This window comes from Spermophilus citellus (assembly GCF_964194105.1).
Source record: "Spermophilus citellus genome assembly, chromosome: 1".
Classification (NCBI taxonomy): domain Eukaryota; kingdom Metazoa; phylum Chordata; class Mammalia; order Rodentia; family Sciuridae; genus Spermophilus; species Spermophilus citellus.
Window position 1 is genome coordinate 204,946,127 of NC_138182.1, and position 72,089 is coordinate 205,018,215.

A 72,089-nucleotide genomic window follows, 5' to 3' on the forward strand; every position below is an offset into this window, starting at 1 on the left:
AAACATATTAATAGAAAATTACTATTTAAAAGGATCTCCTTTTTATCTGTGTTGGAATGCAACCAGTAGGCTTTCATTTAACCTCTGGGCAAGATTCAGTCACATATAATACTCACCATAACAAAAAACAAAGAAATAAACTTGATCATCACTACATCATTAACAATCAGGAAAATGGTTCTCATATTGCTCCATGGGAAATTTACAATGTCCCTTGAAACATCTATTCAGTCAGCAGAATTTTGAATAGAGGTCCCAACAGCACATCATCTAGGATCACCAGTGGTCCTTCCTGGGGGATCAACAATAGGAACCCAGGTTGCATGCTGAAAAAACATTTGAAGATATTTCAAAATCGAAAATTCTGCTGAAGAACCCTAGGTAAGAAATGTTAATAGACCAGGTAGACTACTAAACAATGAAACAAGTGAATTTAGAAGATGATTGGTAGACTGAGTCCTTAGAAATTGGATATGAGCAGTGGGACATTGGGAATAATCCAAATATTGCCAGAGATCTGAATTAAACAATGATTCTGACATTCATTTTGGGGAATAATTGAGAAGGTCAATATTAAGCATGCTAGATTTGAGATGCCTGTAGGACACTTATATCCGTGGGGGTCATAAAATAAAACAATCATTTAATCTATGAGATGTGAGAGGATCTGTTGAGGGCTGTAATCAAGTCAAGATGGCGCCTGGCACTTTGCCAGGAGGAGTGGTCTGTGAAGCAAGGCCATCGAGCCATTAAGATGATGATTCCTTATTGGTTGTCTGCTGTATCTAGTTTATGTTAATTGAGTTAAGCTGTGTGTAATTAGTTAAGTATATATACCTCTGCTGTCCGGCAGAGAAGCGGCTCCTGCTGTCTCTGGTGCCCACTACTTTGAGTTCTCGCTCAGTTCCTGCTGAATTCACTCGAAATAAAGTAGTTACCGATTCAACCTTCAAGTTGCTTGTCACCTCTCGGTTATTTAACCCAGCCAGACTATGGCAAGGATCAATAAGGAGATTTCAGGGATGCTACTGATAGCCTCCAATAGTATTCACCTCTAGGAATAGCCAGCAACCATAGTTTGTGCAATAGGAGTTATTTTTTTGTGGAGTCTTTGTTTTATCAAATTCTATTTAAAACAATTTATGAGTAAGTGACTACTATCTGCCAAGCAGTATCTAGAGTTACAAAGGGAAAAAATCTGTTTTTTTCCTGACAAAGAATTTATAATTGAATGAGGAAAATATATACAAAAGTTAGTATGGATTTTTAATCATACTTTTCCCCCAAATACAAAAATAACATTAATATTTATACAGAAACCTAGAGACTTTTAACCAAATAATATTTTTCTATTATACATATGTATTATATACATGTGTATGTGTATCTATCTATCTATCTATCTATCTATCTATCTATCTATCTATCTATTTCTGTGTTGGAAAGTTTAACAAATAAAAAATAACCATACACTCTCAGAACCTATATAATCTCATAAATAATGCTCTTAATAACTAAATGAATCAACCACTACAGTTTTAAATATTGTAAATTTCTAATAAATAACATGAAAACTAATATGATTTTTTTTTCTAAAAACTTTGTAAGCTTCTTGGCAGACTTGAACATGGTGAAGCATTGTGGCTGTTGAAGTGAAAAGAGATAAGTTATAAGGACTTCATTTTGATTCTGAAGGTGAATGATCATCATAGTCCATTGTCCTGTTTCCTTTGCTTACTCACTGTCTTAAATTAGATTCTAGCATTTGCTATTTGGCCAATTACCTCTGTATACAAAGAAATTGCTCATATGGTACCAAGTGAGAACAGATGCTACAAAATTGTATTACCCTATACTCAGTGTTACAGTTACTAACTTCACTCCAAAACAGATGCTTTTAAGTCCACTTACAGGAAATGATAACTGTGTTATGTGAAACTTTCACTGTTATAATTTATTTGTTTTTGTAGCTTTGTTTGTCACAATAATGTGATTTTTTTCCAACTTTATTCCCCATTACACATGTACTAATTTTAAATTATCTGTCATGTAAATTTTCTGCCAAAAATATTCAACTCATATTTCCTGTATCCAATGATGCAATTTTAGAGATTGAGTTGTTGAGTCAACTTTCCAATAACTAGGATTTAATAGGACCTAAACTGCCTATAAAAGTTCACAAGAAACCAAGATGTCCCAATCCTAGAGAACTTAGATCTGTAGGCTCAAAAGATCAATAACCTTTAACAATAACAAGCAAAAGATCATATGCAATTTTATTGGGTTCTGGTCACAATTAGGTATGATGTCCTTCCTGATGTTGTAGGAATTACCAACCCTCATTATTATTATTTTCTCCTCTCCTTCCTAGTTACCCAGAAGAAAAAAAAAATCACCAGTCTTACAATTACTAAGGGTAGTATGGCTAGTTCCAGTGAATAGAGAAATAAGCAAAATCCCAAGTGTCAATTCATGCCTGACCCACTGAAAACCTTTGTTCCACTCTCCAGCTTCCTCAAACCATGGCAGTGACCCTTGAACACAGGCTTACATTGCAAAACTGTTAGATGGATATTTAAAAATCACTTGAAGGGAGTTCCCTTAGACAAACCAACTTAGATCACTATTATCTACTATAATTTCTGGGCTTATTTGATAGCTAACAATAGCTTAGTTTAATCTGACTAATAACAGGCCAAATTACATCTCGATTAAATGATAGAAATGGTCGAAGTATTTTGAACATCCTTTTGTCGTCCCCATGATTCACAAATTCTACTTTAATACATTTGACTTTGCTTCTGTTTCTCTGTTAACAGTAGATTCTGGCTCAGTGGTCATGGCACACAGAGTGGAACTTTCTCGTTCATGTCCAGGATAGTTATATGTTGACATAGGAACTTGATGAAGAGTTTTCTTACTATTAGGCCACAGGTGAACATTCATTACTAACTCCAGAAACTTAGTATTGATTGTTTCCTTTCTCATGTTTCTTTGATATGACTGGGAAGATACTATATGTTGCCGGTGACAAAATCTACTAAAATAAACAAAAACACAACGCGCTTTTAGTCAGTGACAATCTATTCTCCAAATTGACCATAAAGGTGTACATTCCATAGGAAGACATAGCAGGGTTCCTAAACAAATGGATATAATTATTCATCTTTATTCTCTGCTAGTAAGCAAGCATCTTAGAAGACAAAACTAGCTACTTTAGCAAATTTTCCTTAAGATAAATACTTACATTATAAGTATTCCCTGTTTTCATCAGTAGAATTTATTGCTAATGATAATTGTTTATGTCCCAAATTGTAGTGTGTGGGTTTTTTTTTAAATAATCCTTTCTAACGTCAACCACTTAGTTGTTATAGGTCACTTGAACCCAAAGTAACTTTTAATTCAATACTCAGCATACTTTTATGATATTAGGTAATATGCACATCCAGCATGAAGAAAACTTAATGCCCTTCATAAGCAGCATAATAAAGGCAATAATTGCCAGCAGAACACTTTCAATGACCTAATGTCCAGCCCATAAACACCTCTGCATTGGCTGTCTTACTTGCTCTTAGATGAATCTCAGAAGGTGGCAGACCATTTTTTAGTGCAAACTGGCATTCGATTATGGTCTTCACTTAATTAACTATAGTACTCACAAGGTCAATTTGTTCTCTATACACAAGATATTACATCTTCCTTATCAAAGGAGACAAAGAAATGTCTGTTCTATAGCTGAAATCAGGTTAGCATCTTGTGTAACGATCGGCAAAAAGTTGCATTATTGTGCTTAATGGGGATATGAAAGGGTAATCTAATCAGAGAGCAATATACTATGAGAGTTAGAATGCCATTTAAGAGGATTTATTCATCTCCACGGTATACCAAGATAGATAGTGATGGCAATTTTGCTGCTCAGTAGGGAAGCAAAAGCACCAAGAAATCAGTGGACACTGATGCAGAGCAAATTAGAAAAAGGCTTTACACACCTCTTATCATGTCCATTATATTTTAACCAGAATTAAACAAAACCTCTAGATTTTAGGTTTAAGGTGAGCTCAAACATGCCAAATGTTATAAAAGTATATAAACCCATATTAAAAAAAAAAACCCTGAAACCCTGCTTGTGCACACTCACACACATAGACACACATTTATCTCCCAAACCATTGATAAACAGCTGTTAATCTCCTTTCTTTCCTCAAAATTATTCTTCAAAGTATGTGCTCAGGTCTCTTCTTGTCTCCCTCTTCTGTGTGTCAAAAGTCTCTCCTCATATCCCTGTTTTCCCAATCCTAGTGACCATCTGTGTACCTTCTGCTGTCTTAAATCCTCTGCTTCCAGGTGTTTACACTCTTTCCAGCATAGGTTTTGACCTCTCCGCTTCCCTAATTCCATATCTCCATTCATTGCCCCATTAACTCAAAACTCTAGGTATACTCCTAATAGTCCCTAAAAGGCACGCGTGCATGTGAAATTATCCAGGGTGACAGGAAGGGAACAAATAAATCTACAGAAACTTAAACTTCAATATATATTTTATTCTTGACACACCTACACATATATGTATACATATATAATTTATTTTACTAAATTTATTATTGAAGAACACATTGTCAGGAGAAACACAATCCCGGATTTTCACTGTGATCAAAACTGTAAAAGTCTAGTTCAGGGCAAGATATTCCTCTTGGCCTTGATTGCAAAGCCTGATGATGATAAATTGGGTTTGTTGCAAACCAGGTCTTGCCATTGGTTACCAGGTATATTCTTCTGCATATTTTTGGTATTTAATCAAACATTCCATACAATGTTTAAAAGCAATAAGTAAAGAAAAAAACTTTAGAATTAGACTACCTAAGCTTAAATTATGATTCTGCTACTTATTACTTTTAAGACTATGGGGTACCATTTAGCCTTTTCATGTCTCTGAACCTTCATGTGTAAAATAAAGATAAAACTAATTTTAAAAGTCACTGTAATAATTTAATATATTAAAATGTGTAAAAAAAATCCAGTGGAACAAGGAGTATATGAATCATTAGAAAGAAGAAAATGTCTCACTATCTGCTACTCCATGTAATATCATCAATGAGAAAAAGTCCAAAGCCTCATATCACTGAAAGGACATGCACACTTGTAAAATCAAACTTTTGTCTGTTGGCAAACAAGACAGCATTTTACAATATATTCATGTAGATTTTCTAATATTGGTGATACTTTAATATATATCATGCATTTAAATATATATTATCATCATTTAGCAATAGGAACACAGAATAGACAAACTACAGTAAAAATCAGCTTATCTTTAAGTGAATTATCTTACATCCCTATTTCATGTTTTGGTATTTGTAAGAGAACCATGAAAATAATTATTAAGATTCTGTGGTGTTTAATTAAGACTTTGCAATATTTGGTATGTAGTTCTAGATACTGTTTCTGGCAAATGGCTATAAGGAAATATCATATCAGTGACTTTCTTGATTTGTGTGTATGTTTTCTAATAGTATTCAAGACTTACCAGGTGCCTAGGAACTTCAGACTCACTAAATTTCAATGGAGGAACTGATCTCTATTCTTAAGAAATGGCAGTTTAAAGAAATGGTCCCTAGTCAGTGTTCTGGACTCCTGTGGGTGTCCAGGGATATTTCTCCAAAACCATAAGTACACTTAGCCTATTGATGACTGAATAAATAATGCATTACAAACATAAGTATTTACAGAATTTAAAATAATTTAAAAGCATGATTTTTTTTTCATTATGCCTTAACAAGTAATAATAGTGCAATCATCTCAGGAAATACTAAAATTGTCTGCAAAACAACTCCCCATCTTAAAATCTGGAAACCACCAGGCAAAGGACATTAGAATAAATATTTCCAAGTTATTTTAAATCCTTGATTCAAAGCATGGCTCTTATTTTAGCTGTCCATCTTTTCCCCCCACACTCTAGTTATTTTTATAGTTTCTTCTTTATACTTTGATTTTATAGTATAACTGCTCATACATATTTGTTCCAATGCTAGATTTCTAATATGCATAGAATCAGGCACTATCAGAGTTTAAAAGGACCTTAAAGTCATCTAGTTCAACCATCCATCAGATGCATGAATTATTCCTACTTATATCTACATTCACTCTCATGGTGCTTTAAATATACCCTAGACATTAGCCCTATAGCCAAACATTAACTCTGACTCTAAATGGAATTCTTAATTCATCAGCACTTTTAAAACTTCCCACTTGTAACAAGAATCTCAATTAAAGTGTATTTAACCGCTACTTTCACAAGATGACTGATTCTCCAATAATATATATTGAGCTAGCACATCATCAGTACCCAAGTCACTCTCATGGATAAAATTAGATGTGTAGGAAGCTGTGTTAACTCTTTCTGACCACTAAGGCATCATTTAGTTTGCTAAGTGTAGGGACTGTAAAGATGTATACACCAGACAGAGGCTTGGATGCTAGATAGCTTGACAAGAAGTGAAATATACAGAGCCAGAAATAAATGACCTTTTGTAAGAATGGTGCTTTTTAGTACATGTTAAATACCAAAGAAACAGATTATTAAATGCTGTGAGCCATCATTTAAATGGATTTCATCCCAAGTTTAAATCTATATAGACATTCACTCTTTGAACCATCACATTAAGAGAGAGTTGTATTGCCTGTTACAGAGCTCATATTGACAGAGATGTTGTGATAATGACAGTCATTAAAATAAATGCCTAGTCAGACTTAAAATGATAGGCACAAAATTGTGTTGATGAACTGTTAACTTCCTTTTTAGTTTTAGTGGTACAAAATGAAAAGTATTCAATTTGAAGTTTTTCCTTCTTTCTCTTTCTTTTCCTTAAAATCATGTTATTTGTGCAGCTTTTCCAATAGACATGAAAATAATGCATTGTTAAAGTATTCATTGTACTTATGCAAAATGAACCTATGTCCATTAATTTTAAATATTAAAAATCAGAAACATTGTTTTACCCTGAACCTTCCCCACCACCTTATATTCATTGTTGTTGGATATTGAGTGTATGCTACAGTCTAGCTTTAACTTAGTCACCAAGAATGAGTCCACAGCCAGCACGAAAACGATGACCCTGGTCTTACAACCTCAGCATGCTGAATTCTATGGTTCAACCCTTTAATCTACGACTCCTTTCTAAGAGTCTTTAGAAGCAAACAAAGCCTATAGATATCTTAGTATCAGCCTGGTAGTCTTCAGGACTTTTGAGCTACTGATTTGTAAGCTGTTGTATTTATTTGTCACATCACAAAGTATTGGGTAGTTTTTAATGATAGCAAAAAAAGGAAATTTTGATAATTATTTTATTTTATTCCAGGACTATGAGAAACTTGTGCATGAGTGAAATGAGAATTTGATACATCAGGTACATTTATTAAAGCTGTTGCTGTTCATTTATCTCCTAGAGTTTTCTGATGATGCTTTTGAACATATGACTGCTTGATTGTGTATTTAAAGGAGCCAAAGATTCATTCATTCCATAGGCTCTGGAAAGTGCACAGTTTTGCAATTTCTGTTATATAAGGTATATTTTAAACTCATTCTTGGTGACTAAGAGAAAGAAGGAACTGCAGAATAAATTTGACCAAAATGTGCTATGTACATGTATGAATATACCACAGTGCAATTCATCTTTATGTATATCTATAAAGCACCAATTAAAACAATACATAAATAGAAAGAATACCAATAGAATAGGGAAGGGGAACAGAGAAGGCCAAGAAAAGAGGGAAGCAGGAAATACTAGGGGCTGAAATGAAACAAATTATATTCCATGTGTATATGATTATGTCAAAATGAGCCCCACTATTATGTATAACTGAAAACCTTTTGAAAAATCTCAAAATAATCATTGTATCAGAAATTTATTACTCCAACTATTTATGCATAGGGACCTTTCGAATTAAAATTATTATGTGTGTATATGTATGTGTATGTCTGTGTGTAATTTTGAAAGTAAGCTTTTGAAAAAAATAACAGCATATATAAAAGTATAAAAATATTTAGTAAAAAGGTTGATCAAATTTCATAAAGTGAATGATAAATATATAAGAAGTACAATATCCAAAACAAGTTTATAAGCATTCAGAAATGCCCATCCTGACACTAGCCACAGTCAAAACTCTTTCCTGATTTCTAACATCATAGATTTGTAGTGTATGGAAACATCTGAAGAAGTACCCAATGATGTATCTTCTTCCAGGGAAGACTTACCATTTCTTCTCCTGCAGGATTTATTTCTCTTCATCTAATCCAGCACAAAGCTGAATTCAAGAGTTTCATTGATGCCCTTCTACTTCTGATGAAACTAGTACTGTACCTAAGCCTTAGTCTTTCAGGGTTGGTTCCCTGAAGTGCTCATCAGTTCTCCATTCCCAAGCACACCCTGAACTTGTTCCTTGAATCCACAGGACAGGGAGACTCTCATGTCACCATTCTACTTGTAGAGTGGTGTTTTAACAGTCTTTTCTGTCCTGAGAAGCTTCAATAACTAGCAAATATCTACAGGAAGAAAATAGTCAAAACAATGACTCTCAAGTCCAGTTTTGTCACTCTTACTAAACAAGACTATGAAAACAACATTCTGCTTATTCATAGAGTTTCAAAATGTGCTCTTTTCTCCTCAAAAAAAAAAAAAAAGACCCAGTTCTCAACCTCTTGATGGCATACCGAGTCAGCTAATGTCCTATAGGAAAAGAAAAAAAACAGTGCCATCAAATTATCATTTCAACAATCTGTGAAGTGAATAGAGAGCCTCCATCTTGGGAGCAAATTTTTATCCATCACACATCAAATAGAGCACTAATTTCTAGGGTATATAAAGAACTCAAAAAGCTAAACACCAAAAAAAAAATAAAATAAAATAAAAAGCCCAACCAATAAATGTGCCAAGGACCTGAACAGACACTTCTTAGAAGATGATATACAATCAATCAACAGATATATGAAAAAATGTTCATCATTGCTAACAATTAGAGAAATACAAATCAAAACTACTCTAAGATTTCAACTCACTCCAGTCAGAATGGCAGCTATTATGAAGACAAACAACAATAAGTGTTGGTGAGGATGTGGGGGAAAAGGCACACTCATACACTGCTGGTGGGACTGCAATTGAGCTAGGCAAGCACTCTGCCGCTAAGCCACAGCCCAGCCACCACAATTTCTTATTGCCTGACACTTTCCGTGAAAAATAGTTATTTCTTTCTATATTATTTTATTAAGTAGAATAGATTGCATATCTAGTAAGATAAACTTTCTAGAAGATAAATGCAGATGGGATCATATTGAAATGATCTCCTAATGCCATTAAAAATGTTGGCTTATTGATAAACACTACATTAAACTCTGTGATAAATCTTTCAGGGCTCTGCTAATCGACATGATTTCATCCAAAAGTCTTTCTACTCAATGCAGTATGGTCTAGTTACCCTAGGGTAAAATTTTATTTTTTTATACCAGTTAAAATATTATGAAATTGTTATAGACTCATTTAGTTCCTTGATTCTGTACTAAGCTTTCCCATCACAAGAACTTAGCTGTTGGTTCCTTGCATAGAAATCTTTACCGAGATGTCGACAGGGTGACTTCTATCCTTATGCCAGCTTCAACTTAAGTTTAAAATTCTTAAGAGATTTTTCTGTCCATCTAAAGAGACCTCATTATTAGTACCCACTATTATCTCCTATCATAGCATTCTGTAATTTTTAAAATTTGTACAATATAACTTTTGACTTCATGTTTAAATATAACCTCTAATTTATCATGAGAGAAAATTGATTGTCCTAATCATCTTTTTTATAACACAGTTTCTTGTACTCAGCAGATACCCAAAGAAATTTTTGCCACTTACTGATCTAAGACAGAAAAGGAAAGGAATGCTAAGATGATTTAAGACTGAATTGATTCAATAAATAATAAAATAAACAAAAAGCACTCCTCAAATTCTCTTTTCCAGAAACACCTAGACAAGTATTTGCATAGTCTACAATTCCTTGATTTCTCTAGAAATAATATTCAAAAAATGTTTTTAGCCTTAAAACAATAGGGTTTTCTTTGCAAAAGATCATGTTCACAGGCTGGAGTTGTAGCTCAGTGGTATAACGCTTTCTTAGCATGTGTGAGGAACTGGGATTAATCCTTAGCACTACATAAAAATAAATAAATAAAGTTTAAAATTTTTTTAAAATTAAAAGATCATGTTCATTGCATTTACATCACTTGCTAGGTATTATCTCCATTTTCTTGATTTGATTGATATATTTTTATCAATATAGTATATTTTTCTACTTTAAAACAATAAGATATTGCTCCTACTATGACATTTAGTTGAATTGATGTATGCAGAACTTTGATAGTGTTAGAAGCTTTAATACAACTATTAGTTGTAGCACAGTCAGTCCTTAGGAATATTAGATAAAAGAGTAGAAAATTGATTATGTAATGTTGTCTGTGTGAGAGAAGGCCTTGTTCTAACAATTTAGTAATCTTAGGCTGAAATAAAACTATGCATCTTTAATACAGTATACAAAAGAAACATTGTTTGAAAACTGGGATAATTTTCATTTGAAAAGTAATGTTTTAGTTTGTGCAAAGATAGCATTATATGATTTCAGATTACCTACTTGTATAACTTTCCATTTCTTGAAAAACTTGAGTCAAATTGCTCCTAACTTTGCATAGTGACTCACATAGTATCTTTGACCAACAAAACAAAGTATACATCAGGAAAAACATCCTAAAAGCAAAAATAAAAAAAAAAAAACTACTAGAATAATGGGAGAAATTTCAAATATTTAATTTTTTCCCCCTTTCAACCTAGTCATCTGGTTGGCCTGCCCTTTCTCTACCACTTATGTTCCCTGTGAATGCAAGTTCCAAAACATAGTTGGTATATATTATATGTACATGTTGAAAATAAAAAAGGAACCACCTGACAGTATTTACATGTTTATATCCTCTTCATCTAACTTAACAATTTTGAAGAATTATTAATAGCGTGATATTAAAATAATTGTTTTAATACCATTTTAAAACTAAGTGCTTTATCAGTTCTATGTAGATTTGCTTCATAGAGCAAAAGTATAAGATTCAATTACTGGGAAATAATGAATACCCCTTACATAGTTTTTAAACACTTGTGTATTGAATATATACTAAGCACTGATATGGATCCCAGGGAAACAGTAGAAAAGAAGGCACACAGATACCTGCATCATGGACTTTAATTCTAGCAAGGACAGATATATAATTAACAATTAACAAAATTACACAAGATGATTTCCATTTACAATATGTGTTTTGACGGGGCAACAAACCAAGTGAAAGAAGTAAATAGAGGCTGCTTGATATTGGGTCTTGTGAGACAGCTATAATAGATTCTGAATTTTATTCTCAGGAAACCAAGAATGGGATAGTTTTAAGTGAAAGAGTCAAAAGTAAATCTGGATGTGAAGAGAAAAGTGGACGAAGATGGGTTTGAAATGAATTTGGAAAAAACAAGATCAGTTAAAGCATTATTGTGTCAAGAAAGGTGAACAGTCAAGTGATAGCAATGGAGATGGAGGGCTTAGACTGACTGGGGGCGTATTTTAAAGTTCTGCATTTAGAATTTAAAGCTATGTTAGTTTTGTATCCTGATTTAAAATTCGCACTTTGTACATAGTTTGAAAGGAAAAGCTGAATGGTCACTTGTCTTTTATATTTTTGTTGATTTTTGCTTTGTTTTACCTTTGAATAATTTTCAGATATTTACAATTTATTTTTCTACTAAGCATGTCAATACTTTGTGATGAAATAGTTGATTGCAGTGTGGGGACACATTTTAAGGGAGGAAAATACATGCTGTGATGTAAAAATGCCCTTTCCCCCTCACTTCTTACATTCTGCTCTCTTAAATTGCAGTTCCTTAGACTAAGACATATTTGACTAGTGTTAATTACACACTGACACATCGTTTTTAAATCATTATAAAGCTTCTGAAACACTTATTGAGTTCTAGGAAATATTCTAAGATCTGTCAAATGCACAAAACCATAAAAGGGTAAGCACTACAATTAGGGACTGTTGTGAAAAAGAAAAACAAAAAGGAAAATGAATGCCTTGAAAATAAACATGAATTAAGCTAATAAGTACTCAACTAAACTTTAGCCACTTCAGATGTGAAGCAGATTTTAAAAGAATAGGCTGACATTTCTTTCTGAGAACTAAAAGTTAAAAGTCTCAGCACTCATCACATTCCTGTCGGATACTTTTAGATTTCTGAACAGAACTCATATTTCTAGGTGTAGATGTAGGATGAGGAAATATCATATGAACAAAATTTGTTCCCAATTTGTTCCCAAAGTAGGTTGAATCCAAGTCTTTAGTCAAAATTTTTGTCACAGCCTGAGAGTGCTATTCAAATATAAGAATTGCACAATTGTGAAATGCAGACCAGAGTTGTTGACCCCTGCTTGGTACTGTCATGAATCATATAAGGTCATAAGAGAAGCACTACACTGGTCATCTTGCCTCTGCCACTCATTAGATGCAGACCATTGAGAAAGTCTTTGAACCTCTCTAAATCTCTGCTCCTCCTTATGAAGACTAAAGAGATTAGACTAGATGACATATAAGGTCCATGTCCGTCCCAAAGGGTTACAATTTTCTCCATAACATTATCTTAAATATGGAACTATTTCCCATAAGCCATAAAGAGTCTATAATAATTTCATAATATTTTAACTGGTATAAAATTCCTTCCTCTCAATTAACACTATTTGATCAGATCTCAACACAAATGACTCATCTTGGATAGACGCTGTTGATAATGGAAAGTAAATCAAACAATTTAACTTTCATCTACTCAAGATCATTGAATAACTTTTAACCGGAGAAAAAGTGAATAATAAGTTTCAGGTCATGTATCAATTCTGGTAAACATGTAAGAGTTATAAAGAGTAACTGACTGTGGGTCTGTGTTCAGGAGGAGAGTATTATAATATCACTTCTGGTATGGATGTAGGATGAGGAAATATCATATGAACAAAATCTAGCCATTTGTCATTTCCTTAGTACCAAGTGAACTGTGATGGACTAGACCAACTTTCAACATCACAAACACAAATGGAGGAGTCCCAAAGCCTATCATCTTTATAGTTCATAACAGAGAGGTTGAAATGCACAAATATAAATGAATAATGACAAATCCATACTACTAAATTACCTTACATTTAGGAAATTTATTCCCAAATGCATTTCTAGTATTTACCCTTCCTGTCTTCAGTCTTTTCCCATCATGCACATAATGCTGTTTCTCTGAAAACAAGTTAACGCTAAATAAATATGATCGTTAGGACAGTTGTAATAAATAACTAATTATAATTCTAAAAGCCCTTAACGAGGAGGTATGGCCTATAAATTCAATAAGAAAAGAGAATACACTATGCAATGTGTGTGTGTGTGTGTGTGTGTGTATTATAATTTTTTGATATTTGCTAGTTGTGAATGAGTTTGCAAGGATGGTATTGAATAGCTCTCATATTAAATATGGATTAATATATTTTTGTCCTTAATTGTATGTTATTATTTTTATCTCCACACATATGTTGACAAACTAAAGTAAACCAAAAGATTGATTATGAGACTCTGAATAACAGTGAATATTAATAAAAAAGGGAATTTGTGTAGCAACAATTGAATGCAGAATCCATGTATAAATAATAGCTGACTATAAGTAACAGTGGAATTTAGGCAGTGATCATCTTTGACGAAGAAAAAAAAAGCAAGAGGGAAAAAAACTGCTGATTTAGAATGTTTCCTGTCTTTTCTTCAAACACAATGTATCTTAAAGTCTCATTTGAACTGGCAAGGTTGCCCTTAGGATCTCTCTATTTGATCAATAACATTTTTCATGTTGACTTCAGAATTTATCCTGAGGAAATGATTACAACAAAGACATAGTATTAGCTGCAAATTCATTCATCATAATGTTGTTTATAAATGTCTGCAGTTTAAAGCTACCACAACATATAAAAGAAGATGTTTGGTAGATAAATTGCATTGCATTTATTCAATGGAATACTTTATAACTATTTTAAGTGCTGCTTTAGAGAATTATATAATGATAAAAAATAGATGGGTTTCTAAGCAGTTAGAAGTTTAGACTTTAGCTTTCATCACTAAAGAAGCAGACCCTAGAATAACATTGTTCTAATAATCTAAATATGTAATAGACAAGAAAATTAAACAACAAGAACAGTATGATCCAATTTTCACATATGCAACAATATTTATCAAACTCCTACTTACCATACTCTTTATCAGCCTTGACTACACGAGAGTGATAAAAAGACTCCATCCTCCTGGATTTCTCAATAAACATAAGAAGAAACAAACCAATTTTACAAATGCAGAAATATTGTTAGTAATAACTAAAATGAATAAAAGTAAAGCAAGTTATTGGTTAAGCAGTATGACATAAGTGGACACTATTGTGTTAAATAGAGTGGTCAAGGTCCTCTTTGATAAAATAAAATTTGAATAGAGCCCTGAAGAAGATGATAATAAATAAGTGACCTTAGAGATCTAAATGAAAGGAAATTCATTCTTTTGTTTTAGAGTTTTTGTTGTTACTGCTGTTGTTTACCTAATTTTTATCCTAAATATTGTATAATGTGTGTGTGTTGTTGGAGCAGAGGAAACACTATAATTTAAACTTTTTCCCACTACAATTAAATCTACTACTATTGAAACAAAATAGTGCAATTCCTTGATCTAGAATTTAATATTTTCTGCAGTTTAATATCGAGCTCTCATCATAGACTTCAAAATTCCACTTTAATCCTTAAAATATTTATAAATCCCCATGCCCAAGTCATACTCCCAAACCTTTTACTTTTTCTGTTTATTTGTGAGAAATATCCATTCATCTTTTATTTGTAAATTTAGATTTTTTCAAGGATTTTTTAAGTTAAGGACAAATTTGGAAAACTTGATGAAAATTTTCTTTACAAGTTTATCAAATAATCCAGTTTTGTACTGATGAAATATAACTTGGTTTTGTAAATTTGTTCCTTGTTGTAATCCACTATGATGATCAGTTCTTTACAAACATGTATTGTTTTAGATCTCATTATAATCAAACTTAAAATGAAAGGGACCACAAAAATACCTATTTTTTTCAGAGATTATCAACACAAAAATAAATAAAATAATAAAAATGAATAAAATCTAATTTTATTTGGAACACTATCACTAAAGTACATATAAAAGTGAAAAAATGTTTATTATAATATAAAATGAACATCAATTGCATTTATAAAAACTGGCAATAAAAGAATTGCTTGTAGACAATATTATATTTGACCCCTTTCTACTTAAACAGAAAAACCAAGGAGAGCTGTGCATGAGCCATAGCTGAAAGGCCACTTTCTCACCCTGGGCAGCTTCCTGGGGTTCAGTACACTTTCATCATCTGGTCACTCTGACCCTTACCTCTCAAAAATGGAATATTTCACCCTGAAGATATGTGATCATTTGCCTTGGAGAACGCAACATTGCAATATAAATATGGTACATCCTTGTAAAGGAGTAATGTGAGTCTGGGGAAATAATAAAAGATATTAGCCTACTTAGGCTTTAAAAACTGTGTATTTATGTGAGATGTAAAAGAAAATCAGAATTTGCTGTGAACTAGTCTTATATTGATTTTGAGACCTAGTGTAATTTGGGAAATTAAGTAATTTATTTTGATTCAGAAACCAGACCTGCAGATGGAACAAAATCCTTCAAAGTATAAAAGGCTACTAACTGTCATAAAAAATTATAATTAAAAATTATCTAACATTGTTTAAATGCACTTTCAGGGATCCATACTAAGTTCTTTAGATACATTATATCCTCTAATTATCATTCAAAAGTAAGGATCTTTTTTTAAAATGTATTCTCATTAGTTATACATGACAGTAGAATGTTCTTGGATACATCATATATAAATGGAGTATAATATTTTATTCTTCTGGTTGTACATGATGTAGAATGCCACAGGTGGTATAGTCAAATATGTACATAGGGTAATAATATCTGATTTGTTCTACTATTCTTGGTACTCCCATACCCCCTCCTCTCCCTTCACCCCCTTCTACCTAATCTAAAGTAACTATTCTTCCCTAGTTGCACACCCACCCCTTACTGTGAATTATCATCTGCATATCAGAGAAAACATTTGGTCTTTGGTTTTGGGGGACTGACTTATTTCACTTAGCATCATATTCACCAGTTCCATCCATGGAATGGACCCAACATTTGACCCAAGTATCCTGCTCCTCAGTTTATAGTCAAAGGACTTAAAATCAGCATATTACAATGTGGAATTCACATCAATGTTTACAGCAGCTCAGCTCACAATAGTGAAACTATGACTATGGAATCAACCTAGGTGCCCTTCAACAGATGAATGGATAAAGAAAATGTGGTAAATATACACAATGGAATATTACTCAGCCTTAAAGAAGTAAGGATGTCCACATGCAACAGAAGTTTGTGTGTCTGCGAAAGACAACGTTCTGACTGCCATGAGGCATTGTTTTCCTATCAGGAAAGCCATCACTGGCAAGTTCCTCCATTTTTCATGGTTGACACAGTAGAAAAGGGGAGACATAGTGGGTGTTGTTGTGGCTCTAGAGTAGAGCGCTTGCCTCATTCCTGTGAGGCACTGGGTTCGATATCCTCAGCACCACATAGAGATAAATAAACAATTTAAAGGTGTTGTGTCCATTTACAACTAGAAGGAGGAGGAGGAGGAGGAGGAGGAGGAGGAGGAGGAGGAGGAGGAGGAAGAGGAGGAGGAGGAGGAGGAGGAGGAGGAGGAGGAGGAAGAGGAGGAGGAGGAGAAGGAGGAGGAGACAGAACTTCTCTGCATGTCTAAGAGGCTCACAGAAAAAGTGTTTGGGGAAATAAACCTGTTACCCACTAAGAACATTTTTGTTGTTGTTGTTGTTGTTGTTTTGTTTTTTTCTTTCCTTTTTTAATCATTGCATTAAAAATGATACAAAATTGTTGAATTTTCAAGCTCACTGTGTTCCATTCAGAAGTTAAAAATATGTATCTTATATTTTACATCTAAGAGAGTTCTTCAATAGAAAAAAAAAAGTTTAAAAAGTATACCTTTTGAGACTTTTATTCTCATGTATCACTTCACTTTAAATGTTGGTATTTAGAATTTGTAGCATAGCAATCAATAAATATTCTGACAATATATTTTGCATTGAAGAAGTTGTTACACTCTGTTCAAACTAGAAAATTGGTTTATAAGCAATGGGAGTCAATCCAAAATTCCAAGAAGTATTTGGGAGTTTAAATTAAGTGGATCTTGATATTGTAAATAAGACCTAGTTTAGTTAATGCTTTAAAAAATTCCAAAGCAGATTTTCGTTTCCAGGCACGGAGATGATTGCACACTGAGGAGAGCTCAGCAGAAGGGGTGACAGTGGGAGCATTTTTTTCCTGTGCTGGGGTCTGAATCTGGGCAGAGGCCGAGGCAGTGATCCTAGTGGTGGGGGAAGAGGCCGAGGAGGAAATCAAATTAAAGTTGATCTTGTAGATGAGAATTTTACAGAAGAGAAGAAATAGCAGGACCTCCAGACATATCATATGAAGAAGGAAGAAATCAACTAGAGTTAAAAATACTAGAAACATACCCATGCAATCCCCCTAAGGTCCTGGTTTATGTAAACTATGGCATCCTAATATTAGTTCCATCACACGGGCTGTTTGAATATCCTGAAAGATCAATGGGCAGCAGCAGTGATTCTATGCAAGCATTATTGGCAGCTGTAGAACCGGATGATCCACAAGATGCAGTAGTAGCAAATCAGTACAAACAAAATCCTGAAATGCTCAAACAAACAGCTCGACTTTGGGCACACATACATGCTGGAGAACAGTTTCTAGTCCAGAATACACCAAAACAATAGAAAACCTATGTGCCGTGGGCTTCTACAGGAATGCAGTAATAGTGGCCTTGTCTTTAAAATCATGGGGTGTAGTGACTAATCGAATTGCTTCTGAGTAACTGAGGCCTGGAGAGAGCTGCTGACAGGCAAACTTGCCTCTTCTTGAAGAGAACCAACATCTGTTACTTTTAGGATTCTGTATAGATCTCTTTTAAACTGGCACTCTTGTCTAATGATGTCACCTTGGCACCACTGAGACTGAAAAAAAAAAAATCCCTGCTCTGTAAATAAAGCTCTGTGTAAATTTAAAAAGGGAAATACTTTTTTTTTTTTCATAGTTAATAGTGTAAAGATTTTTGAGCTAAGCTAAAACCATGGAAAAAGCATGCTACTATAGTGTTTAGCAGTGTAACGAGAGTAGCAAGAGTTTGCTTTAGGATTTTGTTGAATAATCAAGACAATATTTTGATTATGTCAGGACCATTGAATTGTTGGTGTTGCACCACAGCTACCTTCACTGTTTTTAACACGGATCCCCTGTGCCTCTGAACTTCCTTGCATGCTTGTACTTGACTTACATTCTTGTACTTGACTTCTTAGGATGGGTAACTGAAAAGACCACCCTTAGAAATTCTTAAATATTAGATTTATCCAGAATTGGAGATGGTGACTTATTCAGAGCTGTTATGTTCCTGTTGACAGACTGGGGACACTATATCTATTTTCCCTCTCTTACCACATACAGATAATATTCTGATGCTAAATTTCTCTGTACTTGGTGGGAAAATGTGCTTGGGGACAGTGTCCCTTCCTCCAATTTTAGGTCATAAATTTGAAATATTTTGTCACAGTTTTTCAAACACTCTTGTAAGTAAGAATATAAAAATGGAGCTGGCAGTTTTCTTCTGCAAAACCAGTAAATGCTTGACGTTGCCATTATTTCCAGATTTAATGAAAGAACCCAACTTAGTTTTTCAGTGAATTTGACATTCATTTTTAAACTAATGAAAAAAGAATTTTTTTGAGAACTTAGATGTAATGAACTATTTCTGGTAATTTTTAAGACTAATCTTGGGCTTCATAGAGATTGTTTTATCAGATACTTTAAAAGTCACTTTTGCTTGCTCATCCCCATATTAACACATAAAAGGTGTGTTGGTGTTTTATTGTATATACTTCTAATACACATAGAAATAGAAATGTGTTATAAATCTGGATTTCTTTATGAAGTTTCTGATAATATGGGAGTTGAAAACATTACCTTATCTTGTACATAGTCAGACTTTCTATTCATATTAAAATTATATTTCATTCTAAGTTCAAATTTTGAAAATTATTAATTTTGCAAACTCAAACACGTAATTTGACCATTTTATGAAGGTTGAAGTAGATTTATGCAGGCAGTTCTACACATAGAAATACAAGTCTTATTCAATTTTCAGGACCAATGCAATATAACAAAAATGTAATGAAATCAGACTGAATTAAAATAATTATATATATATATATATATATATATATATATATATATATATATATGAACTACATCATGAGAAGAGGCCTTTAAGAACTCATCATTTTTAATTAGAGAAGAAACCAGAATTTTTCCATTTCTGAAAAAAACTATTGTTAAATGTTATGCTCAATATGATGAAGAACACCACAAAACCTGTATTCTTTTTAGCAGTTATGACTTCTTCTCTGAGTTAAAGTCCCTGCTTAAGCCTCAAACTGATATTTCTCTAGCAGTTAGTTTCTATTTCCCACGAAAGAAGACAATTTCAGGGAGGGAGCTGACACCATACAAGCTGGAATTTCTTCTTTGTTCCTTAAATAATATGTCCCTATAGCAACTGGGCTATGAAACAATAAGTCTGTTTTCTGTTTGGTTTGTTAGGTATATATGATAGCTACTATTAAAAAGGTTCAAATATTCCTTCTCTCAGTGAAGAGTATGAACAGTTGTCAGTGTTCAAAATGTAAGGGATAGAAGTTATGGAATCACTGGGGAGAAAAACAAAATATAAAAAGAATGTCAGGTGACTGCCACAAGAGAAATGCAGTGAATATGTACCATTGATAAAAAGATTATTCAAAAAGTGTGAAAGCGAACAGCCTACTGCCCAATGCCATTACTGGGCTAGGTACCTTACTTCAGAGCAGGTTTGAATAGACACAGGTAGAACAAACAAATGTCATCTACAATGCACTGAGAAGCCCATAAAAATACAAAAGCCAGACAGAAGATAATTTTTAATGCTATTTGGCTGACTATTTGAAGGCTAGTTTTTCACATCCATCAGCACATACAAATTACATACCAGCATCTTTAGAAATTACAGTAAAATTCATCTTTCATCATACTATGCAAAAACTTCCAATGTTTCTGTATTTCCTGACACCAACTCTAAAATATTCTGTGGGACCTGCAAGGATTTCCATTATCTGATTGCATCAGAAATTCTTTTTACTTTCTTTTTCTTTTCTTTTTTTAATTTGGTGCTGGGGAATGAACCCAAGCCTCATGATCCTCATCATTGTTTGGCACTGTTATCTCATTAGAACTGGGGTCTGTAAAACCTGCCCACTTTCATTTCTAACTATTTAAGTAATGATGTTTCCCTTTCTTGCAAGTTTCTCTTTCCTCCATCAGAAATTTTACTCAAGTACCCATATTTTGGGACATATTTACAATGAAATTCACCTTGGTACAGATTTGGATCAATAAATTTTTAAGAGAATGTAGGTGTGACCAATTATGTTTTCAAGTATGTACCTGCGGAGGAGAGGGAAATTGAATTCTAGCCCTGAAGGTTCTGAGGAGGTCTTTGGGGGACATCTTTTTTTTTTATTTTTTAGTTTTTTAGTTGTCAATGGACCTTTATTTTATGTATTTAATGCAGTGCTGAGAATTAAATCTGATGACTCACACATGCAGGGCAAGTGCTCTATCACTGAGCCACAAACCGGGCCTTTTTGGGAGATATATTGAGGAGGAAGGTTAGAGGAGAAGATTGAATAGGCAATATTTGAATATATTTATTGCTTTCCTCTTGGCATGTTGATTATTTTTATCATGAAAGGATTTTTCTTTGTTCTTTTTAGATATACATTGTTGAGAGCCACAGCCGAATGGGCCCCAGCAAACTTCCAGCTGCCAGCAAACTTCCAGCTGCCAGCTGATGATTGGCTCACAGCGACTCCAGCAAACTTCTAGCTGCCAACTGATTGGCTCCTCTGCTGTGATGCTCACTGGGCTGTTTCCTCGCCCTTTCAGACCAGGGAGCTGCTCATTGGGGGACTTTTTTTGACTCTGTCCTTGCAACCCAGCCAATCAGCCTCAAGAGCAGGAGGAGTGGGGGAGGTTGAGAGGCTTGTGGGAAGCCTGTGGTGGCAGTTGGGCTCTGAAGGTTTTTCCTGAGGAGCTGTGTGGTTTGGCGTGTGTGGTTCTAAAAATAAAGTTCATTTCTTTTGACAAGTGACTCCTGAATTGTGCCCAGCCAGACTGCGGCAATACATAACAGTAGAGTGTATTTTGCTATATTACATATACATGGAGTTTTAACTTTTCATTCTTCTGGTTTTACATGATATGGAGTTATACTGGCCATGTAGTCATATATGAACTTAGGAAAGTTATGTCCAATTCACTCTATTATCTTTCCTATTGCCATCCCTCATTACTTTCCTTCATTCCCTTTTGTCTAATCCAATGAACGTCTATTCTTCCCTACAGCCTCGTTATTGTATATTAGTATCTGCATATCAAAACATTCAGCCTTCGTTTCTTGGGATTGGCTTATTTCACTTAGCATGATATTCTTCAGTTCCATCCATTTACCTGCAAATGCCATAATTTCATTCTTATTTATGAATGAATAATATTCCATTGTGTGTATATATACCATATTTTCTTTATTCATTCATCTGTTAAGGGCACCTAGGTTGGTTCCATAGCTTAGGTATTGTGAATTGAGCTCCTATAAACATTGATGTGCCTGCATCACTATCCTATACTGATTTTATGTCCTTTGAGTATAAACTGAGGAGTGGGATAACTGGGTCAAGTGGTGGTTCCATTCCAAGTTTTCTCAGAAATCTCCATACTGCTTTCCAGAGTGGTTGTACCAATTTGCAGTCCTACCAGCAGTGTACAAGTGTACCTTTCCCCTCACATCCTTGCCAACATTTATTGTTACTTTTATTCTTGATAATTGACATTCTGACTGGAATTATATGAAATTTCAGTGTAGTTTTAATTTGCACTTCTCTAATTGCTAGAGATGTTCAACATTTTATTATTATTATTATTTGTTGACCATTTGTATTTCTTCTTCTTTGAAGTGTCTATTCAATTCCTTTGCCCATTTTTTAATTGGGTTATTTGCTTTTTTGATGTTAAGTTTTTTGAGGTTTTGTGCTTTAGGAGTCCCAAGGAATTCCATTTCCAGGCCAAACAAGATGGAGTGTTGTGCCTACTTTTTCTTATATTAGGCACAGGGTCTTGGTCTACTGCTTAGGTCCTTGATGCACTTTGAGCTGATTTTTGTACAGGATGAGAGATAGAGGTTTAATTTTATTTTGCTACATGTGGATTTCCAGTTTTCACAGCACCATTTATTGAATAGGCTATCTTTTCTCCAATTTATGTTTATAGTGCCTTTGTCTAGTATGAGGTAACTGTATTTGTGTGGGTTTGTCTCTGTGTCTTCTGTTCTGTACCATGTGTCTACGTGCCTGTTTTGGTGCCAACAGCATGACATTTTTGTTATTATAGCTCTGTAGTATAATTTAAGGTCTGGTATTATGTTGCCTCTTGCTTCACTTTTGCACTAAGGATTATTTTGACTATTCTGGACCTCTCAGTTTTCCAAATGAGTTTAATGACTGCTGTTTCTATTTCCATGAATAACATCATTGGAATTTTAGTACGAGTGGCATTAAATCTGTAGTGCTTTTGGTAGTATGGCCATTTGACAATATTAATTCTGCCTATAGTAGCATGTTGACTTTAAAAGCAAAATTTTATGTTGAACAAAAAAAGATTCACAACCAAAAATGCTCCAAAAATCTTTCCTTTCAAATTAGTTCATTATGTGTATACATAATACCAGTCTTCATTTTAACATAATTATACAAGCATGTAACATAGTTTAATCCAATTCAGTCCCTAGTACTTCCACTCTCCCTTCCTTCCTTTCTCTCCATGTCCCTGTCTCTACTGATATTTTTTTAATTCATTCATTTTTTTCAATTAGTACATTGGGGAAATACATAAAGGTGAAATTTAGTCTGATATATTCACAGAAAAGTTTGGTCAGATTTATTCTACTGTTCCTCTCGTTTCCTGTCCTTCCTCCCTCCCTCTAAAAACCCTTCCTCTACTCCATTGATCTCACTTCTGTTTTCATGGGATCTTCCCTGCTCTTTCTTTTGTGACAAAAATAATATTTACATGTGTCTACAGTACCTTTCTGTAGTTTGAGTATTTGTTTTCTTTAGTATATTCCTGTGGTTTTCTCATCTGTAGAATGTTTGTGGTTATTGTGTAACAATCTTTAGAAAATAGACCTCATAAATGTTTTAGTACTCCTATTTTGAGTCAGTTTGCATATAAAGACAATTATATCTATTTAATTTTCACTGACACTCAGCATTGAATTTATCACTTGTATTAAGAAATTTTGCTAATTTTTGGAAAAAAATAAACTGATAATAATGGTTCATACATTTTATATCCATATAGAAAACTACACAAGTAACATAAACCTCTAATTTTACCAAAACCATGGAAAATGTTATGTGTATGTATTCAACCACTGTCATTGTTAGTTTTATTTGTTTTTACTTCCCCCCATAACTATTGAATTTACTCATCTGTGAAGGGATGAAAATGGGATATGCTTTACGAAAGTCCTCAGGTAGAAACCTCTCTTTACTACATCATCAAAATCTTCTGGTAAACTTTTATTGTCACTATATGAAAGCAAGAGGAAAAATAATTTATTTTCCAGAAGCAATGACTCATTTTATGTACCTGATCCATTTTTATGTCAAGTAATTCCTTGGTTTCACTTAATGCAGCTTAAAATATGTTTAGAATCAATTTAAGCGAAAACATAATTTTATGATGAGACAAATTAATTAAATATTAAAATAAATGTATTGAAAAGTAACTTTTTTCAGGAAAAAGAAAGGAACAGAGATGTGAAAGCAAGTGATTGATGAGCTGGTTTCTCAGAATCACAGTAAAGGATCTTCCACAGATTCTTTTGGAGACAACCCAGAGTACACAGGTATGATTTGTTTATCATATGTCTGTGAAGGGAGAAGTTCTAAATTGAAGATATAGTCATGTTCCTAATAGAAGAAAAAGTTTCTACTCTTACAAAGATCAAGTCACTAAACTAAGTAGTATATCGTGGAAAATTCTAATAGCCGTAGAATGTAGTGTTTTATGAGAGTTTGATTCAATTTTTTATATGTATATATTTTATAATATTAACTAAATATCAGTTACCATTTTATAACCCGTTTAATTTAAAAAAAATTTCTCTTTAAGTACATGAATTTTAGAAGATTTTTTTAATAGGGGAAAATAACCCCAAACCTGCATGAGATTCAGTTACTAAGGACTCCATTAGGTAACAACACTAATCCCTTGACCTGCCCAATCACACCAATTTGTAGAATACATGATTCAAACTGGGATTTCAGCAAAACCACATATAACAACAAGTTATGAACTTTCATTATCACCCATGGATAGATGGGTGATAATTAATATTAAATCTATCATCTATGTGAGGTTGAAATAGCACATGGAAAGGATATTAATCATAAGTACAGTGAATAAAAGCAAAATATTTAAGTGACTGTGGTGACTGGAAAAAGAGGATGACTAAATATTATAATTGTGATAGAAAAGAAAATGTAGAAATGGAAAGTCTTAGAAAGAGCTTGCTTTACCTAATCTGTAGAATGCATATTAACATTTTATTATTCCCCCATTATTTCTGTTTATTGGCTTAAACAATGCTTGTGTTTTGGATATTAAGGAGACTGTTCAGGGTTTTCTTTCTCTTCCTGATAAACCACAGGAGCAATGCATTTTTATTATGACTGATTCCTAAAAGGACAATGAGTTTGCAATAAATATGTATTTTGGCAAAGATGAGAGTTGATATTTATATCTGAGAATATTTGTGCAAAATAGCTTTTAACACTTTAAAATGTAATATTTCTGATTCTAAATTAAAGAAAAATTGCCCCTGGAGCAACTCAAAAACGTTAATTTTTTTTATTGCTGTTTCACATTTCTACCCACAAACAGTCGTCTCTAGAATAATGCCCCCTATTTACTGGACTTGATTTATAGACTTTTTGTTTAACCAGTACATCATTTCATAAATCATGGATTTCTTTCATCCAGGATGGTTCAAACATATTTGTTGTTACTGTCCTTAGATTTTTTTAGAGGTGACACTCCACATGGTTCAAAGAACAATTAATAATATTTCATGAAATTTAAGATTATAAGGTGACTGCAACATCCTGGAGAGAAAAGAATTTTGTTCCTCTAACAAAGACTTCATTTCCTTGACACTTGAGGAAGCCCACTTCTTTGAAAAGGAAAACATTCTCTCAAACAAAGCAGTTCTAATTTAGAACTAATCACAAGAAGCTTTAAAGCCATGGAAGGACAAAGGCCATAATTCCAGAACTTTGGTAAGCTTTCTAGTTATTCACTATGATGCCTATTAACATTACTGATTATCTTCTCAAGTTCAGATTACTAGAAAAGGCCCTCTTCAGCCTGTGGCAAATCTATGTACTAAATATGTCCAGATGAGCATCATGCTAGATAATACATAATATTTCACTTTAGGCAGATGATGAAAAATAGAAAGGGCAAGAAAGGAATGCAGTTATTAATATCATTATTTTTAGCAATAAGTATTTCACTATTTTTTGGTTAGAATTTAATCTTCCTTGGGTATCTCAGACATAAACAGTAAGTAGCACCTGGCTTAACTATGATCTCAAAAATGTTATCATGTGAATAATTGCCAGAAATGTTTTTCTGGAAAGTCCAGTGATATTGCCAAACACTGTCATCTTTGAATTGCTTTTGAAAAAAAAAAATGTGCTGAAGAACAGCTATTGCTCAGAATCTTAAGGTCTGATTAAATGCATTGACCAATACAGCAGAAGGGTGAGAAAGCAATCTAACTTCAGATGTAAAAGAAAGCTAAATTGTTAGAAGATTGAAATTCTAATTTCCTTTGGACTAAGCACTCAATAAACAAGAAAATATATATTAAACTAATGTCTTTTGAACTGAGTCAAACAACTTCACAAGTTAAACAGCCTCAAAATCTACAGATCTAGACATTAGAGAAAACTTTATATTTAGTAATTACTATATATTGCATTTGTGTGGGGCATGATGACATTTGCCTGTAGCTCAAGCTGCTCAGAAGGGGGAGGCAAGAGGATAGTTTGACCTCAGGCTTTCAAAACTAGCCTGGGCAACACAATAAGACACTGTTTCAAAAAGAAAAAAGAATATATATATATATATTGTATTTTTTTAAATCCTTGTTTTGTAGAAATTTAACATTGTCCTTAAACTGGAGCTTTAAAATTTCATCACTGCATAAGTATCTTGCTAGCTTCAACTCAAATAAAAATGTTTCATGTGCTAATTTAATTTTCATTGAATATAATTTGTGCAAAGATGTAGTGACTTGGAAAGCTCATCAGTGTATAAAAGGTATTACAAAACAGAACTTATTGTTAACTAGACTTGAAAGTGCTAATGAATCATTCACTGGAAAAGCTCACTTGAACAGAAAGTACACCACCATTTTGGATATTACCTTTTTCATTTAAATGCAGGAATTAAGTATAAAGTGAATTTCACCCATTTCCATTAAGTCCTAAAGAAAAGTGGTGTGATGCAGTTTACTGATACTTAAAACAACTGAAGAACAATTTTCACACCTCATTGCTACACAGAAATGAAATCCAAGACATATAATAGAAGCCCTTTAGGCTTGTTATGTGGATTTTCCCCTACAATATCACATTAGTTTCCTTGCTTTATATACCAGAACAAAAAATGATTCAAATCATATGCAAATGTTGCAGGTATCATTATAATTCTGGTAATTCTTTCAGCTCAGATGACTGAAACAGAATCTCATTTTTCATTTGTACAATCTTCACTAAATCATCATTCCCTAGTTGTGTATTTTTCCTTAAAGCTAATGGTATTAAGATTACATAATTGCACAAAAATTAACAAGATTGATTAATCAACATATTTATTCCAATTTCAAATAGTAAGAGCTCTGTCATTTCTAAATCACTGTTTTAAAAATGAATAAATAAAATAATAAATGAATGAATAAGATAATACCTTTTCAGGGTGTGTTTACTTATATGTGTATATAGATATATAGATAGATAGCATAAGTTATCTTTGAACTATAATTTGTTATGTACATTTGATAACTTAAGTTATGCTTTGAACTATCTGCATAATTATGTGCATAATTTAATAAAATTAGTATAAATTCAACTTTTTAAAAATCCTTAAAATACCCTGCCATTAATTTGAGCTTATCTATTGACTTGCAAATGTTGTCAGTAGGAATGTATGCTTTGCCCTTGTATGAAACAAGTGTGAGATCCTGCTTCTCCACTGAACTACATGTGTGATTTTGGGTCATTTCTTGCTTCACTAAATCTTAATTTTCTCATGTGAAAATGGAAATAATACTGTTAATACTTTATAGAGCTGTGGTAATAGATGACAAAATATAAACAAAGCTCTGTCAAGTTCCTAACACAAGATCAATAATGAAAGTCTTTCCTTTTGTTATTTGTATAGAAATGTATAGATATATCCCCTAAACAATGGACCTAAAATCATTGTAGTTTAAAGCCATTTTTTTTAAAATGACCAAATATATGGGAGCATGAATGTATCATTCTATAATATGTTATCATTATAGGAAAAACTAAATAAACAGATGTGCCTTATCTTAATTATCTCTCATTGCATCTACTATTTTATATCATTTATATGTCTAATTAAAAATGGAACAATGATGATGATCTTAATAATAAAAATAGATGTGAATTGCCTAGTTTCCTAAAGACAGCTGAAATGGTCATATTTTATTAAATTCTATATAAGTAACAAAATTATTCATCAAAATATAAAACTTTTAAAACTTCATCAAAATATATTAATCTCATAGTTAACTGTTGATTGTGAATATTAGACAACTGTAAATATAAATTCTGTATCTTCCCATGTAATTTTAGGGATCCTTGAATTTATGATAGGTGGTTCCCAACCCCTTGTATTCTCCCCACTACAAAGTTCACTTCCTGTGATCGCCTGCAAATTTGCTGCCATAGTTATAGTCTCAAACTAAAAGGAAATTGCAAATTCTGAAGACAATTAGCACTAACAGAAAATTATTTTGTTTAATACCTCAAATAAAGAGAATAAAATAACACCAAAAAGGAAGAATCCAGCAAAGGATGCTTTCAGAAATAAATTCAGTAATTTATTGTGTTCTTTTATGCAGATTTTGTTGCTGTTATTGTTCATCCTAACCAAATGCTAAAATGAAGATATTAGGTTAGGAATGATGTAAATTAAGTATAATATTAGATAGAAAAGCAAAACATACAAAAGATAGTAAACATTTAAAAAATCAAAAAACTCCTCATCCTCAAAACTGCATAAAAAGGTTCAGGGAACTGAAATCTGATTGGTTATTTTTTTAAAATTACTTCTAGAGAGTTCTAACAATTACAACCTCTGAGAGGAAGGGTCATAAATCATTGTATCTAAACAGAATTTAAAAGTAAAGTGCTTTAGAACAGAGGGAAGGGAATGGGGGAGAGGGAAGCTGCGGGTGGGGGGCAGTACTAAGGACTGAATTAGTACAAATTATATGTCATGCTTTCATAATCCTATCTAAATGAATCCTACTGTTATGTATAACTAAAAGGAACAAATAAAAAAATTAAGTGCTTGATTCTCATTACCTGGAGGATTTAATGCCTATCTTTCAATTTGGAGACAAAGTAGACTGGTGTCTGAGTCATGTCAAGGGACTCTAAGAAACAAAATACTGGTAAAAACAACCCCTGGCATCAGAGTCAATTCTACAGTGTGATAAGGTAACAATTTCTACAATTTGTTAAAACTAATATACATGAAATTGTCCCATAAATGTTCCCAGTTTTTTATTTCTTACATATAGGTTCATCTCCTAAGTTTCTGTCATTTCCAACAGTCCTTAATTATAAACTCATGCATGGATTAATCCACTTATGAGACCAGAGCCCTCATGATTCAATCACTTCCCCAAAGCCCCACCTCTAAAAGTTCCTGCATTGAGGACCAAGATTTCGGTACAGCATCCTTTGGTAATATTCCAGAACCAAATTATAGAATCTGAAAGTGATATATAATGTATAATAACTCAAATAAAGAGAATAAAATAACATATATATAATATGTGTGTATGTGTGTGTGTGTGTGTGTGTGTGTAAAATTGTCCATGTTGAATGATATGTCATAAACTACTGATTTAATGTAAGAAGATTATCACTTAATATGAGATTTCAGGTTAAAATGTATGTTATTTTCAGAGAACAATGGTATTCCTTTAGTATAGTTTGACACATGCCAGAAGAAATTGCCAGCCAACATTTATCATTTTAGTCTGTTCAGAAAGCAAAATAAGATACAGATATAATTATTAAGGTACTATCTAGTTTGTGGCCATGATTTTCAGTAAATATACACATTGATCAAGCAATAGTTTATATTTTCCTATTAGAACATAAAAATTTATATGACATGAACTTTCCTTTTTTCTTTTTTTAAACAAGGACAAACATGAAAATAAATTTTAAAAAATTCAACAGTAAAAACACATACACAATTACATATATAATAAGCATTTTATAATTGTGTTTAAATATGCACATATACATTTATATCTGCCATCACAATACATCTTTAAATTTCTATTATGTTTATAAAAAGACAAATTGAGTTAAATACTTTAGGAAAACTAAACTGGATGTATTCATTGTAAATATTTTACTTCAGATTTCAGCAACTTCAAGCAGATTCTCAGTGACCCACTCTCCTCTTCAGAGCTTATGATCATCTTCTCCCACATTATGTCTTAGTTGATCTGAATTGTGTCACCAAAATAGTATGGCAGAAGTGACAGTGTGTCCCTTCCGAATGAGTTTATAAAAGACACAGCAACCTCTTTTTGTTCTCTCTCTTTTTCATCACTGACTTTGGAGAAAGTCTATGGAGAGGCCCATGCAGAGAGGAACTAAGGCCATTTGCCAACAGCCATATGCTTGAAATTGAAAATGGTTTCTGCACTCTCTAATCAAGCATTGGGGTGATGGCAGCCATCATCATCAACATCATTACATCCTTTCTTTCTCTCTTTTCTCTTTTTTTTCCCCAGTACTGAAGTTAAAACCTGGGTGCTTTAACACAAAGCTACATCCTCAGCTCTTTTGAGATGGGTCTCACTAAATTACTGAGACTGAGCTTGAACTTGTGTTCCTCTGCCTGACTCTCCTGAGTCACTGGACTACAGATATGTGCCACTGAACAGTCTCCAACAGTTTTATTATTAATAACTTTTGGAAGAAGCACTTGGCTAAGCCATTTCCAATTTTCTGACACACAGATGGTGAAAGTTGCTTGAAGACACTCAATTTTGATGCATTTTTGTTATGTAGCAATAGGTGTCTCAACACATGAAAGTAAAGACATAATGACTTGGAGATGATGGATATAAATTAAGATTTAGCTCCTGTTGTTATTTATTTTTTTTCCTAATAGTAATATTGTGACATTCAAATTTATTATAACATATATTTCTTTCTCACACCAAGCTTTATTTGTTTGTTCATTCACAGGTCAAACTTCTCATTGTCAGATTCAAAGAGTTTTTAAGTGACTTAAGAAATAAACATTATGTTTAATATTATCCATCTAGTCTCCCAGGATTCATATTAGTATCCTTCCTTAGAAAATCATTAGTCACTGATTTTCTTCTCTTTTGTGAAAACTGAGTTTTGAAAAATATGTCCATCTGTATTTTTAGGAGGCTCTATACTTGTAAAGAGTCATATGCTCACACACAGATTTCCTTGTCAGCTTTCTTTCCATATTAAGAATATTAAAACCCTTCAATTAAATAACCACACATACACACACAGAGAACTAGGAACACAAAGATCAGGAAGAAGTATTCATTAAATTGTGTTTTTGTGTGTGTGTGTGTGTGTGTGTGATTTAGGAATCATTTAGACAGTATACCCGTATACAAAATTACCTATACTTACTTTTATATTTTTTACATTACATTTTCATTGCTACATATACCTAAATATGCTACTTTCTACAGTATTTTATTTTATTTTCATTTACTTATTTTTCTGGAATCAGGGAATTCCAGGATATGATATTACTATAATTTATTTATTTATTTTATTTGTTCAACTCAGTTGTACATGGCAGCAGAATGCATTTCAATTCATCATACAAAATGGAGCACAACATTTCAATTCTCTGGTTGTACATGGTGTAGAGATGCACCATTCATGCATCATACATTTACCTAGGGTAATGATGTCCATCTCATTCCACCATCTTTCCTACCTTCATAACCACTCCCCACCCTTCCCTTTTCCCGATCAAAGTTCCTCCATTCTCCTCATGCTCCCCCATCATAGATCAACATCCACTAATCAGAGAAAACATTAGGCCTTTTGTTTTGGGGGATTGGCTTACTTCCTTTAGCATAATATTCTCCAACTCCATCCATTTACCTTCAAATGCCATAATTTTTTTGTTTGTTTGCTTGTTATTTTGTACAAGGGATTGAACCCAGAGATGCTTAACGACTGAGCAGCCTTTTTTTTTTTTTTTTTTGGTGCTGGGGATTGAACTCAGGGCCTGGTGCATGCAAGGCAAGCAAACTGAGCTATATTTTTCTATTTTATTTTTAGAAGTGAGTATTTAGTGAACTCATTGCATAAAAAGGCCAAAAGCTACCTTTAAAGTAAAGGTCAGATATGACAAATCTTCAAAATAAGAAAATGTCCAAAAAAATGGAAAATTTACTTCTGAGACAAGTGACCTTTTTCTAAAAATGGTCACATAATGTGTTTTCTTTTGTACCAAAACTATAATACATAAGGTGAGTTGATTAAATTTGTTTCATTCAAATATATTTTATTACAATGTTTAAAAAGGAAATAAATTGTAATGTTTACAGCTGGTGTGAAAGGGATCTTTGAAATGGAGCATGTATATTTTGTAGGATTTTCTGGTTATGGTTAAGAAAGTTAACTATTATTTTTACCCCTAAAGTTTGTCTGATCCAAAAGAAAGATGTTACAGAGAATGTTACAGAGAATCTATAGCTTTGAGTTGTGATATAGTGATATTTGGATTACATAATTTGTTGATTAATCCTGATGACACCAAAAAAGATGTAGGGTGTGGATTTTACAATGAGGCCCGACAATGGTCAGTCTTGAAGACAGCTGCTAAGGAGAAGGGAGGCTGAGAACAAAACACTAGGAAGATATATGTCCCTGTGCATACATGTACACAAGATAATAATATTTGAATTATACATATAAATATAAGTACTTAGACGAAAATATTCTGAGGTTGCTAGTCACTACAAATCTGCTCATCTCCTTAAGTAAAACGTATTTCCCAATAGTCACAGACTTTCATTATCTTTAATCCTTAAATCTGGTTTGTCCTGTGATTTTATTGCAAAGAATATGCTATGTTAGAAATGCTATGAAGCCCATGAAAAATAAACGAATCCCATGAGGAAAAATGTATTGAGATTTCTGCTTTAGCCTCAGAATGTCATTCAAGGTCAAAGTCTGGTTCCTGTGAGATTATCATGCTGTCAAGAAGCCCAAGCTAGCAAATGGGTAGACGTGACTATAAAGAGGTACCCTAATGGCCAAGACTTTCCGCTAGCTGAAGACTAGCCTAAAAAGTACCTGTAGATGATCTGAGATTGTTATCATTTGTGGAACAAAGATTCACCCTGCCAAGCTCTACCTGAATTCCTGACACACAAAACTGTGATATAACAAAGTGATGATTTGGTGTTTTAAGTTTTAGAGAAAATTGCTATATCAAAATAGATAAGCAGAAAAGAATTTGGGACCTGGAAGTGAAGAGTAAATATATGAAAACCCCAAAGTATTTGGCATTGTCTTTCAAATTGAGTGGCTGACATGACCTGGAAAAGCCTCAGGTTTACTCTCCAAGAGAGCTGAATGGGCCAAGAGGAGATGAATCCTTACAGCATAAACAAACAATGCTATTGGGGAATGAGAAATGTGTTCTAGGTAACAGCAGAAAGCATCAAAAGCACAGTTACTTATAGTAACATGGAAATGGAAAGGGTATCTCATGGATTCCTGAATCACTCTGATGAGATTTCCCAAAGTGTAGAACATGATATTTGGATTCTTCCATATGACCAATACGAAATATTGAAAAGTAACAGTGGATTACATAAGGAAATGTACAGTTCCAAAAATAGTAAGGTAAATATAAATAAACTGTTTACCAAATTTTAAAAAAAAAGATGACTTATTTTCATCAGTGTCTTCACAAAATATTGTCAAATGAAGAAACACCTTCAGGGTAAAGATTGAACCCCAAATAGAGTATAATGTTCACCTTTGCTATTACTTCAGAAGATCTACATACATCATAGAATATTTTGACTAGACAGAGGGTTTTCTAACTAATACATATATCATAAAATTTGTACAGGAGATGGAGCTCAGTGGTAGAATGGTTGCCTAGCATTCACTAGGTCTTCGATTCAAAACCTAGTACCAGGGTTCAGTGGTAGAACACTTGCCTTGCACCCGTGAGGTACTGGGTTCAATCCTCAGTACTACATAAGAATAAATAAAGATATTGTGTCCATCTACAACTAAAAAAATTGTTTAAAATAAAAACCCAGTACCGTACACACAAAAAATTATATAATTAAGTGATTTTAATATAGTCAAAGCTTGTCCAATTCTCTTCATTACCTAATTCCACATTTTCATCACCACAAAAAGAAACCCCATACCCATTAGCAATCCCTCTTTACCTTCTTATAACTTGCTATGGAGATGATCATTCTACATTGTTTCTTTTTTGGATTCAGCTATTCTGGACATTTTGTATCAATTTCAGAATGTCATATTTAGTCTTTTTGTCTGACTTTTTCCCCTTACATAATATTCTCCAATTCCCATCTGTGTTTTAGCAAGTATCAGTACTTCTTTTATGCTTTTGGGTGAATAATAAACACATTTCACGAGTATTGAAACGTGTTTATACACTCATTATTTGATGGTCATTAGGGTTGTCAGTTCTTTTAGGCTGTTATGAATAGTACTGCTAAAAACATTTTTCTCCAAGTTTTTGCATCAGTATATATGTCACATTTCTCCTGACTATATATACCTAGGAGTGGAAGTTATCAAAAACTCTTCCAAAATGCAGAAGAAAATTAAATATTTGCAGCTCATTCTTTTTTTTTTGTTTGTTTCTTTTTAATTGTGTCTTTTCTTTTTTTTATTGGTTGTTCACAACATTACAAAGCTCTTGACAAATCATATTTCATATATTAGAATCAAGTGGGTTATGAACTCCCATTTTTACCCCAAATACAGATTGCAGAATCACATCGGTTACACATCACATTTTTACATACTGCCATATTAGTGACTGTTGTATTCTGCTACCTTTCCTATCCTCTACTATCCCCCCTCCCCTCCCCTCCCATCTTCTCTCTCTACCCCATCTACTGTAATTCATTTCCCTCCATGTTTGTTATCCCATTCCCCTCATAACCTCTTATATGTAATTTTGTATAACAATGAGGGTCTCCCTCCATTTCCATGTGATTTCCCTTTTTTTTTCTCCCTTTCCTTCCCACCTCATGTCTCTGTTTAATGTTAATCTTTTCTTCCTGCTCTTCCTCCCTGTTCTGTTCTTAGTTGCTCTCATTATATCAAAGAAGACATTTGGTATTTGTTTTTTAGGGATTGGCTAGCTTCACTAAGCATAATCTGCTCTAGTGCCATCCATTTCCCTGCAAATTCCGTGATTTTGTCATTTTTTAGTACTGCATAATACTCCATGGTGTATAAATGCCACATTTTTTTATCCATTCATCTATTGAAGGGCATCTGGGTTGATTCCACAGTCTAGCAATTGTGAATTGTGCTGCTATGAACATCGATGTGGCAGTATCCCTGTAGTGTGCTCTTTTAAGGTCTTCAGGAAATAGTCTGAGAAGGGCAATAGCTGGGTCAAATGGTGGTTCCATTCCCAGCTTTCCCAGGAATCTCCATACTGCTTTCCAAATTGGCCGCACCCGTTTGCAGTCCCACCAGCAGTGTACAAGAGTACCCTTTTCCCCACATCCTCGCCAGCACTTATTGTTGTTTGACTTCATCATGGCTGCCAATCTTACTGGGGTGAGGTGGTATCTTAGGGTGGTTTTGATTTGCATTTCCTTGACTGCTAGAGATGGTGAGCATTTTTTCATGTACTTGTTGATTGATTGTATGTCCTCCTCTGTAAAGTTTGTTCATGTCCTTGGCCCATTTGTGGATTGGGTTATTTGTTTTCTTATTGTCTAATTTTTTGAGTTCTTTGTATACTCTGGATATTAGGGCTCTATCTGAAGTGTGAGGAGTAAGAACCATATGATCATCTCGATAGACGCAGAAAAAGCATTTGACAAAGTACAGCATCCCTTTATGTTCAAAACATTAGAAAAACTAGGGATAACAGGAACTTACCTCGACATTGTAAAAGCTATCTATGCTAAGCCTCAGGCTAGCATCATTCTGAATGGAGAAAAATTGAAAGCATTCCCTCTAAAATCTGGAACAAGACAGGGATGCCCCCTATCACCACTTCTATTCAATATAGTTCTCGAAACACTGGCCAGAGCAATCAGACAGACGAAAGAAATTAAAGGCATAAAAATAGGAAAAGAAGAACTTAAATTATCACTATTTGCGAATGACATGATTCTATACCTAGAAGACCCAAAAGGGTCTACAAAAAAACTACTAGAACTAATAAATGAATTCAGCAAAGTGGCAGGATATAAAATCAACACACATAAATCAAAGGCATTTCTGTATATCAGCGACAAAACTTCTGAAACGGAAATGAGGAAAAACACTCCATTCACAATATCCTCAAAAAAAAAAAATAAAATACTTGGGAATCAACCTTACAAAAGAGGTGAAAGACCTATACAATGAAAACTACAGAACCCTAAAGAAAGAAATAGAAGAGGATCTTAGAAGATGGAAAAATATACCTTGTTCATGGATAGGCAGAACTAACATCATCAAAATGGCGATATTACCAAAAGTTCTATATAGGTTTAATGCAATGCCAATCAAAATCCCAATAGCATTTCTTGTAGAAATAGATAAAGCAATCGTGAAATTCATATGGAAAAATAAAAGACCCAGAATAGCAAAAACAATTCTAAGCAGGAAGTGTGAATCAGGTGGTATAGGGATACCAGATTTCAAACTATATTACAGAGCAATAGTAATAAAAACAGCATGGTACTGGTACCAAAACAGGCGGGTGGACCAATGGTACAGAATAGAGGACACAGAGACTAATCCACAAAGCTACAACTATCTTATATTTGATAAAGGAGCTAAAAACATGCAATGGAGAAAGGATAGCATCTTCAACAAATGGTGTTGGGAAAACTGGAAATCCAGATGCAACAAAATGAAACTGAATCCCCTCCTCTCGCCATGCACAAAAGTCAACTCAAAGTGGATCAAGGAGCTAGATATCAAATCAGAGACTCTCCGTCTGATAGAAGAAAAAGTTGGCTCCGATCTACAGATTTGGGGATGGGCTCAAAATTCCTTAATAGGACACCCATAGCACAAGAGTTAATAACAAGAATCAACAAATGGGACTTTCTTAAACTGAAAAGTTTTTTCTCAGCAAGAGAAACAATAAGAGAGGTAAATAGGGAGCCTACATCCTGGGAACAAATTTTTACTCCTGCAGCTCATTCTTTAAGGTTAATATTACCCTCAAACCAAAACCAGAAAAAAATATTACAAGAAAAGAAACCACAGACCAATATTTCTTATGAATGCATGCAAATATCATCAACCAAAGGCTTGTAATGAAAACCCAGGAGCTTATAAAAATATTTATTATACTCCTCGAAATCAGATTCTCCCCTCTTTAGGGTTTGTTGGTACTTGTATTTGTTATAGTAATTGTTCACTTACTTAGTGACATTTCTTAAATGAACTGTGAAGTCTCTATTTGTTGTGGGTGGCCTCTAAGCCTCTGATGGTTAACTTAGTGGTCAGCTCATTGAACAGGGACTTTTTTAAATGTCTAGAATCTAAGTCTTCCAGCCATTTTGAGGGGGCTCTGAGTAAAAGCTGGGGTATGCCATCAATGCTCGGCCAGGTAATTTTCTTCACTTCTTGCTGTCCAAAGAGCCAAGGTCATGAAAAGATGAGAGCTTGGGACCTTTTCTGATCCTTGCTAAGCATATGCACTGCCTTACCCATTCATGAGAACATCTGGATTCCCAGAAACACATTGGAGCTTTTCAGAGACCTCCAGTTAGTGATTTGTTTTCCCAGTTTTTACCCAGTGCTTCAGGCAGTCATGAAGTTAACAATTTGTTTAACAATGTATTTGACTTCACAAGTGCCCATTGGTAATGAAGGTTTTCAAACTGTTAGGAAGACTGAATCAGGTTAAAACAGACAGCTGCAAAAATCAGGTTTCTAGAGAGGTTAAAAAAAAAAGGCTATTATTTGGGAATGGGGCATCGAAAGAGCTCCAGCCCCACTGCTGCCAGGTCATGAGTTTTTCAACAAATAGCTGACTATTGTTTCCAGAATTGAAGAAAATGAAATGAAATAAGAGCAACTTAAAATACCACAAATCTTTCTGTTCTTATCAAAATTCATCCAGTTTTCTTGAATAAATATATTCTGGGTTGCTGAAAGTCTTTGGTTAATTTCCAGAGTTCTGGACTTAAAAAAAAAAAATCTTATTGCCGCAGTTTTCTTATTGCTTTTAGGGAAGAGAGAGTTTGGGGTGATGCTTTTATCCACCATTTCCACTGCTATCTCCTTCTGTGTAGTAACCTTAAAATTTTGCTTCAAAGAAACCCTATTAAACAAGAAGGCTTTGAGAATTCCAAAGGCATTGTCAGAAAGCAAACTCTTACAGCATCCATAAAGAAAAAGGCCATATCAGAAATATTTTAGGGTATCATTTATCTAATGAAGTAAATCTGTGTATGTTTCAAAAACAATGGAGTTTATAGGAGAATTATATTCATAGAAGCACCAGCAGCTTGACTAATAAGGTCACAGACAGGAAAAAATGGAAAGGGGATTTTACAATACCAACCTATGAACAGAGGGCTACAGCTTCTTGAATAAAAATAAACCTGAAGATTGAAACAAAAGCCAGGAAGGCCGTTCTGAGCAACAGAAAAATCATTCTTAAGAAGCAGGATTGGCCCCTAATCAACAAACTTGTGGTATGCGTCTGATTGGATTTTAATTTGTTGTGAGGGAACAAAATATTCTGTGCCCCCCCCCACCCACCTTCAGCACTTTTGGATTGGAGTGTTTATTGTGATTGTCCTATCTTTGTATCAAAATTGAACGTTGAGAAATTGGGTTTTAGATCATGTGTTCCTAACCCACATCTGCAGTCTTTTTTTATTTTTCCTTTTCTTTCTTTCTTTCTTATTCATTTATTTATTTTGAGGTTCATTAGGACCTTGCTACATTGCAGAGGCTGGCTTTGAACTTGCAATCCTCCGGCCTCAGCTTCCCAAGCTCCTGGGATTACAGGCTTACACCACTGTGCTTGGCTGGATAACAACATCTTGAATTTAAATCCTGAACCCGATAACATAATGTATTGCGGTCTCCTAAGTGTGGTGAGTATATTTGGAATGTAGGAAAGAAATGATTTATTGGTGAACTGGAAGATGTACTGCTAGCTAGTTTCAAAAATCAGCCCCCAAATAACATCTAGTATATGTGTTCTCATCTGTGTGCAGTTGTCAATATCTCTTTAAACCTGAGGAGACCAACACAAAATGTGATAGAAGCAGGAGTTTATGACTGAAATTGAGTAGGAAGAAGCCTTAAAGATTCTTCTGTGATCTCTTAAAATTTTTCTCTCAGGGAAGCTGGCCAATATATAAGAAGCACTCTGTTATGATATGAGGAAACTCAAATTAGCCATGTGGTACAGATTTTTGGTGAGATGAATAACCTACTCCCAGTTGTTGCAGAAATTCCAGCCCAAACATAAGACATATAACAGGAGATAGCTTTAGAAAATCTACCTCATCAGACATTCAGATAACTTTAACTCCATACAGTTTCAGTCTGCAAATACTGGGAGAATCTAAGAAAAAAACACAGCACAGGGGAATCCAAATAATCAAAATCATCAGACAAAATAACATATTTTTATTTCATGCCATTACATTAAAATGGTTTATTAAACAAAAATAGATGATTAGAATTTTTTGTTTTGTTTTTTTGCTGCATAATTTTGGAAACAGAAATATGTTGACAAATGGTAGGTGAAGTATGTAACAGAACATATTTCATGCACTGAAAAATGAAAGCTGAAGCAAAAATTCAATTTGACCCAGTTATCCCATTCCTCCATATATATATCGAAAGGATTTAAAATCAGCATACTATGATGACACAGTTTATACTATCTTAATTCACAATAGCTAAATTATGGAACCAACCTAGGTGCCCTTCAATGAATGAATGGATAAAGAAAATGTGGTACATATATACCATGGGATATTACTTGGCCATAAAAAAGAATGACTTTATGACATTTGTTGTTAAATGGATGGATCTGGAGAGTACCATGCTAAGTGAAATAAGCCAATCCCAAAATACCAAAGGTCAAATGTTCTTTCTGGTATGTGAATGGTAAAACACAACAAGTATGGGTAGGGGAAGAATGGAAGTTCAGTGGATTAGACAAAGGGGAGTGAAGGGAAGGGATGGGGGATAGGAAAGATAGTGGAAAGAATCAGACATAAATTTCTTATGTACATATATGAATACATGACAGTGAATCTCCACATCATGTACAACCACAAGGCTAGGATCCTACTGAATAAGTTATACTCCATGTATGTATAATATGTCCAAATACACTCTACAGTTATATATCTAAAAAGAACAAAAATAAATAAATAAATAAATAAATATTCAATCAGGGAAGATTTTTACACCATTTTTAAAAATAGAAATTCAGAATTCCAGCCTGATACTTATTTATAATATTGCCATGATGAGGGGAAAAGTTAGTTATAAGAGAGGCTACATAGAGAACCACTTGGCCATCCACTAATAGTAACATGTAGATGCTCCAAAATGTTCACAAAAGTTAAAACTAGGTTACTTAAAAACATATGGAAATTTTGATACTTAAAATTCAGTAATGAAATAATGAAGGGCTTTTAAGTTTGTGAAAATGTTGTATGGTAATAATACATAGAATTTAGAATTAGTTGGCCTAAGTCAACTTGGTTCTTCCAGGTACCAACTATGTAAAATTGGATAAGAAACAGACTATAATTAATATCTACTTGTTCATTCATGAATTCTCCCAATGATGTCCCTTGAGTCCACCCAAGGTAATTCTTATTCCTGATTTTTATTTTTTTATTTTTCTTTTTTTGCCTATTTGTGGGGAATTTTCTAAAGTGGAGATCATATAATGCTTATTATTTTATTCTAATTTTTCTCTATTCCATATTATATCTATGAGATTTATCAGTTTTTGTCTAGCAAAGTTACAGTTTGTGGTTCAGTGTTTTATTGTATTCAATTACGAGTACCCATCCCATTTAATTTATCTATTCTACCCTCAATGGAAATCTCAGCTGTTTCCCATTTGGAATGATTATGAATAGTGCTGTCCTGATTATGTCAGGTTGTACACTGCGTGTCTGTACTTCTGTTGGAGTAAAATCTCAGAGTCAGAGAATAGAGTTATTCTATATTTAACTTTAAAAGTTATAGATACAAATATTTTTGAAGTGGTTGTGCAAATGTACAACCAATGGTATTTGAGAGCTTACTCAAAATTTCCATTCTAAATTTTAAGTATCAGATATTGTCATTGATAACTCAATTTCTAATAAGAATACTGCTCTAAGGAATATCTGATATGTGTTATGGCTACACAACAGTATTTTTCCTAGGCCAATTTTGGATATTAATACTAGTAGAAATATGAACCTCTGCTAGAATAAACACATTCATGTTGACCAAAATAATTAATCATTTTTATAAGCTTTCCTTTTATTTATTTTTAAGCATTTTTTTAATATTTATTTTTAGTTGTAGTTGTACACAATACCTTTATTTTATCTATTTACTTTTATGTGGTGCTGAGAATTGAACCCAGGGTCTCACACACGCTAGGTGAGTGCTCTACTGCTGAGCCACAACCCCATCCCCCAAGCTTTCCTTTTATTCTCTCCAGTTGCTTCTTTTTCAGAATAAGCAAAGACTAAAATAAAGCAGAGTATGTCCCACTCAATGCCCATTTGAAGCCCTCTAATTCTAGCTATATAAATCCAAGGCCAAATCAATAATTCTGCCTAATTGAAGATTACTTGAAATTTCCCCAATTAGGATGAGTAGAGGTTCTTCCTATATCATTTGCTTTTTTAATATATAGGTAGTATATTCTGCTTAGCCGAACTGTTCATGACCAGAAAGCCCCGTGATAACTTACTTCATTATTTGAGAGAATTAGCTTCCTAGCTATAAGACATCTGCCCTAGTATTCCTATCCCCATTTGAATCAGCATCTGGTAATTTTTGGGTAGCTATTTGGCTACCTCCATTAAAGACCAATGGAAACTTCTAAAACTAACTATTCCATATGGAGAGGAGGGCTACAGTTACTACTGCTCAATTTTCTAGGACCATACCAAAATGATATTGACTTTGGCAAAAGAGTGTATACATATTCAAATACCTTACTCAGGTCCAAACCTAATATTTTCTACTGTTTTATTCCTAAACTGCTCTCTGTTCTAGCCAGTTATTTGCCCTTTCCTTCATCATCAGCACTTTGCCATCTGTAAGGTGTTTTGTGACCTATTTCCAATTACAATGAGACCCTTGATTTAGGAAGTTCAATCAATGAACCAATTTTCCTCCTTTGGCCTGAAAGCATATAATAACAGGAAATGAGGCAGAGAGGTAGAAGCAGTGATAGATCCACATAATTCTAACATTAGCCTTGGAAGGAGTGAAGTCAGCTGCTCATAGAGGTAGTTTACATCCACTCAACTTCTTTTTGTCATTTGCTATTCAATATAATTTCATTTTACACTCAATTCTGTTGAGCCGCTCCTTATCTCTCCTTCTCTGTATGTGCTTTCATCCATTATTGAGGTCATTTTCACCAGTTCCCCCAGTAACAAGCTAGCAACTATTTTTCAAAAGGCACAGAAAGTGCTTCTATATCAGGCAGCTTTTAAGTGCTAATCCCCAGTGATCTTTGCCAAGTACAGTATTCAGTTTCTGCCAAAGGCTCCAGCAAGTACATTCTTGTTGCAGATGTGACTGAAATCATCTGTCTGTCGGGCTATAAGGTTCAAGAGGGTCTTTCAGTGCTTGTTTTAGCTCAGAGCTTCCTTCAAATTTAGTTTCTTTCCAGTTACTTTGTAAATTGAGAGTAGTAGAATCCTTAAGTTGTAAATGTGGTTTTTTTGTTTTGTTTTGTTTTGTTTTTACAAAATCCCAAAAGATCCAGCTGTCTTTGTACTTCCTGTTTAGTGTCAGGGTCAGGAAAAGATGATAATTTACTTCTTACAGTTTGACAGTTATCTCTAGTTTCTCCAGGTGGCATAACGCCTCAAAATCTAACACTCTGGGCCAGTAGTGTGGTTCAGCTGTGTGCCACCAGCACACTCCTGATTGCTATCAAGTTTAGATGGCACTGCATAAGGTTATGACAACAGAAGATGAATTTAAATGACCCCTGGAAAAGCCATAAATACATGCTGAAAGTCATTTCACAAAAATCCAGATGATATCAGATTGGATTTCAAATAGGTATGTATGAGAAATAAAGTATAAGGCTACTCTACTATGGCCTACCAATTATCTTTTGTCTGTTATTCTTCTTACATAGTCTTTATTATGTTGACTATGGTTTGAGTTATAAGGAGATCCTCCTTTGAATCCTACCAAAAAACAATGGTCTGTGTGTGGGGGGTTTCCATGAGCATGGGTTTTATATTCTTACTTCAATCATACTTTGATAGAATAGGACTCTCTTGTACTTTTGGGATTCTGTACTGCTTAATTGTCCTACAGAAGAATGTTTGGGCAATCCAAAGGTTCCCATTCCGCATATCTGAGGGAAAGAAAAACTATTTTTTCCATACATAACATCAATTTCTTTTTTTTAAGAGAGAGAGAGAGAGAGAGAGAGAGAGAGAGAGAGAGAGAGAATTTTTAATATTTATTTATTTATTTATTTTAGTTCTCAGTGGACATAACATCTTTGTTTGTATGTGGTGCTGAGGATCAAACCTGGGCTGCACGCATGCCAGGCAAGCGTGCTACCGCTTGAGCCACATCCCCAGCCCCAACATCAATTTCAATTAAACATTCCAGTAATGGTGAAAAAAAAATTGTGGAATATATTCGCCAGTAATCTTTTCCACTCCTTAGATTAGTTATAGCTAAGTGTGCTCCATCCTTTAAGTTTCACCTCTGATCCTCTCCGATGAGAACCACTGCCACTAATAAGGCCAAACATCTTGCACACTATCCCCAGTCCATCTTGGAGTGGTTAAAGGCCTTGGATCCTCTGCTGGGAGTGAAGTGAGCAGATCTTATCTTTCTATAATTCACTTCACATTATAGTTCTTTATCTAAGAGGGTCAATTTGGTACCATATTCAGTGTTTTATCTTCTAAATCATCTTGTTTGATGTGATCACGGAACTCTCTCAATTAGGAAAGCCAGAGAAATCACATCCCACTTCATTTGTTTCTTCATCCTAAGGGGATCACTGACTGATCACTTCCCAGTGACTTGAAAACTATTTTTCATATCCCCCACTTTTCTATATAAAAGGATAAATTTATTCCTTATGTTATTATATCTTTGGATGAATGTAGAATTCAAAACTCTCAATCTTGAAAGCAATTTTTAAAATATTTTTTATTTATTCTTGCATTACAATTCTTAATAATATCTTAGTGTGAAGCTATCCTTGTTTTTTTGTTGTGTAAATATTTAATTTGGGGTCTAATGAATTGAGCCTACACAGATGTCAGTTTTCAACTAAACACAAAACATTCTCTCTTACTGTTCCAGCTGTTTGTTAAATAAGATTAAAAACACTTGTTTTACACGTGTAGAAAGTTGAAATCCACATCAAAACACTCACCAATTTCCACTGCATTGCCAGGAACTCTTCATTCATAGAAATCTAAAACTTGTCTAAGGGTAGAGTACGACTCTTATCCTACCTTGAACAGGCTCCAGTTCAAGACGTACTAACTCTTCACCCGAAGTCAAATTATGAGACTGGTAGAAGACGCATACAGAAGGCCCGTCATCTGATCATGCACTTGTGTTCACAGAAAAGAAAAATACAGTTTAATTTTATCCTGAATTTCTTCCAGGTGGGTTTCAACAAAACAGGAGACTTGCTGATGTTCTTCTTCATCCTCAAATCCAAACAGTGAAAATATTTTCAGATTGAGACATTCTCCTGTAGGACCTTATAATCTTGTGTAACTGGCTCAAGTGATGAAAAATGTCAACAAAGGCATCTGGCCCCACAGCCATTCTCCATCTTCTAGATACTCAGTGAAATCTGCACAGTCTTCCTGAAAGCCTTTGAGCAATTTACCTTTCAGTTAAGCACCCTCTTGAGAACTCTTTGCTAAATTAAGAGAGTCTGTGTTTAATAGGAAATTTAAGCTGTTTGTCCACATTCTCAGTTTTTAAAAAAAATATATTCTTAAGTAAATTGGACTTAGTTTGTCAGAATTGATCATTTTTGTAGCATTATCCAGATGTGTTCATTTTCAACTCTTATTTCTAAGAGTATTTGACATCAGCAGCTCTCCGGAGAGAAAGCAGTGTGCTTCACAGTTTTCATTTTGTTATAAGAGGGAAATTTCTCCCATGTGGTCTACCTCTGATGAGGCACTACCGATACAGATTTCAACAGAGTCCTTCCAAAACACAAGTGTGCCTCCAGATATTAACACAAAATATTAAATACGCCTTGACCTATGTTTGTTTGGTGCAATACTTTGTACCAGAAGCTATTTTCCTGAGAAATAGAACTTGCCGTTCTCACAAATGAGGCAGCATGACATTTATTGGTGAAATCTGTTAACTTACCTACTTAGCTAGGGAGCTCTTGTTCTCCAGTTTGTTACACAAAGCCCTTTAAGCATCAGGGGCATATCATCAATATGCCAATTGATCATATTATTTGAGATTAGGACATTTTCTGTTACTCATATTAAATGCTGTCCTAATTTTACTCACTACATTTTCACATGCTAACAATAGTAGGTTCACAAGAATTATGGCCTTTTTTTTTTCTTGGCAACAACTTACTTATAGAGCCCCATTCACTGGATATAATTTTGTAACAAAAGGATTCTTTTGTTTTGAGATAAATGACATCATACTTAGCAAATTTCTCTTTTCTTACTTCATCATTTAAATTTTTCTAGAGACATTCATACACACAGGTGTGTGTGTGTGTGGGTGTGTGTGTATGTGTGTTTCAAACACTATAATAAAAGGACAATTTAAATTGTCAACCCATATAATCTCTTTGAGAATCAGCTTCTTTTTAAAGATGGATTTTTTTGGACTTCTGTAAAACTACTTTAGTGAATTGACTTGGAAAATTAAAATTTTCTGTCTCTAACCTGTTCAGAATTTTTCATAGGCCTTGACCTGAATTTTTCTCTTCTATCTTATGTCATCTTCACAAATCACCAACTTTGACAAGTTCAGACATAGTTGGGAGGGGAAGCTAATTAAATGGAAGAGCATAAAATTAATGAGAAAATCACAAAATATATGAATAATTAATTTCAATTCACCTCTTAGCTACATACTCCAAGCTTTGCCACTTCTACAACTACAACACAATATTGAGGGTGGGAGGGAAATAGCTGGATGAATGTAAATAAACGTTCATTTTTCAAAGCAAAATGTTTCTCTCCAATTTTCTACTCAATGAGTGAGTAGTGTTTATTTGCTCCTGTAAGTCAATAATACAAAGGGTGAGAGTTGGATCAGGTAATTTGGAAAGAAGGGATTACAGTACTGACCTACTGGTCCTCTTCTATGCAATAGAAAACTCACCAATGACCACTGACACTTATCTCACATCAAAAGTGAGAATGGTCATACCACAAACACTGGTTTGTTGTTTTCTAACAAAGAGACTTAAAAACCTATAGAAAATACTAAGTTACTAATAAGAACAGAAAATTGAAAACCAGTGTTTATTTTTAGTCATAATCTCTCACTTGATTACTGAATGAATATTAATTGAGGAACCTGATCTATTTTATAGACCTTCAAGCTCCCAAATTCTTCTTCATAGTTCTGTGAGACCTTCAGAAGCTCTGGTGAGTTTCTTGGCCTTCTAAAACTGAGCAGACACTACAGAGGAAAAAGCAGCTTAACTGCTAGGTTCAATTTTGTTTTCTTCTGCTTTGTGACTATGCCTCCATAAATCTTCTTTGATTTCTTACCTCTCCACTGACTTCAAGCAGACATTTGAAAATATTTTATCTGTCTTTTCAAATGGTTCTCAGCAAATTGGGTGCAGATTACTTAGTCTACTGTTACCCTATGTGAAATCTCTTTGCTTTTATTCTCTCTTATCAAGGTAACCTGAGTTCATTACTTTAAATGCATGCTGATAATTTCAAAATGTTAAATCTAATGTTTGATTTTTGCCTATATTCATAATTGCCTATTTGACATATTCTTTTGTTTTAAAAAATCTCTTAAATATCATAGTTCAAACAAGAAATTTGAAAATTTTTCCTGCTCCACTTTTAATTTTTCTCTAAGTCTGCCACATCTCAATAGATGGCATATTCTTACCTGGTTGCTCTTGGACCATTCAGAATACCATTAAAAAATTACAAAAACTGGAGAGTTGTTAAACACAGAATGAAAAGATTTTTTTAAAATTCTGTTTATAGCTTGGGAAATAAATCTTTTCATTCAGTTTCATGTAATAGTTCTTTGAATGCCATCCAAACATTAAACTTCTGATCCAAGATTATCTTCTACCCACCAAAATCATGAATATTATCAACTATCACCGAATATTGTTTTCCTGTCTCTAAAAGGTTTTGCATTTTTCCTTAACTTTAACCCCTCTCTCCCACTTTCAGTTCTTTAGTAACTCTGGATAATTGTACTATTGTTGTGATTTCCTCAATTATTTCTTGTGCCAGTCATTTTGCTTCTAGGCTCCTCTTTATAGCACTACAAAACAAATGTAAAAGATAAACATGTTAGTGGACCTGGTAATTTCTTCTGCCACCCAACCAGGGTATTTATGGTGTTCAACTGCAAAAGAGAAATTCAATCAACATCATCTACCTAGCATCTGTTTTCAGTGAATAAAATACTATTTTCTTTAGTATTATGTAAATATGTGACTTACTGGTCATCCATTGAGCACATGTGATGAATGCATATTATAAGCCAGTAATTATGTCAGACTCAAATGTTGAATGGTCCTACCTTTAAAACAGTTTGCAAAAGCAAGTGAGGGATTTAGAAATGTAAGCAGACAAACCACATAACAAAATTATTGCAACTTCTGAATGTGTATATAATCTTATGAAAACACAAGATTTTGAAAAATAAACAAATTCCTTCATATTCACAAATGTTGTAAGTTTCACAAAAATTTGAACTAATTCTAAAGAGAATAACATTGAGTATGATAGGTAAAGAATGAGAGGCAAGCTTTTTTTGGGCAAAGGATACCAAGATTGATCAAAGGACAAGTAAAAAATCTGAACATATAAGAAGCATAAGAGACAACATCATTCTAAAAAGAAAAAAATAAATAAAAGCATTCCCTCTAAAAACTGGAAGAAAACAGGAATGCCTCTTTCACCACTTTTATTCAACATCATCCTTGAAACTCTAGTGAGAGCAATTAGAAGAATTCAATCCTTAGCAAGAAATGTGAAGCAAGAAGCATCACAACACCAGACCTTAAATTATGTTGCAGAGTATAGTAACAAAAATGCCATGGTATTGGTATCAAGATAGACATGAAGACCAATGGTATAGAATAGAAGACACAGAGACAAAACCACATAAATACAGTTACCTCATACCTGACAAAGGTGTCAAAAACATACATTAGAGAAAAGATAGCCTCTTCAACAAATGGTGCTGGGAAAACTGGAAATCTATATGCCCAGCAAAATAAAATTAGACCCCTATCTCTCACCATGCACAAAACTCAACTCAAAGGGCACCAAGGGCTTAGGCAATAGATCAGGCACCCTGTGCCTAATAAAAGAAAATGTAAGCCCAAATCTCCATCATGTTGGTTTAGAAAATGACATCCTTAAAAAAAACTCCTAAAGTGTAAGAAGTAAAATCAGGAATCAATAAATGGGGTGGATTCAAAGTTAAAAGCTTCTTCACAGCAAAGGAAATCATCAAGAATGTGAAGACAGAGCCTACAGAATGAGAGCAAATCTTTGCCATCTTGTACTTAAGATAGAGGATTAATCTCCAGGAACTCAGAAAACTTAACAACAACCCCCCCAAAAAATCAATATATAGACACTTTACAGAGGAAAAAATACAAATTGTCAACAAATATATGAAAAAATGTGTTCAACATCTCTAGCAATTAGAGAAATTCAAATTAAAACTACACTGAGATTTCATCAAATTCCAGTCAGAATTGCAATTATCAAGAATACAAAAAACAATAAATGTTGACAAGGATATGGGGAAAAGGTACACTCATACATTGCTGGTGGGACTGCAAATTGGTACAACCACTCTGGAAAGCAGTATGGACATTTCTAAGAAACCTTAGAATGGAACCACCGTTTGACCAGTTAATCCACTCCTCTGCAAATACTCAAAGGATTTAAAATCAGCATACTGTAGTGATGCATGCAAATCAGTGTTTATAGCAGCCCAATTCACAATAGCTGAAATATGGAACCAACATAGGTTCCCTTCAAAAGAAGAACAGATAAAGAAAATGTGGAATATATACACAATGGAATATTACTTAGCCATAAAGAAGAATAAAATTATGGCAATTTCTAGTAAATGGATGGATCTGGAGACTATCATGCTAAGTGAAATAAACCAATCCCCCCAAAACCAAAGGTCAAATATTCTTTCTGATATGCTAACACAAAAGAAGGGGGTGGAGGAAAATAGAACTTCTATTCTAAGTGGATTAGACAAAGGGGGGAATGAAAGGAAGGGAGGGGGGATGGGAATAGAAGACAGTGGAATGAATCTGACATGACTTTCCTTTGTACATGTATGAATACACCATAGTGAATTGTTACATCAAGTACAACCACAAGACTGGGATCCTGGTTAGAATAAAATATACTCCATGTCTGTATAAATATGTCAAAATACTCTCTACTTTCATGTATAATTAAGAAGAACAAATAAAATTTTTAAAATGCATAAATCATTTCTATATAATAGTAAAGCTAATGTAAAACAGATATACACAGGTGCTTTAAAGTGTAAATGACACATAAATGTACCTATAAATCTACCATGTATATATGAAACATTCACAATAAGCACCCCTCCCAATAAGCACCGAGTTCCAAATGACTGTTTTTTAAGTCCAATTGTCCCATGCATTTAATTATTTGGCTCTTTAATTCTAGTTACAAGATTTTTTGTTTGTTTGTTTTTGCAGTATTGAGAATTGAACCCACGGACACTCTACCACTGAATAAGATCACCAGTCTTTTCATTTCTTATTTTGACACAGGGTCTTGCAGAGATGCCCAGTTTTGTCTTGAACTTGCAGTCTTCCTGCCTCGGCCTACTGAGTAGCTGGGATTATAGGTATGCACCACAACATTTTTATAAGCAGTCATAATTCAGTACAGTCTGATCAAATGGCAAATTTAGTCACAATACTTTCCTTAAGTTGGTATAACATACAGCAAATAAGCAATAAACAATCTTCCTTTTCATATATAGTGTTTTTGGATGATAAGTTCTTATGAATTATCTGAAAAAGGTTTTATAAATGAAATGAGTTTTGAAGAACATTGCAAAAATCATGTCAATTCCACCAGACCACTTTTCCCCCATTGGCCAGTGCTGTTGAATTCTTTCAAAGACAGTGTAGTCACAAGAAAATAAGTGCTGGGTAAATTAAGTAGGATATAATATTTGTGGTTTATGTTATTCTTCGTTGAAATGAGTAAATATCTATTTGTTTCAAACAACTCCTTGATTTCTGATAAGTAAAAGGTAAAAATATATTTTTGACAGCTTCTTTTGGAGTTTAGTCACTAACGTTCTTTATATTTTAAATATACCTGAATGATATATAATTATGGTTTCACAGGGTATTTGATATTTACAGGCAGATACAACTCTCCTTATACTAATGAAACTTTAATTATTAGTATAAAAATTTTTCAGAGAAAAAAAATAATTGCTTTCTTCATTCTTTTGTCTATTATTCTCCTAAACAAGAATTCCTGCCAAGTTCTGTTTATGAATTCAAAATAAGGAATTACTTAAAACATTTTTCTGTCATTCTACAAGGAGGGATCATTATGTTAAACATATGACTAGAAACTAGTGACCAGTAAGAAAACTTGTATTTGTTTTTACTAAGATAATTATACATCTTCAGGAGAAAAGTGGTACAACAACCTGAAAGGATTTTTTTTCCTTAACAAATCTTGAATTACAGCATGCTGCATACTAGCATTTCATTATCAGTCATTCAATTACAACAAATCAGAAAGAGAGAGGATGTGGGCAGAGAGAAATATTTGACAAGCTAAATGGAGAGAAAGTTGCACCTGAATGTGAATCAAGGAAAAGAAAATATTTCTCAACACTTATCATTTCCTGAGGCTAATGGTCTCTTGTAAGAGCAGCCTTCAGGCACCTGTTTCTCTCCCAGTGTGACTTTTTTAACTCACAAAGAGAAATGGATGCTATAAAGGCAAATTGAGATCTATTTTCAGTGGTTCTTTTGACTTCCATGAGCATTAAATATATTTTGCTTTTCACTGAGCATGAAATGATTTCCATCACATAATAGTCACATTTATTGAAAATTCAGGAAAAAGAACATTGTGATATTAAAAGACTATAATGAGAGTATTGTGTTTGCTCCATTAAAGTGATCATGAAATTATTTACATTAGTCACTATGATCAAAATCTCTATATATACACAAATACAGTGCTTAAAAGAGAACAGCTACAAATGATTTTTTTAAAAAAGGAAACAATATGCAAAAAATTCAAGATCTAAAAATTCTATCTTTTCTTGGTGTACTGAAAGAACATTTTTAACACCTATATTTCTAAAATTTTGCTGTGAAATTCAGAAACAGTAGTTTAGCAGATATACATCTTCAAGTTGATTTTTTCATGTAGAATATGCAATATGGAAAAGAACATATGTTTGTCACACATATATGTTTTAATATATGTATATCCATGCACACACATATACCTTCATACATTCATAACCTTGGTATATGCTTATATATATATATATATATATATATATATATATATATATTATATATATGTGTATACATTACATATAATGTTTTCCATTATATGCTATACATTTTCAATTTGTCTTATGTATGGATTTTTATTTAAATGTTCTATAAGCCTGAACAGCATATCACAAAATTTGCAGTATATTTTTTTTCCTCATAAGAAATTTAATCCTTAGGCCACTTTTATTTTTATTTTCCTTTCTACTCAGTAAATTAAGAGAGGCAGGTGAATATCTATTGTAAGAATTTAGCTCAAGGCTAAAGATGATACTTTCAGAAAGACAGATGAAAATTGCTTGGAGAAAAAATTCTGAATATATGAGTATTATTTATCTGGTCTTAATGAACATATTCTTTCTAGAAAGGTAAATGCTTCTAAAATCTTATCAGATCCTTTCCATGTTCTAATAAATACCATTTTTATAGTTCTTTTTTTATTTGTTTTAATTAGTTACACATGATAGTACAATGATCTTGACATATCATACATTTAAATCAGATGGGATATAATTTCTCATTTTTCTGAGTATACAGGTTGCAGAATCACATTGGTCATGCAGTCTCATATATACACACACTAATAATAATTTCTGTTTCATTCAATAAATACTTTTGTAAAATACCACAATGTTCTTGTAAAACTCAGTACCAAAACAGTGAGATAATCTAAGTGGCCAGGGACATGAGGTTAGTATCTGGAAACATCATACCATATAAGAAGACCTGGGGTTGTCTCAAATATTTTGTTATTTTATCCAACTTTACAAGAAATGTCCTGCAAGAAATTAAGTGTAAGATATTTTTAGTTGTTTTGTTTTTTCAAAAGGGAAATAAAAAAATAATTCCATGGTTATTAGCAATAACTAAACAAATGTGAGGGATCAAGAAGCTGCTTTGCATTATAATTATCATCACAATATCTGTTATAAAATAAATACTTACGTTTATTGCTGAAGATTATATTGAAAATTAATGTAAAACTCCAGGTAGAGAATATAGAAGAGTGATAAGCATATAGTGTCTAGTCAATAAATACTGACAATAAGTAACAGTAACAATTATAATAAGATAATAATATTTATTAGCAATAAATATTATGTAGAATTAATGTGCTAAGAAAGTATAGAGGAAGTTCAGCTGACCCAGATGAAATGTAGTGGATCTCTACTATTAAGACCTTCTCAAAGTCAGATCACCCACTTCAATTGAATCTCAAAGAAAGAACAGTACAGAGTTACAAGAAGAAGAAATTCAGGCATAAAGAATTGTATAGGCAAAAGCAAAATCCTTTCCTGGGTTCAGCAATCATTAAGTAGTTCAAAATTCATTAACCCAATGTTTACATATGAATTTTTATATGTGCATTTTATATGTACAAAAATTGTATAAATGTCATCATGCTACATTGTAATCATTTGCTAGTTGAGCCCCCCAATATAGTTTTATTTGAGCCCACATTACAGTATTCTCTAGTGTCTGTGTAAGGACAGTGTACATTTGATGAATGAATGAAAAAAAATGAGTAAGATGTGTCCACATTTTTGTAGGAAGTATGGAATATAAAAGGAAAACAAACATCAAAGAAGAAAGCTAATAATTCTGATGCAGGGAGATAAAAGAGGAATAGGAGCAAAGAGGATGATGTCATCATCTGTGTGTAAAGACATGCAGAGCTATAGGACAGCCAGAGTAAAACTTGGAATACCCAATGATGGATTTTTTTTAGGTATATAAGTTGGTGATGCTTTCTCAAGGAAATGGTGGGTGAAAAATGGAAGAATTCAATGAGAAAAACATGTCTGTTTGAAGCCACAAAGTTGTGAAACAAAATATAAGTGAGAGAGCCACAGAAACAAAATCCATCATACCCATCAGGCCTCTGGAACCCAACTGATGCCCGTTTCTAACTGCCTCACAATCAAGAGCATCATTATTCATCAATAAAAACAAGTAAAAAAATACATGGAGCAAATGCTAGAAAAATCATTAAAGTGTATCTAAGAGAAATCACAAGTCCTAATTTATGGCTCCATACATGAGGAAAATATCAGATCCAGTAGACAACATCCACTTGGGTTTATTTTGCTAAAATATGTCTCCCACTATTAATTCTACATGTACAGCATAGGATTTAATAGTAAAAATTTCATGGCACAATTAATCACATAAATGTCCTTTCAATTGTTTCAAAAATGCTAATCTCTCTCCAATAAATTATAATCTCCTGGGGTGCAGCATCATACTTTTGTCAGATTGTAGAAAACGTTATTAAGTTCTGTCTTGATCTCCTTTCCAGAATCAGCACACACATTCTCCAGGTACTGAGATTATTGACTGTTAATGGCTCATGTTGAGTCCCCTTCTCTGGGAATTGCACTGGCCATCCCTGTGTGATTTTTACTGCCATACACAGGACTTGGTCTGCACTCAGAGATTGGCTAAGGCAGATATACGAATTGTATCTTTCTACTCCCAATTCAGGACAATTCTGAAAGATCATTTAACTGCAAAGCTGATCATAAATTGGTCAAAGCTTCACTTCCAGTGAGATTATGGTATTCATTCTTTCTTTTCTCTGTTTACTCTTGGCTTCCTCAGTTCCTTACAGGTGTAACCCTCAAGAACATTCCTCAAAAACAGAAAAGAAAATTTTTTTTTTTCTGGTATGATTGTGTAACTCAAAGTTTGTTTATGAAGAACAATTGAAAACAGCCACCACCAAAGGTAGTTCTACGAAGCACATTCCAGTATGAGGCTAGAAAATTGATCACTTGGTAGCAGGCTTTCACCAAGAAGCCACAACAGGTGGTAAAGAGGAGTATAGGTAGCTTCTGGCATGCTACAGTAATGAAATTATCAAAAATTCCACCAATGGTTAAATGGAATGGAACATCAATGGAAAGGGGCATCCTGATTTGCATAACTCTTTCACCACAGGAGAAATATGACAAGTTGGTGAATAAATACCATAGATGGTGCTGCTGACTTCCATTAACAATTGAAGAGAGATGATGGCAGAGTTAAGATTAATCAAATGTATGGAAGATGATATGTCATGAGCTTTGTAATGTTTTGAACAACCAATAAAAAAAAATTTATTTTGACACAGGTCTCAATAAAAAAAAAAAAAAAGATTAATTACCAACTTGTAGAACAATGTGAAAGCCAGGGAGACTCGCTGGCAATGTTTATGGAAACCTTGATCTTTTATATCTGATAGCAGTCAGAGCAGTGAACCAGGCTTAGGACTTAACAGAGGAGCTTTAGAATGCTGAATGCTTTGTCACAAGTCTTGTAAATTAAAGGCAAGACTATAATGAGAAAGCAGTGGGACCCCATTTTGAAATAAGAAAAGATGGTCAAGTACAGTGTGAAACTTGAAATCTCAGATTTCCGTGAAGTCACCCCACTTTTTTGTTAAAAGATAATAACTCTCTCTGCCTCATGATATTGCAAAGACTTCAAATGAGGCACGTGCCTTATCGGATCACCTCCTCCTAACATTCTGACTAATGATGAGGATTACATACCAGTACAGCCCAGTTTTACAGTAAAAAGAGACCTCAAAATGGCTACAAGACCTAAGTAGCACATAGTGGCTACAATTGAGAGAATTTTTGTGAGTCTGGAATTCCAGGGTACTTAACTTCAAATTGATAAATTAGAGTTTGCCAGAATGTAGCAGTATTGTATCATGAAGTTTCAGTTGCCCAGTATGAACCTTAAGTTAGAAAGCAAAAACAGTGTTATGGCAGTTGTTGGAAGATTGAAGGGTTAAAAAAAAAGACACAAAATAAATGAAATAGAAATGCTAACACTATCCTGATAAAAAGTAGAGAAAAGAATTATCAGACACAGAGAAGTGGCTGTGATAGAATATATATATATATATATATATATATATATATATATATATATATATATACTAAATAGAATTTAAAACCCTACAAAAAAAAATCTCTGCTCCAGAAGAGCACCCAGAGGACTCTCTTGATCAATTTGATAGAAATTCCTTGAAAAGGGAACATATTGTAAATGTTTCTTCAATTTTCTGTACACTGGTGTTTTGACATCTTAAAAACTTTTCTTTCTGTTCAAAGTCTGTAAAGTTAATCCTTAAAAATAACAAAGGTCTGGTCAGGAGCATGCCTTTGAAATGCAAACTATGCAATCCAGAGCTCTAGCTCCTCTACCTGGCCTTTACACCCCAGGAAATAGGATGTACCTTAACCTACCTTAACCATCCCAGGACAAGGAACCAGGCAACTAGAAATTACCTCTCTATCCCACACCTGCCAAAGTTAGTCAACCTAGATAATCCTAACTATTGATCCTGCTGTCTCTTAATTTCCCTTCCAGAACCTGATAAATGTTGTGACATAAATCTCCTTACACCTGCCTTCTGCCCCTGGCTAACCTGATGTCTTTCCACATGTGACCCTGCTTGGCATGTATTCTGTTTGTTTTAAGAAAATATAATTCTATGATTTTTTTCCCTGAGCTTTTCTCTATCTCATTTTTTGACAAAACATAACTACTTCATAGAAGAATTATAAAACAGAGCAGAACCAACAGCATTGTATAGGAAAAAGCTAGCTATATTTTGCAGGTCAGATCAAATGGTGGTGATGCTGTTTCAAGATTAAGTTCCCTGGGAAAAAATTAAATTATAAGGATCTAATATTTAAATAAATCACTGATATCATTTAAACATCAACAAAGTTACTATTATCAGGATGCACACCAAGACTATAAAGGCAGCCAGAGGGATACAACCTGCAGAGAGCTGTGAAAACAATGAATGAACAAGATGCTCCTAATACTTGGCCTACTCCATCTTTGAACTTAGTGTTAAGGAAGAAATTACTAGTGACTCACTGTTCACTAACCTGGATGTGAAGGAACAAAGCCTTAGTCGGGTAGATAAGGCCCTTGCATTTAAGAACTTAGTGTTTCCATAGACAGTAATCTAAAGTTTCCATATGACCCTAAATCCTGGGCACATAGCAATTTTCTATGATGGTGAGTAGCCCAAAAAGAGTTCAATGCATGACCTTCACTTATTAGTATGGTAAGAAAATCACAACTTTTATGGTTTCGAGTAAAGTGTACCACAAAAATTCACCTGTGACACAATGCAGAAACGTTCAGAGGAGAAATGATGGTGTTTTGAGAGTCTTAACAGAAAAAGAAAAATTTCATCCCCTGACAGGGATTAACTGAGTGGTAACTGAAATGATAGGGTGTGGCTAGAGGAGAAGGAAATCAGGGCATGGCTTTGGTGTATATATTTGTATCTGAAGAGTGGAGTCTTTCTCTGCTTCTTGAATACCATGATAAGAGCTGCTTCCCTCTGCCACCATCTCCCACCATGATGTTTAGTCTCACCTCAAGCCCTGAGCAATAGAACCAGCCTTCCAGAGGCTAAGTCCTCTAAAACCGTGAGCCCTCAAATAAACTTTTCCTCCTTACAGTTGTCTGGTCAGGTCCTTTAGTCAGAGCAGTGAGAAAGCAGACGAAAACAATTACTGTGTAGAATTCCTACCTATTTAACAACTCAGTCTCTAGAACTGAAGGATGTAGGAATGGAATAAAAAAAATCATAATGAGCTTTGGTGTTTTACTATTGTATTCTCAAGAAAATGATCTCATCTTTATGATCATGTATTTTTAAAGTGAGAAATTTGTTCTGCCCTGTGTATGTTAGGAAATAAGAGCATTTGAATCAAAGGTGAATGATACAAACGCAATGTCATAAATGTCTTGATTTTAATAGCACTTACTATAACCCCCACAACAAGGTAGGTTCTCACTAAAAATTTCTTGAAACAGTAGCTAAGGGAACCAAATGTAAAGCCAGTAAGTATTATTTTATGCTTGTTTTCAACTTTTTCTGTTTTTATATTTTCAAAATATGTATTTGTTTCCACATAAATAATTTTCTCAGCAAAATGATGTCTTATGAAAATGTGATAAATCATCTTTCATTAAGTTATTTGATTAATTCAATAAATTTAAAAAACCATGCTTATTGAGTTCAGTCTTTGGACTCTAGTTTATTGTTTAAAATGTTTAGTATCAGATGTTATTATAAATCCAGGCTAGCATGTAATATATTTTAATCTTTCAATGTGTCTACTATTAATCTTTCTCAAATAGGAAGATTTCTATCACACAGAAATGTGTTTTATTAAATTTTATGTTATTAAAGTTTAAATTTTATTATAGTTTTATATTTTATTACATTTTAACAGAGTGTAGCAACTCCATATCTAAATTATTATAATTAAATTTATAAAATATTTTTTATTAGCGTGGAATTTTGTCTTTTCTTGAATAATAAAATCTAGGCATAAAAAAATGCTTTCTTTTTCATCTTGGCTTCTAGGAAATTTCAAGTCCATCTTTGTACTTAATTGCTGCTTTTAGCCTCTGACTATATATTTTCTGGCATAAGTATTATCTTAGACTTAAAATAAATCATCTCTCTTAGCTTTATATTAATGATTTATTATATAATGCACCCCAGACCTTTAATAGATTTAGATGGGTTAAGAAAAATAACAAAGGAAAATAATCAATTTCTTTTCTCTTTTTTCTCTAAGCAGTTATCTAGTTTATAAATAATATAATAATAAATTTGAATTGGTAAAACTGCATCAGGGAGGAAGGAGGAAGCTTAGAGTTCAGTTTTGTTCACTATGCACTAACCCTGGAGTTGGTTAATTACAAATAGGGCAGAACAATTAGAAAATGCATGAATGAAACTGACAATTAATAAACTGCAGTATGTTTTATATTCACTGAAGTTCTTTGACAAATTAGAATATGTGGTTTTATTTATTTATTTATTTAGTACCAGGATTGAACCCAGGAGCACTTAACCACTGAGTCAAATCCCTATCCCTTTTTATATTTTATTTAGAGACAAGGTCTTGATAAGTTTCTAGGGGCCTTGCTAGTTGCTGGGGCAGGTTTTGAACTTGAGATCTTCCTGCCTTAGCCTCTGGAGTCACTGGAATTATAGGTATGCCCCACTGTGCCTGGCAGATTATGTGATTTTTAATACCATATTTTGCTTCAATGGTACCACTTATTTACTATCAATACTACTATGAAATGGCCCTGCTATACCTTAATGCATGTTACTGTTATTTCCCCCTGCTTTTATTTTTAATTTTATGTATTGACTTTATTTATTGTAGGGCTGAGGATCAAATCCAGGGGTTTACATATGCTAGGCAAGTTCTCTACCACTGAGCCACATCTTCAGCTTTACCTTGCTTCTGAGGATAAGGATTGTGTCCTCAAATCACTATTACAGCTTAAAATTTTCCATCTACTGTAGACAGAATGCTCATGACCCACCCACTCATGTGTTGAAACCAAATCCTCAGTGTTATGGTACTTGAAAGTGGGGCCTTAGAGAGTAGATTAAATCATGAAGGCAAAAGCCTTATAAATAAGATTAGTTCCTGAAGGAAATAGACCCTAGTGAGTTCCCTCCGACCTTCTGCCATGTGAGGTTGCAGCAGAGAAGATGGCAGTCTACCAGCCAGAAAGAAAGTCCTTATCAGACACTGTCTGTCTATGCTTTAATCTAGAGCTTTTCCAGGTCTCCAAAATCATGAGAAATAAATTTCTGTTATTTATGAGCCACCCAGTGCACAGAAATTTGTTATAGTAATCTAAATAGACAGAGGTTAAAAATCAATACCAAGAAGTGAGGGTGTTGCTATAATAAATGCCTAAAAATGTAGAAGTCATTGGGGAACCAAGTTAATGGGCACAGACTAGAGGAGTTTTTAGGTACATGCCACAAACAGCCTATTATTCTTTAAATAGGGCAATAGGATGATTTTGATGAGGACTCAAAAAGAAGGGAATTTTAGAGAAAACTTCAGCAACAGAATGGTTAAGTAATTTTAAAAAAAAGGCTACTGATAGAAACACAGATGATAAAAGAACATTCTGATGAGGTCTCAGGCAGAAATGAGGAACATATTATTGGAGGAAAAAGCCATCATTATATTAAATTGTCAAAGAAATTTACTGAATTGTGCTTGTGTTCTAGTGTTTTGTAGAAGGTAAAACTTGTGAGTGGTAAAATTGGATATTTAGTGGGACCTAAGTGTTAATCAGCTTTTCATCACTATGACAAAGTACCTGAGAAAAACAACTGAAAGAATAAAAAGTCATGGTGGAGGAAAGCTGCTCACCTCATGGGAGTCAGTAAGCAAGAGTGAAAGGAAGAGTTGGGAAATAAAATATAGTCCCCAAGGGCACAGTCCCACAGACTCACTCCCTCTCTATTAGTTCTATCTCCTACAGTTTCCAACGTCTCCCAATAGTCCATTCAGATTTTAATTCCTCAGCAGATTAATCTAGTGTTAAGACCAGAGACCATCAATTCTCAAAATGTCTACCTCTGAACATCGCCATACTGGAAACACATGATTCTTTGGGAGAACTTCATGTCCAAGCCATAAAAAGCTATTTCTAAGAAAAGTGTTGGTTCCTCTTGATGTTTGCACAAGTACAAGAAGGGAGAGATTGCTTGAAGATGGGATATTTAGGCAAATTAAGTGGAACTTAAAGATCTGAAAAATTCTCAGCTTATCCATATTTGAAAAACAAGAAACTGATTTCAGAAGAGAATATTAAGAGTGTAGTAAAAGTTCTTTAGCAAAAGATTTAGGATGCATTTAGGCCTCATCAGCCATTTCAACAGAATTAAAGCACTATTATTCTTCAAAGAGAAGCATAGAATGACTCCAAACATGATTCAGCAACTATCAAGGCTGCCTCTTTATCTTCAGAAGGGAGGAGTATTGCCTCTTTTTCAACAGGTCAGATGATCTCTTAGAGAAGCAATGGGGGAGGACCACCCAGAACCTTCAGGATCAAGTTGTCACCCAAGAAAGTCAGGGGTGGAGGCCAGGAAGAGAGTCACTGAGGACCTTCCCACTGAGCCATAGTGGGTGATGATAATATAACCACAATAGACCTGGATGGCAGTGGATCAAGGCAAAGAGAATTATTCTTGAGTGTTAAGATTTCAGGGAGTTTTCACTGTAATTTGGACTCATTTTACTTCTTATCCTGTCTTCTCTTTTATATCTCCCTTTTGAAATGGAATGGCTCTCCTATCCTTCATTCACTCCCGGGTTGGATTTAGAGGATATTTATTGAGAAATTGGACTTAGACTTTTGATTGATATTGGAATAAATTAATATTTGGGGGGCTGCTAGGATTGAATTAATGTATTTAGGATGGGAAAAGGACCTAAGTTTGAAACAGGGAGGGGAAGAAACCTATACACTAAATATTTATTTCCTTTCCTAAAGTTTGTATGTTGACAGACTGTGACAGTATTTGGTTGTGAGACCTTTGGGAAATCATGAGAAGGGGGTCCTTATACATAAGACTAGTCATCTTATAAGAGAGACCCCAGGAAGCTCCCTCACTCCTTCTGCCATATGAGGACACAGTTACAAGTTGACAGTCGATGAACCTTAAGCAGACCTCCACCAGATACCAAATCTATAAGAATTGTGATCTAGGATTCCCTAGCCTCTAGGTCTCTGAGAAATATATTTCTGTTATTTATAAATCATTCAATCTATGATAATTTGGTAGACACTGTCCTTCCATTAAGCATGTCTATTCTTCTATAAAATTTTGAAGTCCCTTCTTGATTTAATTGGGCTTAGTTGCCAGAAATATGCCTTTTCAACTTTGGGGGAAACAAAAAATCTATTATGCACATTTTTAGAATTATTTGAGAGAATGTTCAAAATGAAATCTATAGGCAAAGCTCACAGAATGAACTGCAAAAAAAAAAAAAAAAAGGTCATTTGAAGAAACTGTTACTGTTATCACAAATATAAAATGGAAAATAAGACTTATAAGGAGAGCTGGTCGATCTGTAGTCTAGGAACCAGGCATTAGCTTTAATTACACCTTAATATCCCCAAATTAAGATGGGATGCTGAGTACTGCTGCAGAAAGAGTGAGCCACTTCACATTGAAACTTGAGAATACACACAGATAAGGATACTGAAAGATGTTCCCTGTTATTTTTACTCTTTCTGATCTGAACACAGCTAATTAATAAACTGTAAGGAAGCAAGAAGTAATGTTTATTGTTTTATTCTCTTCTTATCTGCTGTATTTGACTCCTGCAAACACCAGGTATAAAAATCAAACACATATTGAAGGTCAAAATGTATGACAGGCAAAACAGTGAAACATTTGGAAGTAAATATAGGAGAACATGAATAAGAATATGTGGCCTGTGCTAAGCAAAGTTTTCTTAAAACACAAATGAAATGCTAATCATAAAGTAAAATTTAAAAAAAAATAAAATATATTAAATGTATAGACTTTTGCTCCTCAAAAGATAACATTAAAAGAGTGAACAGGCAGCTAAGAGAGTGAGAAAAATATTATTAATGCATATATCTAATAAATAACTCATGTCCAGAATACATTTTTTTAAAATAAACAAATTGATGAAAGCCTGGAGAAAACACTCAACAAAAGAAAATACACAAATGTGCAATAAACATGTGTAAAAGTGAGCAAATTATTCATCATAGAAATTTATATTAAACCATAATTTGAAATCACCCAGTAATCACAATTGATGAAAATTTAAAAATAAAACGAAGCATTAGTAAAGATGTATAAACTGTGCCTGTGACTGAGATCCAGGGTTTGATACCTAGCAATGAAAAAAAAAAAAAGCTATGTTATAATACCGATTGAAACTGAACGTATACATGTTTGTGACCCAACACTGCCACTCATATTCCTAACAACAACATCATATATATTTCTCATTCATGTGCACATAAATGAAAATGAACATTCTATGTCTATTCTCTACATTATGCATGGATTTCACAAGCATAATTTTGGCAGAAAGAAGTCAAGAAAAAAATTGGTACTTTTTGCATAAAATAATTAGTATTATTTGCGTTGGTACTTTTTACATAAAGTAAAATTCATAGTGTAAGAAGACAGAATACTGATTCCTCTTTTTGTGGTAAGTGAAGTTGTTAACAAATAGAAGATAAGGGCAAAGTTCCAGGGTGCTAGTTTATTTTGCTTTCTGATCTGAGTAGTTTAAGTTAGGGTACTCAGTTTGCAAAACTTCCATACCTGTACAATTATGATGTGTTCACTAACATGTCTTCCTCGCCTTCTCCTCTGTGTTATATTCAATAAAGAGCTATTTTAAAAGTCATGTTGGAGTATTTTAATACATCCTCACCAGGGCTGGAATTAAGTTATTAGGTTTGGAACTAAGGTCTGAACCCATGCTTTAGGGAGTTTCAACATTTTCAACATTTTTTGTTTAGGGAATTTCAACATTTTCAACATTTTTTGTTTGTTTGTTTGTTTGTTATGATGATTTGTTATGATGATTTGATACAATAAATGAACTTTCTGAAAGTTTTTTGTTTGTCTTATTAGTGAAATAAGCCAGATCCAGAAAGTCAAAGGTCAAATGTCTTCACTGATTCATGGATGCTAGTATAAAATAAAAGAAGAGGATTGAGGGCAAAGGAAGGAGGGATAGGATAAAGGGGAAACAGTAGAATGAACCCTACCTAATTTTCCTGCATACATATATAAATATACAATAGTGAATCTCACCACTATGTATATCCATAAGATACTAATTTAAAAAAAAAATGTAAGTAAATATCATAAAAATCAGTAGAGAAGTGGAAAGGCTACAGGGAGCGGGGGAAATGCAGGGTAAAGGCAAGTACTGGGGAATGAATTGGAACAAATTATATTCCAAGTATTTATAATTATGTCAAAACGAATTCTAATGTTATGTATAGGTAACATGAAGTAATAAAAACAAATAAAAAGTTCCAAACCAAAAATCAGAACTAAGTTCATGAGAGTGAGACATGGGGTACAAAATCCTTGTTCTATATATATTTGCTATAATAAGGCAACAAATTTCTCAAGAAGTTAACAAATATTGTGAATACCAAATAGCTTGTGAGATGATAAGTGAAAATTAATTATATTTTTTCTGGTTTATTTAATAAAAATGAGAATGTATACAGGTTTGATCTTAATAATTTCAATTTATATTTCCCATGAATTTTGTTCTTCAAGTGCAAATTTTTGCTGTTAAAGTTTTTAGGAACGTAATCGTAAAGATTTAGGAAGTGGCTTTAGTTCTTGTTAGGTTGTTCAAATATTTGTGCTCCTTAAAATGTTTCAAATGTCACTAATTGAACATGTTTTCATTTTGTGGATGTCTTATTATAAGGATAAAACACAAAATAACATGAACCATAGTATAGTAGGTTGAAGTTTTAATAAAGCTATAAATCTCCAACATTAATGTTTTCCTATGAATTAGATAAAACCTGATCTTTTATGGACTGTTCTTCTTATGGCCTCATAATCTTTGTATAAAGATATTTCTTTTTCAGCTAAATCAAGTTATTAGTTGTCCAAAGACATATGCTTTCATATAGGCGCATAAATAATAATAATAATACATGAATAAATGGAATATATACATAGTTAATGAGCATATATAGTTAGTGGCCACCCTGATTTTTACTATCAACCCTAATTGCCATTTCAGAATCTTAACATATTTTAGAGAAGCTAAAATGAATGACCGCCAAAACACAGGACCAAAGGCAAGCATGATGTTGAATAGACACATTCTCACTAGTAAATATAAATACACAAAATGTGATTTTGCTAGGAAGACACGCTTGTGAAACCTCAAAGTTACATACCAATATATTCAACTTTCTAACTCTGCTGTATATTTGTGTAGTAGTGTTGCAATTTCGTGAGACAAACACTCCATCATTCCAGGTTCATGTTGTGACAGAGAAGCCTGGTCCATTTACCAAGCAACAAGTCAATTAAGCCTTTAATGATTGAGAAGATCTGTACAAGAGATAAGTCAATCTTACAAATTAATCAACAAATGGTAATAGCTACTTTAGCTCTTCTAGATAAAAGGTCAGTCTTAGGAACAAAAGCTATTCTCTTAGTAAACAAGGCAGTAGACATATGTTAATACCAATCTTGTATTTTCTCATTTACTCTGTGAAGTATGCTTACCAGTAACTGGGTTCAAGTAATAGGTTGAGAGGAAAAATGTTGAAAAATGTATACATTCCCTCCCATATTATCAGCTTTTCTTTTTAAAAGTTGATAGAATAATGTAAAAAGAAAGATAATGGTGCATCTATCTACCATTGGCTAACACATGAAGGTTATCCAATTCTAAAATACTCCGTAACAGGCTTTTGGAGAATGGGTTGAAGGAGAGACAAATGTTTTACACATTTCCCAGGAGTCACAAGCCCTAGGACTTTCTAGACTTCTAACAGAGAGTCCCAAAACTTTCAGCAATGATTTTTATACCAACCAACCTCTGCCAAAATGTTTTAGTGTTACAGTAAGCCAACCTGGAAGGATTTAATTTTAAATAAATTTTCTAATTATTATTATTTTCTGGCATAAGAAGTACATATATCAAATAATAATCACTGCATATAACTATGAAATTTTGCATAACTTATGTATGTTAAAATAAAATTTTAGTCCATATATTGGAATTCATTGACAAGACAACCTAATTTTTGTTGTATTTATTATTAAGAAACTGAGTCCTTCCTTCCTTACATTTTATACTTTTATCAAATCTTGCTGTGCAGACTGGAGTTATGCTCAGTGGTAGAGTGCTTGCCTAGCACATGTGAGGCACTGGGTTTGATCCTCAACACCACATAAAAACAAATGAATAAAATAAAGGTGTTGTGTCCATCTACAACTAAAAGCTTTTTTTTTTTTTTAAATCTTGCTGTGCATGGGTTGAACACAAGCAAGACAGAATATGCTAACACATGGAAAATACCTACAATTCCAGTTGGTATTAGATGTTACAATTCATTTCAGTTCTAATTAATTCTTAATATTCAATGGATAAAATAGTTAAGATACCTTATTGCAAAGTAAGTTATTTTACATATTTATTACATACAATAGTTGTATGTAAACTCAGTGAAGTGGAATTATACTAGCTGATTTTACCATCTGTTTCTAGTGAATTAAATGATATTGGTTCATCAAATAGCTAACAAAAGATGCTTATTTAAGTGAAAACATAACTAAACAATAGTAATGCTGAAAAGCCCAATAAAAATTTTATCTGCTTTTCTAGGAAACAGCTTTTCAAGGGATCGTTTTTAGCCAAGTTGGTGGGAAGGAGAACTCTTCTAATTCTTCACTGGAATAGAGCAACAGGCATAGGACTTCCACTATTCAGAGATAACTAGGAGTTACAGGAAGAGCGCCTTTTCTTTTTGTCATTATCTCTCACAGTTCCTTGAAACTGTATTAAAATTTAGGTGTAATTTTCCTTATGTCAGGTTTTGAAGAATTAATTTTTGTTGCATTATACATAGAAAATTTCGTGAATTCTAAGTCACAGATTGATACATTTTTTAGCAAGGAGGCATGATCAAATTAGTAACTCAGAATAGGAACTTGTTTTGAGAAAATAATAATAATTAGAAAATTTATTTAAAATTAACTTCTCTCCAAGTTGACTTAATGTAACATTAAAACATTTTGACAGAGGTTGGTTGGTATGAAAACCATTGCTGAGAGTTTTGGGCCTCTCTGTTGGAAGTATAGAAAATCCTATAATCAAAATCCTATAATCAAAAAAAATCCTATAATCAAAAGCCTACTGGGTGCCAGACACTGCTAATATTAAAAATAATACTAACATGGTAAGTAAGGCATCCCAGTCCATTGCATTCGTGATTTTTGTATTCTAATTAGGGAAACAGACAAAAACCAGTGAACAAATACCTACTGATAATAATAAATTCACTATGATAAAAGTTGACAAGGAAGACCTACTTTAAGAACTGTGCTCAGAGAAAAGAGAAAGGGAAGGGAAGGGAAAAGAAGGGGAGGGGAATGGAGAAGAGGGGAGGGAAAGAAAGAGAAATCACATCGGTTACACATCCACGTTTTTACATAATGCCATATTAGTGACTGTTGTATTCTGCTACCTTTTATGTGATTCTGCAATTTGTATTTGGGGTAAAAATGGGAGTTCATAACCCACTTGAATCAAATGTATGAAAGATGATATGTCATGAGCTTTGTAATGTTTTGAACAACCAATAAAAAAATTAAAAAATAAATGCAGAAAAATCACAAGAAAAAAAGAAAGAAAGAGAAAGCAAGAAATGAGTGTCCTGATCTCACTCCCTAATTGTTTCTTAACCATTTTGTGCCAGTTACACTGTCTTTGGTACTTCTTAATCACAATTCAACCAAGCCCTTACTTCAAGGAATTCATATTTGCTTTCTTCTTTACAAAATCCTCCATTTCCAGAGAACTGCATGTTTTACTGCATTTACCTCTGTGTGGTCTAATCCAAAAGCCACCATCCCTGAAACATCTTCCTGAGCCACCCCACCTAAAATAACATCACTAATTCATACATATGAAAAACCACTGCCACTTTCCTTTTCCTCCTTTGTTTTTCCTTCCTGGTAATTACCATATTTTTATATAATACATATTTCATCTTATTCATTGTTGGTCTCCACTATTAGAATGAAATCTTCATGAAGGCAGGATTTTATGTTTGTTTTGTTCACTTATAATCCTCAGTGATAGTGTTTAGTTTGATAAATACTTTCCAAATTCAAGAACATTATTCTACCACCATACCTGACATGTCTTAGTTTGTGAAAGAGAAAACAATTGATAATATTTTTAATTGCCCTTTTCCCCCCTGTATTGCTAGGTTCTTAAACTTTTTTGATATGAAATGCATTTCCAAAGCTTAAATATTTAAAATAGGATATTTATTATTTTAGATTTCTCTGATACTCAGCTTTTCATCATGGTGAACAAAATACCTGACAAGAAAAATTTAGTAGAGGAAATGTTTATTTTGAGCTCACCCATTGCCCTCTTAGGAGCTGTCCATAGGGATTTCAGTGCTGCTGCACTTTATCTGGCTTCCCAGGGCTTCCTTTGAAATCTCAGTGGAAACCTCCATGATGGCTTAACTCCAGCATTCTGCATTTCTGAAGAACCAGTACCATGTGTATCATGGTACTTATTACAGCTTTTGAAGTAGTTAGGTCCCCTTGGACCATGCCTGAAGTGGCCTGAATGTGCTTGGGTAGCTGAGCATGGTGAAACAAATCCTGGGGACAGTTTTCTAGGCATCGCTGTGCAAGAAGGGTACTCCAAGTTCTCTGAAAGGGTTCCTTACTTTATACCCTTGAGTCTGCAATAGATGTGATCACACTGATTCTTTGATATGCCTCAAGATCTTTCCCATCATTTTTGTGCAAAGTCCTTAGCTTCTTTATAGTGGCTGTAAACTCTTTTGCAACCATATCCTAATATCACATGTGTTTCTTCTCTGGCCAAACTCAGTTTTTCTACTCTTCTATGCTTTCTGTTCCCAATTTTCACAGTAAACCTGGTTAAAAGCTACCAACAACATCCATGCCATAACTTGAATGGCATACAGTCTTTATTAATACAGACTGTTATACAGTATTTATTGTGTGTATTCCTATCAGCATTCTGGTATTCTGAGTTCCCACTAGAATTAAGTCCTGCTTACCACATTCTAAACCTTTTCCATCCTGCATATCCAAACATTTCCAAACTTCTCCCACAAACAAATTCCAAAGGTTTCTGAACCATACAGTCAGGTCACTGATTGCAATGGTACCAATTTCTGTGAAGTCATATTTCATCATTGGGACCAAAATACCTAACAATAACTACTTATAGGAATAAAAGTTTATTTTGAGTACACAATTTTAGAGTTTCCAGTCCATGGTTATCTAACTCCATCTCTCTGGGCTTGAGATAGGTGGCACATCATAGCAGAGGGGCATGGCAGAGGAAAGATTCTCAACTCATGGTAATCAGAAAGCAGAGAGAGAGTGTGCACACGAGGAGCCAGGGACAAAATATATAATCCTAAAGGCATGTTCCCAGCGACCCACCTCCGCCGGATCACATTTTACCTGCCTGTAGTTATCGCCCAGTAATCTATCTAAATTATCAATTCACCAAATGAATTAAAGCACTGATTAAGTTATGGCTCTTATAATCTTATCGTTTCACCTCCTACATTAACACAGAAGCTTTGGGGAAACACCTCAAATCCAAACCATACAATCTTCAAAAAATGATATAATAAAAACTCCAAGTAACTAAGTATTCTTATTGAAAGACAGATTCCTTTCATAAAGCATCCTTTTTAAAAAGGCGACAATGGAAAAGTTAGTACAGTCTATTATTGGCATTATATTCATATTTCTTTCACTTAATGTAACTGAATTGGTTTTTATCTAATAGAGGCCAACTAAATCTTGGATTGTACTAACTTATCTGTAATTCTCTAAACTTATAATAAAATCCTTGTCCTAGTTTTTCCCTGATTGCAATAAGATATCATGGACATGCTATCTTATCTAGAACCCTGACCCAAACAGGTTTAATTTGTTTTTTAATCATTATTATTTACATTATACTGGAACATTATGCCTTGATTTTTTTTCTAAAATTCCTATTGATGAATTCTAAGATTTTTGTCTTTTTCATTTTATAAAATCCTTTAAGAAGATACTTCATTATTTCAAAACACAATCATAATCACACCTCACTAAGTTCCATGATTCCAAGGGTAAAACACTAATTCACCTACTCCCGAATCATAATTTGTGGCTTATTAAATGTTCATTAACAACACCATCTATAGGATTTCATTTTTACCATGTAAGAATAAATTAAACTTATTGATTCAGAGTTGTTTTTATTCCCCAGAAGTTTATGAAACAGTTTGAAAAGTTCATGTGCTTCTGTACATGACAAGAGTGAAATGTGACAAATAGAACAAATCACTGTAATCGACTGAAAGGGTAAATTTTGTTTCCAAACCATTTTTTATTCAAAGATATTTTTTAGAAGTCCTTTGACACTGCAAAAACATAAAGTATAAAATGTTGTTTTTCTATTGACAAAAATATAGTGCTTAAACTTATAAAAATATGATTCTGTTTAATTTTTAAAATTTGAGCTAATTATTCAACTGCAAAATATTTTCATAATATTTCAAGTTTAGATAATTGAAAAAAATCTAACTCTCTTAAAGAAAAGTTCCAAATGTATTCTCTAATAATATATAAAATTTCATATTTATAACTAAAGTGAAAAATAAAATAGGGAGAAGTACAATAAAAATCACTACTAATTGACATTATGTTCATTTTAGTGAGTTATGGTTGTATATTGAATTATGACACTCAATTATAAAATATTGACCTTCATAATAATATTATTATTGTAGACTTGATTCTAGCCAATATAATCAGTCATGCTTTCTGTTTGAAGAAAAGATGACTGGAATTAGCTATTAATAAGGAAAAGAAATAAAGAGGTATCATTTCAATCTTTTATATAATACTTACCCGAGCCACAGCCCATACTAGGAAGTATAAATATTTCATTTCATTTTAATCGTACAAATGTGAGGAATACACTATTTTCTCAATTTTTCAGGCAAGAACACTGGCAAGGTTAAGGTGAAGTAACATGAGTAACATGCTAGAATTACATGAAAAGACAATTCAAAAAACTCTGATACTTTTAAACAATTTCTACTAGGATACAAGGATGTGTAACCACTAATTTAATGTAAAAGAATTTTTATTTGCTTAATTTCCCACTATTTGTTGAGTAAATTTGAGGAAAGAATCAATGTTTCTCAGAATTAGAAAACTGAGTTAATATTTTTATCTTAAAATAGAACAAATCACTGTAATCGACTTTATATCTTTATATGGTATAATTTCTAAAACTAATTTTTTTTAATACCAGGGGCTCTTAACCATTGAGTCACATCCCTAGCCTTTTTTTTTATTTTGATACAGGGTCTTCCTAAGCTATTTTATGGCCTTGATAAGTTTCTGAGGCTGGCTTTGAACCTCCAATCCTCCTTCATCAGTCTCCTGATACGTTGGGATTCAGGCATGTACTACCAGGCCTAGTTAAAAATTACTTCAAATTAAAAGCAATATTGGGTAAAATTAAAATCATTACAAGTATCTAATGAGAAAAAAGAACTGTCTTTCTTAAGGTTAACATTTTATTTTATAAAATACAACACAGGCTCCTCAGAAAATTATAATATCCATAAATTTTGTTCCTGGGACTTATATAGAACATCTCCTTTCTGTTTCTTACCATATTGCTCAACAGCAATCCTATGTCTCAGTGCTTTTCAATAAATGCCTAGAACAGTTCACTCTGGCCTATGATCTCTGTGTAATAACCTATTTTCCTGGGTTGTGTCAAAGAAAAATTTCAGCAAATGAAATTAAACAGAAAAGGAATTTTCTACAAAACTATTGCAGTAGACAGGAGAGATTGAAATCAGCTCCAAATACAGTAGAGGCAACTACATGATTTATAGCCAAAAGGCAAGATAAAGCAATGAGAGGATGGAAAGTTACTAAGACAAATTTGGTTAGGTATTAAAGGGTGGAAGTTTTCTTGCTAAACTGGTGTGGCAGTATTCTTTAAGAACTGGGTTCGGCAGTCGAGAATTGCATACTATAGAAAAGGCTTTGTCAGAAGAGAATTCTTAACAGCATGACTAAACTTTGGTCAAGGTGTGAATCCTTGTCAGTTACTGTTTTCCCCATTATACCCTTTGAAACAAAAATAAGTGCACTTGAGATTAGAATATCTACAGTATCAGTTGGGATTTTCTATTTAATAACATAAGATTCACACCTTGACCAAAGTTTAGTCATGCTATTAAGAATTCTCTTCTGACTAAGCCTTTTCTATAGTCTGCAATTCTCGGACTGCTGAACCTAGTTCTTAAAGAATACTGCCACACCAGTTTAGCAAGAAAACTTCCACCCTTTAATACCTAACCAAATATATGATTTCACTAATTCCTACAAATATGCAAAATAAAAATAATAACACCAGGATGGGGATGTAGTTCATTGTCAGAGCACTCACCAGCA

General features: G+C 33.5%; 1 pseudogene across 1 annotated transcript; it reads left to right on the forward strand.

Moving 5' to 3' along the window:
* Nucleotides 1-9,609: 9,609 nt before the first annotated feature.
* LOC308655494 (ubiquitin-conjugating enzyme E2 K-like) lies at nt 9,610-18,096 on the forward strand (annotated as a pseudogene). The gene is made up of 2 exons: nt 9,610-9,620; nt 17,551-18,096. The product of its transcript is annotated as a ubiquitin-conjugating enzyme E2 K-like (transcript).
* Nucleotides 18,097-72,089: the final 53,993 nt, after the last annotated feature.